Source organism: Pinus tabuliformis, chromosome 6 (assembly GCF_031772625.1).
Source record: "Pinus tabuliformis cultivar Carrire ecotype Pingquan chromosome 6, CPIR1, whole genome shotgun sequence".
In the NCBI taxonomy this organism is placed as follows: domain Eukaryota; kingdom Viridiplantae; phylum Streptophyta; class Pinopsida; order Pinales; family Pinaceae; genus Pinus; species Pinus tabuliformis.
In genome coordinates, this window is record NC_142292.1 from 48,441,789 (window position 1) to 48,513,877 (window position 72,089).

Genomic DNA, 72,089 nt, shown 5'->3' on the forward strand with positions numbered 1-72,089 from the left:
TTGGCCAAACTGGAAGTAAACTATGACAAGTCCAAGATAACAATGGCTGAAAAACAAGAGAAATAAAGGCCTTGGATAATAAAATAAAATCCTTAGAAAAAGAGCTTACTCTGCATAAAGCTCTGGCTGAAACCAAGACAATTTTGTGGGCCAAAATTGGCCAATCTATTACTGACCAATGGAAATCAATTCAGACTATACATGAGCAAATAGAATTGATAGCGATTGCTCAATTTGAAACTCAAAAGGCCAGAGCATCTTGGGAAACATGACTGAGCAAGCCAAAAGAATGATTCAATTTTTGAATACGAATACCAAATAGCAGCTAGTAGCTCTAGATATCAGGAATATGACAGACGCGATTTTGATATTAAAAAAGGTGCTGACCCTGAGGAATTTTGTACAGAATTTAGAAAGAAAGTGCCAAGAAATGCAGAGAGAAATAAATGCCTTCAAACTAAAGTTTGCAACATTGCGGAGAAAAGGGTTACCCAGCTTATTAACCCACAATGGAAGACTGCTAACACACAAACAATATGCTAACAGGGTAAACACCTATGTTTCTAATGAAATCATAGCTTCATCAAGCATGTCAGAAGACACAGTGCCTCCCTATGGACAGAGTTTGTATGAAAAATTAGACAATTTTTTCTACAATGAACATGAGATAAATCACCTTTTTGAGGTCCAGCCCAACTTCTATAGATATACTAAAGCTGATGAAACACTAATAAAAATACAAAGACATCAGTTGCCAATAGAAGAATGGTGGCAGGGAATGCTGGAGATTTTACCAAGGTGATTTCGATTCTTTTTCTTTTTTTGATCAGCTATAGGTCAGCAAATCCAAATACATAAGCCACCTATCAAATAATGAAGATAGCAGAAAGAGGAAGTCAAATTGTGAATGTAGCTCATTAATAAAAGATCAAGCACCGATGACAAGGCCATGACAACAACATAGAAAAACAGCAAGGCAGCAAATGCAGGAACATAGAGTAAAGACGCAGCTACCAGCCGACTGACTCAGTCCAAAAGTCAAAAATATCTGACAAATTAAACAACCAACACACCAACATTTACTGCGGCATTCATTTCTCTCATTTACTTCTTCTGAAGAGCTGGTGAAGGAAGTTATTGCTTGAGAACTTATCTACATGATATTTTGTATCTCCTTTTTTGTATAAATACCTCCCCATAAGATGTATTTGGGGTTGGTGATTTACTCTCTGGACTGCGTTGTAACTATGAGACTTGTTAATACAAAGCCTGTTGAATTTCGTTGTTGCTGGACCGTCTGAATGTGGATTTGATGTTCTGGGAACTGCTACAGAATTCCCGTGTCTTTCTATGGATCAATAAGTTGCTCTAACCTGTGTTTATGCTTTCTATGTTTGCAAATTTCATATATGTTTCATAGTCTTAGTAACAAAGAAAAAGAATAGCCCAAAATTTGTTTAAATACACTCTATGTTAAATCTCTGCTATTAATTATGTTTTCTTCAGAGTTAGCATGAAAGGAATTCTTAGCTGCTCTTGTTTCCACTGATTCTTTCACTTTGAGTATTGCCTAGGAATTCTTTACTGCTCCTTGATAATATTCATGCACCTTCCCTCTGCTAGCATAATGAAGGATTCTTGACTACCCTTCATCCACTGGCTTACATTCCATTAACTTCCAGATCTCAAAATTGTTCCAAGTCTGATTATCTTGCTCTATAGCATTGCCCTTTACTAAAGAGAACACTCTCAGTACTTCATCCTCATTGACCCCATTTTCCCAATGGTATAAACTATTTTAGACTTGCATCCTAGCTCTATTTAAGATCACCATCCAACAAATTTAAAATCAAACTCTGTGCATCATAACTGGCCTAAAATAATTCAAAACAAAGCTATATTACAAAGAGAGAGCCCTCTTTGGTTGCAGGTTGGCTAGAATCTGCAGCTAAAAGACTTGTTAGTGGTTAACTCGACCGTATTCCCTTCTGGAGGCAGGGAACAACCTGAGTGATAACATCATTGGCAAATCCATTGGGGACTTGAATGACTGTTTGTTACTGCTGTCTATTTTCTAAAGCTACAGATAGAGCCTGAAGTTAGCCAAGTAGCCTTTGAAACTGTTTTTGTTGTGCATTTACAGGAGTAAATAAATGCTGCTTCAGTCAATATCCAATATAGCTTTAGGCTTTAGAATAGTTGTCCCAAAGATTTGATCGGTTTCCTTGTTTCAACATATTCAAAGGAAAGCCCAAGGCCTCCTATATTTCAAAGATCTTCCTGCAGAATATTATCAAAGACTGTGATCTTTAACATTTCTAGAAAATACCAAAAACAAATTTAGAAGCTAGCTCCAAAGAAGAATGTCTGGTACACTAGGTCAAATCCTGATCCAGATCCTCCAGTCGTTTTTGAAAATCCTAACTTCATCTCTAAGAACCTTAGAAAACAAGAAAAGCTAGAAAAATCTGTTGATTTAGACCTTGATACACTTCAGCAAAACCCTACAAAATCTGAGCTCACCCCTGGGAAAGCAGCAATCCTTTCTGTCAATACAATAGCCTCTCCTAGTTCTTCATCGAAACCTCAAAGCATCCTCTCCACTCTCCCATCCACTGCACATATTTCCGCTACTGTCCCTGTTGTTCCAGCTATCTTATTTCTTCCTGCTGTCCCATTTATCCCTATAAATATGGCAACCCGTTATGCTCCTCTACAGTTGCGTGGAAATCCAGGGGCTATGCCTCAGGATTATCAGAGAAAAATCACATATCTTGATGGTACTAGCTCCTGTACATCCCAACAACACACTAAGAAAATGATGGACTACTTTGAGAACTATGAAATTGATGACAATGATGTCATAATGAAAATTTTCGTTAAAAGCCTAACTGGCAAAGTAAGGACCTAGTTTAGGGAACTTGGGGAAAATACAATTGCTGATCCAGATGCCCTTTACCAAACCTTTCTTAACAGATGGGAAAACAAGAAGGACGCATTGCATATTCTATCAGAGTATGACAGTTTAAAGAGAGGCCCACAAGAAACTGTCCAAGACTATTGTGCTACATTCAACAATGTGTACAATGCCATCCCGCAAAATCTTAGACCTCCACCTGACCTAGCCTTGATCAAATTTCCTGATGGATTTGATTCTGACATGGCATATCAACTAAGAGAAAGAGCTCCTCCTAGCTTAGAATACATGCAAAGCATAGCAGTTAGTGTAGAGGCCAACTTGATATCTAAGAGAAATCAGGCTAGAAATGAAAGAAGAACAACTTTCAAAGAAGAGCCTTCTGCATTTGAGCAAAAACTAGATGCAATCATCAAAGGCATGGATAGATTGGGCGATAGAGTGGAAACCATTGAAAGGAAATCTTCTTAGGATGGCCAACCAAGTAATATCACCAGAAATCCAAACTTTAAAAAAAATCAAAATCCTAACACAGGGAAAGATGGCCCTAATCAGAATATCAGACCTCCATTTCAGGAGAACTATGATGAAGCCTCAACCTCTAGTGAGCCAACAGAGAATACTCAAATCAACCTAATGGGTTTGAACAGTGAACAACAAATCCTTCTAACCCAAGATGACCAAGAAGCTCATAATTTCAATCAATTTCAAACCAAATCCAGAGAGTCATTCTATTTCAAAGAAGGCTACGATGCAGTGGTCTATGAGGTTCATAAACAATACAAATTAAGAAGTAGAACTATAGATGTGCCTGAACCTGCCAAGCTGAAAGATACCAAGCAGCCAAAGAAAACAAAGGATAAAGTTGTCCTGATAGAACCCCCTACTAAAATAGATCTCGACCCAAAGGAAGCCACTGTGGAAGACATATCAGACTTACAGCCCTCAAAAAATCAGTCATCTACATCCCTTCCCTCAAAATAAAATTTGAACTGCCCTCCTGAAAATAGTTTCAAAATAGATTTACCTCAAAACAATACTCATTATGAAGACAAGGTCACTGAAAATACAGCAAAAAAGGAAAACCTTGCTGCTTACAATACAAGAATTCAAGTGGAAAAACCTTTTAGCTTAGAAACTGAAATAGGCAAACTGAAAATAGCAATTCCACTGTCTAAATTGGCTAAACATGAAGTGTATAGGGAACAAATCAATAGGTCACTTCAAATATGAGAGAATAGGGATGCAGTCAACGTTTTAGATGACCAACCAAAACTGATTTTTGGTCCTAAAGTCAATGGTAAAACAGTAGATGGAGGGGTTCCTCCATTCTATGTAAGCTTAAATATTCATGACAAAGTGCTACATAATGCAATGTTTGATTCAAGAGCTTCCCATAACCTAATGCCTAAGTCTGTGATGGAAAGCCTGGACCTAGATATCACAAGGCCATATAAAGACTTTTTCTCATTTGATTCCAACGAGGTCAGGTGTCTAGGCCTAATCAAAGATCTGTGTGTATCTATAGTACAATACCCTGCCAAGACAATCTTGATGGATGTGGTGGTAGCCGATATTCCACCAAAGTATGGTATGATTTTGTCTAGATCTTGGGGTGCAAAAATTGTAGGGTCTTTGCAATTAGACATGTCCTATGCCACCATTTCAGTCTTTGGACAGCCAAAGAGATTGTACCGGGAAACATTGATGAAATATGTGGTTAGCAGTCAAGAGAAACCTCAAAACTTCGCCATCTATTCTATGCATTCCGATATGGATTCATTCATTTTATACAATGCTAAGATGTGTCCCAAAACTGATGTCAAACTCCTAAAAATAGCACAAACAAAAAGCATAAATGAACAATCTAGTGCCCAAGATAAAAAATTCTTGATGTGATTGATACAAAAAATGAACATGACATAGCATATGAGTTACAAAATCCAAATTTTCCCAATGAACAAGGTTCCAAAACTCCTAAGGCTAGTCACAACCAAGAAATCTTATGGTACTTAGAATTTGATGGGTCAATGAACAAATTAGGAGCAGGGACAGGGGTTTGGATACACACATGAAAAATGACCATGCTGAAGGTCATGCATATAGGCTAAATTTCAGATGTACAAACAACATGGCTGGATATGAGGCCCTTTTACTCGGTCTCGAACTGATTAAAAGTCTTGTGGCAGCTAGGATTTCAATTCTAGGGGATTCAGATTGGATTATACAACAGATGAAGGGAAACTTTTTTACAAATGATCTTAGGTTAAGAGCTTACGGGGGGGCAGCCATTGAAATACTTAACACCTTCTTAGAATCTCAGCTCACCAAAATTCCAAGAAAGCACAATTTACATGCACATAGTTTGGCAACTTTCGCCAACACTTGCAAGTTACCATTTGAGCCCAACCACCACTTCACTGCTGAAATCAAACACAGACCTACTGTCCCAGATAATGTCAAAAATTGGTAGGTGTTTGAAAATGATACACAAATAAATAATTTCCTGACTTTGAAAGAGGAATTCTCAAGTATAAACATTGACACAAGCACCATTGATGCTCAACAGCAAACAGAAAAAAGTGAGAAAAGTATATCAGCTGAAACAACAATTTTAATTTTGCATCCAACAACTTTTGATGACAAAAATTTACAAGAGCTTAAGCAAATAGACCTTGATTAAATGGCTGAGGGAGAATCTGAAGTAATTGAACTAAAGGATAATTTTTTGCCCACAGGCTTAACTCCTTTGGAGGATATATTTGATTCAAATGATATTCCAAGAAAGCCAAAAATGCAACCACTGAATGCAGAAAATGAGGACTGCAATATTGGAACCACAGAAAATCCCAAAATGCTAAAACTCTCCAAAGCATTACCGTCTAATCAAAAGCTGAAATACATTGAGTTGTTTAAGGAGTTCCAAGATGTCTTTGCCTGGAGCTATGAGGACCTCAAGTCATATGATACTTCTGTCATCCAACATACTATACCTTTGAAAGAGAATCAAAAACCTTTTAAACAGAAGCTTAGAAGGGTGAATCCTGTCCTACTTCCCCTGATTGAAAAGGAAGTTAAACAAATGTATGAAGCTGGAATAATTGCACCTATCAGGTTCTCAGAGTGGATTTCAAATCTAGTGCCTACTAGGAAGAAAATGGGAGAGATAAGACTGTGTGTTGACTTAAGAAATTTGAATAAAGTCTCTCTCAAAGACCACTACCCCTTACCTAAGATGGATCATATTTTACAAAGGGTAGTGGGGGCTTCTAGGATCTCACTGTTAGATGGATTCTCAGGATTCAATCAGATTTTAGTCCACCCGGATGATCAAGATAAAACTGCCTTTACAACACCTTGGGGAACCTTCAAATATGTGAAAATGCCTTTTGGACTCAAAAATGCAGGGGCCACATTTCAAAGAGCAATGGACATAGCCTTTGCAAAGGAGATCCATGATTTCTTAGTCATATACCTTGATGACCTCACTGCTTTTTCAAAATTAGACCAAGAACATTTAGAGCATTTGAGGCAAGTGTTCCTAATTTGCAGAGATTATGTCATATCATTGAACCCAAAGAAATCATTGTTTGGCCTAGAAGAAGGCAAACTCCTAGGTCACATAATTTCAAAAGATGGCATTAGAATTGACCCGGATAGAATACAAGCTATTCTCCAAGTGCCTCATCCAAGAAACATCAAAGAACTACAAGCTTTTTTAGGAAAGATCAATTTCCCAAGGAGATTCATTCCCAACTTGGCTGAACTGATAAGACTATTGAATAATATGATGAAGAAAGATTCTAAATTCAAATGGACAATGGAAGCTAAACAATCCTTTGAGGACATCAAAACAACTTTAACAAAAACACCAGTCCTCACAAGTCCCAAGTTTGATAGAGACTTCATGATCTTTTCCTTTGCATCTGAGCATACTATTGTTGTTGTCTTATTGCAAAAGGATGACCAAGGGTGTGAGAAGCCCATTGCTCTTTTCAGCAAAGAACTTAGAGATGCTCCACTCAAATATCAAATCATGGAGAAACAAGCCTATGCCCTTGTAGAAGCCATCAAGGATTTCAGAGTTTACATCTTGTATTCACATGTCATTGCTTATGTCCCAAATGTCGTGGTCAAAGACATTCTGATTCAAGAAGGAATTGAAGGTAAAAGGGGCAAATGGATAACTAACATTTTAGAATATGACATTGAAATTAGTCCAACAAAACTGATAAAAGGATAGGGAATAGCCAAGTTGATGACTGAAACCAATTTTCAAGCCCTTGACATCAATGAATTGGATAACGAATAGGAGATGCGACTCCACAGATCAATCAAGCCTTCTTACAATCACCTTGGTATGCTGACATATGTTATATATTGATAAACCTGCAAGCTCCTTCAGGGTTATCCAGGACTAAAAATAGATTCTTGAAAATGAAAGCTTCAAAGTTTTGTATCATAGATAATGTGTTGTTTTAGAAAAACCATGAAGGTATTTTGTTTAATTGCCTAACACTGGATGAAACTAACAAAGTACTTAAGGAATTTCATGCAGAGGACTGTGGTGAACACTTGTATTGGAAATCAACAGCTGATAAAATCCTAAGGGCTAGATTTTATTGGCCCACCCTCTTTGCTGATGCGAATAAATATGTAACTTCTTGCCACAAATTCCAAATTTTTGAAGGCAAGAAAAAGCTGCTGCCTCTACCCCTCAAACACATTTCAACTGAAAGGTGATTCCAAAAATGGGGTTTAGACTTCATTAGGGAAATACACCCTTCATCCTCTGGTCAGCATAAGTGGATTTTGACAACCACAGACTATTTTACCAAGTGGATAGAAGCTACCCCTTGCAGGCAAGCCAATGACTCAATTATCATGCAATTCATAGAAACCAACATCTTGTCTAGATTTAGCTGTCCGGAGAAGATTATTACAGACAATGCTACTGCCTTTAAATCCAAAATAATGATCAATTTTTGTCATAAGTACCACATTACCTTGGGCCACTCCATAGCCTATTACCCCCAAGGTAATGGTCTAGCTGAGTCATCCAACAAAAGCTTAATCAACATCATTAAGAAAGTATTGGAGGAAAACAAGAAAAATTGGCATAAAAAACTTGTAAATGCACTATGGGAAGACAGATTGACCACCAAAATATCCATTAGAACAAGCCCATATGAATTGGTTTATGGCATGGAGGCAAGATTCCCTTCATCTTTGAGAATCCCAGTCATAAAGTTGTTGCAAGAAATACAAGCAGAACCTAATGATATTCAAAGAAGGATCAATCAAACTATTCACTTCCAGCAGACTAGAGAGGAAGTATATGAGAGAAGTCAAGTTCTACAAGAAAAAATGAAAAATATGGTTGATAAAAGAACCAAAGCAGTGGATTTCTTCATTGGGGATAAAGTGTTAAAGTGGGATTCTAGGAGGGAAGAAAAAGGAAAGCATGGCAAATTTGATTTCCTTTGGAAAGGACCTTTTGTTATTCAAATGTACAAGGAAACAACACCTATTTTTTGAAAAGCTTGGATGGCACAGAGGCAGATGATGGGCCAGTAAATGGTCGAATGCTAAAGTATTATTTTGATCAGGTTTTTTGAAGAAATCACCACTTTAGTTTGTACATAATAGTGTTTACTTTCTACAATTTAGTACAGCAATATGATAGGGAATGAGATGCTGCAAATTTTGAGGTAAAGGCAAGGAATTCTACCACCTTATGGTATTACACTTGGAGATTATTAGTAGAAGTTAAAAAGGAGACCTGGGAACTGTGAAAATGATGGAAAATATTGAGACAAAGTAACCTAGACAGAGATGCAACTAAGTAAATGAATTCATGACAATCACTCAAATTTTGCAGAGGCACTATTTTGTTTACAAGAGAAGGAATTTTCAGATTACATCAAGAATTGAACATACGGCCCTCTGACCTGTTGTTCTTGACTTTTCACTAGGAAAAGCCATCCCCAAGTGGAGCCACTGTTAGGTTCCTATACCAAGAGGTTTCATTTTTCATGATTGACTGTAGAAGGGCCAAATATGTTCATCCTTGCATGCTGCAAAGGTTCCATATTTTGTAAGCAAAGGAAGAAAATTAAAAAATTAAAAGAGGGTATGCCCTAAAAGAAAACTCAAAGTGCAAAAAGAATGGATTGGTCAGAAAAAATGATAAAAATGAACCCCAAACCAAAAGACCAAGAATGTGTGCTAGTTTAAATCCCACTACTGTTCCATTGTTACAGAATTTCATTGTGTACAGGTGGTTGATTCTGCATACAGTTGATGAATAGCCAGACAGTTCAATCCTGGTTAGATCATGTTTGAATTTACTTGTCTTTAGAATAGAGAATGAAGATCTGTCCAAATAGTGTAAGCTTGGCAGATGAGTAAATAGGTAGAGAAAATAAGGAGCCCAACTGCTTAATCTGGGCCCTTGGAAGAGATAAGGGTAGACTTAGATAGGAAGAAATTCAAAAGAAAAAGAGGAAAATCAGGGTTTGCTAGTCCAAATGCACCCTATCAAAAGGAAGAAAAAATGCTAGGTGTATTAGGCTGAGTAGGCAGTTTGAGGTTGCAGAAGAGAGTTTGTGATCACTTTTTGTCTTGTCAAGAAAGGTTCATCTCATGAATGACACAAGTACTATGGCAGTTGTTTGGTTGTAGAACAGTGGAAGCATGACTAATTTCCCCTTTCATTCCCCTAGAAATCATGTACTAACATCCCCTCAAGGACCTTGGGATTTTCCCAATAGTCTTGTTTCACTTCATTTTATGAGAAATGCTAAGTTGAACTCTTAGTTTACTTAGATAAAAGAAGCCACATTTCTTGTGTAAAAGATCTTACCATTTTACTTCATTTCCCTAAAAACCTTAGTTATTACCTTATAAACTTAGTGTTACCTATCCACAGAATCATATTAACATTAACTTTATTATTTGGCTCCTTTATAATTGGCCCTACCCCTATTCTACAAAAAACTATATAAAAAACCCAAAAATACATAATATCCCTACCCCTGGTAACTATGGCCTTATAACACACTTCCAGGAATTATTAGTCCATTTGGGACCTTAATAATAGCCCCCTTGCATTCAAAAAACTTGGGTTTATTAAACATCCGTTAAATAAACAACCGCGCTAAACCCTCCCACCTAAACCATATGTTAACTCCACATGCCCATGTATATATCGGGTTTCATTTAATATTTGGTTCAATGAATAACCGTTCCACCATAACCAAAGTTTTATAACCCCCGAAACATTATTAAAATTTTAAATAATGTGCGGGCCTCCTTGTTGTAAACCCCCGCCAGTTGCATTACCCGTCAACCGTCAGATCCCGTGCCGTAGATCTAACGGCTAGCGGCGATATCGGAAGACCCCATCTGCCGAACGTTAGCGTCCGGGGGATGGGCGCTATTTCTGCCATACCCCTGCCACGCGTTGGCTTCCCGGTGTGATCGGATCCCCCTCCTCCAAAACCACCATGGGCCAAAGGCAGTGCGGGGAATACCGCTTACTGCCTCGCCGCCTCCCCCATGATGTCATACCACGTCACCTGTTCAACGTCGCCTGCCACCGCTCTATATCACCACCATGTCATCAGCTGACATCACCACTGCGTCTCCGTGTCGTCCGCCACGTCATTTGACACATCAGCTGACACGTCAGCTGACACGTCATCCTCCGTACCCGCTACACGACAAAAAATACATCATGATGATGTCATCATAAAAAAGCGCCAAAATCCCAAAAAGGCCCAAATTGTGTTAAAAGTTGTGAAAATGACTGTTATTTGGTTATTTCTATTTGTGCATTAGAGGAGGCCTATGCATGTGATTTTACGACCAATTCACCACCGTGGCTGCACAGTCCATCACCCTGCAAATTTGCTCCATAGCTCGAATCCGCAACTCGAGTCACCCCTGCTAATCACTCACCGCGCCATCAAAACAAGTATTTACTTACAGTCGTGCCCAAACCCTGTCATTTTCAGTTTCCTCTGCTAAATTGCTTATAAACTCCGAAATTTAGGTTAAAACCATCAAAACACCTGCAGAAAGTGCACCATAGCCCTAATTGTCTCCAATTTTCCACCAAGAAACCCTGTAAAAACAGTCTCCCTTTGCAAAGTTTCTCCCTTGGACTTGAACTCGAGTTCACTCTATTCTGTGAGCACCGAAGGAAAAATCCTAGAGCTGCCCATATCCTGTTTCCGCTAAAGAAAACTCTGCAGGTTATCTTTTTCACCATCATTTTCACCCCGTGAGTTCATTCGGCCAAATTTAATCTCTAAAATTCCATAAAAAGAGGCCTGAAACTGTTGTTCTACTCATTCCATCCACACAGACCTCAGTCTCCAAGTTCACACTCATAAAATTGAGCCATGGAGACTCCAGTGGCTTTAAACATTACTCCTCTCAATGCACCCCATGGGGAATTAGAAGCACTACCTTTGGCTGATAGGGACTACCTAATCCAAGACTTGGTTGGTGACAGATACCACCTGCAGACATTTTGTGAGCTGAGAAACAGTTATCTGAATAACAATGATTTTTATGGGATATGGGAATCAAATTTTCCCATATACCTCCTCCCCTCTGTCAATATCTTCCCAGAGATAATTCACCTCTGCTGTGAAAACTATGAACCAGATCAAAGGGCAGTCAAGTCTCCATCTGGGAGCATCCTCTTTCATATAACTCCTGACTCCATCAATCAAATCCTAAATTTCAAGCCAACTGAGTTGTTGTTCCCTCTTTCTATGAAATTCTTTCTTGATGAAGGTCCCAAACTCTTGAGCTCAGAGATAGCCCGAATTTCCCAAGTATTCATGAGAGTAGATCGCCAACCTATAGGGCGACCTCCTTTTCTCTATGTAAATTTCAACAAAGTGGGTAAATTAATTGTTGATATGATATCTTATGTTCCGGGTTTCAAGACAAGTGAACATATTGATGAAACTATATTGGTCTTATTGTTTGCATTTACCCCAGGGCAGCCCCCTGCTGTCAAATACAATTATGCCAAATTCATTGATAACAAGATACATGACCAATTTTTGAAACTAGATAGGGAGGGGGTCTTCAAGTATTCATCCTACATCTATCATCTATTCCTATATTATCAGCCAGACAGTTTCCAATGCGCCATCAAAAGATTGGACTCTAAGGGAGAAAAGAGGTCTGTAATTTTTGGACCTCAGTCTTTCATGAAGTCCGCAGCTCTCCCTACTCTTACTGTGAGTTCATTGACATGCTTGTCTATCCAGTCTCTTCTCTCCTAAAAATAACTCCTCCTCCTATACTATCCTATGACATGCAAAAAATATTGCAACTCTCAAAAAACTACAAAATAGGTGACTGGTACTTTTACCAGAATCACACTGTCATCGGGATATATGGCTGTGAGCTGTGTCCCTAAAAACTGCCAAGATATGTGCCAATGAGACTCTTTGCCTTGGAATATTACAGGCCATTTATCAATTCAGATCTAACTCATTTTCATAGCACCAAGAAAAAGGCTCAGTTGAAATTCAAAGACCATCTAGGCCCCTTTGTCATGAACAAAAAAGAAGGATGACAAGATGCTGATCAAATATTGGCGGAGAAACTCAGGTTAAAAAGAAGTTTTTGGTGGGTACCTTATGACCCAAATGGCTTTATCAATGCCAGAAAAATTAAATATAGGCTGTCACCCTATGATCATTGCAAAATCCCACAGATAGAACAATTTGCCAACCAGGATGAGTGGGTGGAAGGCACACTAGTTGAAGAGTTCACTCAGGAAGAAATAATGGAGCAAAATGTGAAAGATTTGGAAAATACTCTTGACTTCGATTCTTTTGGGTAGGTGTCATTCAAACTGCCACAACAAGGCGGAGAAGGCACATCAGTTGCTGTAGCTTCACAAGCTGCCCAAGAAAGGACTACACCAGTAGCAGGTACAACAAAGGGAAAGGAGGTAGTAGATACAAAGCAAGAAACAATGACAGACCAGCCAACTACCTCAAAGGAACAGATTCAAGGGCAAGCCCCTCCACTGCAGATAGAGGCAACATAGATTCCAGCATTACAAACTCCTCTCAATGAGGAAAGAAGCAAGAAACGGGACAGGGAAGAGACCACACCTGCAAGTGGGTCAACACAGCAGACAAAGGCCAAAAGGCAGAGAGTAGATCCTCAAATTGAAGAGGAAATTAGTGAAGGATTCATAGAGATTCCAAGGAGGGAGAGAGAAACTAGCCAGCAAACATCCACCAGCTCTCACAAACAAGAAACAGAGAGGCAACATGGTATGGAGGTATCCTCCTCAAGGCAGCAAAGTAAGCAACCACCTGGTATTAAAGGAACATTCATGGAAATTAAGGCCCAAAATGAATTATTAAGAATACAGCTTTATGATCAACTCCTCAAAACAACACCCTCCAAACAACAAAGACTAATGGCAGCTTATGACTTTAAGGAGGAAAAGATGAACTTAAGTCATTTCAAGCCTAAGATTCAGCAACCACAGACAGCTGAGGACTACATAAAGACCAATCTAGAAGTTCTTGCCAAAGACATAAATCCAAAGGATCAAATTGAGCTACACAAGCAAACAGGTGAAATGGTCTACACTACATTGGCAGACAAGGCAATGTTGGCCCACCAATTGAAGGGGTCGTTAAGCAATACATCTGCCCAATTGGATTTGGAAAGAATTTCTTCCTTGGCTAAAGACAACAGAATAAAGACCCTGGAGGAAATTATTGTTGAGCTAGGGCATGATCCTAAGGATGCCAAGGGCATCAAAGCCCTCATAAGGAAAAAGGAAGAAGATATTACTGCACTTAGAAAGCAATTGAGGCTACCTGCAACCATGCACCCACAAACTACAGAACTTGTAGAAGAGAAGGTAGAGGGAGATACAATGGATTTGATGATGAGGATGAATCAAAGAATAATTCAAATGGAGCAAGAATTTGAGAAAGCATTGCAAGGCAAGCAGGGAGAGTCAACCTCCCAGCCACTTGTAACAACTCCAACAGTCCCCACTGCCCTTCCCACAGTAGCAGCAGCAATCCCTCCTATCATCCCAACATCAGCAATAGGTGCATCAACCACAAATTCTTCAGCAGCAGTAGCAACAACAACACCAAAATGTAGCATGAGTATGGAAGAAATGATGAGAGTAGTAAAAGAGTTAGAAGTTCAAATGACAGAGCTGAAAGAGGCCAAAGAAACGTTGGCCAAACTAGAAGTAAGCTATGACAAGTCCAAGATAACAGTGGCTGAAAAAACAAGAGAAATAAAGGCCTTGGATAATAAAATAAAATCCTTAGAAAAATAGCTTACTCTGCATAAAACTCTCACTGAAACCAAGACAATTCTGTGGGCCAATATACATGAGCAAATAGAATTGATAGGGATCGATCAATTTGAAACTCAAAAGGCCAGAGCATCATTGGGAAACATGCCTGAGCAAGCCAACATAATGATTCAATTTTTGAATACTCATACCAAAGAGCAGATGGAAGCTCTAGATATTAGGAACAGGATAGACACCATTTTGATAGTAAAAAAGGTGCTGACCCTGAGGAATTTTGTACAGACTTTAGAAAGAAAGTGACAAGTAATGCAGACAGAAATAAATGCCTTCAAACTAAGGTTTGCAACATTGCAAAGCAAAGGGTTACCCAACTTATTAACCAGTAGTGGAAGACTACTAACACACGAACATTATGCTAACAGGGTAAACACCTATGTTTCTAATCAAATCACAGCTTCATCAAGCATGTCAGAAGACACAGTGTCTCCCTCTAGACAGAGTCTGTACGACAAATTAGACAATTTGTTCTACATTGAACATGAGATAAATCACCTTTTTAAGGTCCATCCCAACTTTTATAGATATACTGAAGCTGATGAAACACTAATAAAAATACAAAGACATTAGTTGCCCACAGAAGAATGGTGGCAGGGAATGTTGGAGATTTTACCAAGGTGATTTAGATTCTTTTTCTTTTTTTTGGTCAAGTACAGGTTAGCAAATTTAAATACACAATCCACCTTTCAAAGAATGAAGACAACAGAAAGAGGAAGTCAGATTGTGACTGCGGCTCATTAATGCAAGATCAAGCACTGATGACAAGGCCAGGACAGAAAAACAGCAAGGCAACAAACCCAAGGAATGTAGAGTAAAGACGCAGCTACCAGCCGACTCACTCAGTCCAAAAGTCAAAAATCTCTAACAAATTAAATAGCCAGCACACCAACATTTACTGCAGCATTCATTTCTCTCATTTACTTCTTCTGAAGAGTTGGTGAAGGAAGTTATTGCTTGAGAACTTATCTACATGATATTTTGTATCTCCTTTTTTGTATAGATACCTCCCCATAAGATGTATTTGGGGTTGGTGATTTACTCTCTAGACTGCACTGTAACTCTGAGACTTGTTAATACAAAGGCTGTTGAATTTCGTTGCTGCCGAACCATTTGAATGTGGATTTGATGTTCTGGGAACTGCTACAGAATTATTGCGTCTTTCTATGGATCAATAAGTTTCTCTAACCTGCATTTCTGTTTTCTGTGTTTTCAAATTTCATATATGTTTCATAGTCTTAGTAACAGAGAAAAAGAATAGCCTACAATTTGTTTAAATACACTCTGTGTTCAATCTCTGCTATTAATTATGTTTTCTTAAGAGTTAGCATCAACATGAATTCTTAGTTGCTCCTGTTTCCACTGATTCTTTCACTTTGAATATTTCCTAGGAATTCTTTACTGCTCCTTGATAATATTCATGTACCTTCCCTCTGCCAGCATACTGAAGGATCCTTGACTGCCCTTCATCCACTGGCTTACATTCCATTAACTTCCAGATCTCAAAATTGTTCCAAGTCTGATTACCTTGCTCTGTAGCATTCCCCTTTACCAAAGAGAACACTCTCAGCAGTTCATCCTCATTGAACCCATTTTCCCAATGGTATAAATTGTTTTAGACTTGCATCCCAACTCTATTTAAGATCACCATCCAACAAATTTAAAATCAAACTCTATGCATCATAACTAGCCTAAAATACTTCAAAACAAAGCTAAATTACAAAGAGAGAGCCCTCTTTGGTTGCAGGTTGGCTAGAATCTACATCTAAAAGACTGGTTAGTGGTTACCTCAGTCGTATTCTCTTCTGGAGGCAGGGAACAACCTGAGTGATAACAGGTCCTTTATAGGGAATTCCCCAACAAGGAGTGGTATTCCCTGATTTGTAGACTGTGGGGTAGAGAGTATAAAAAATTCTTCAAAATGGAGGATAGCTTGCTCTTACATCTAGGTATAGAGGGGCTAATTTAGGGATTGCATAGATGAGGCTATGGTTTCTTATGAAAACCTTAGGACTTTTTAATTATGCTTTCATATATAGAGGTTCACTTGCTTCCTTGGCCATATATTTCTTCACTTCCTCAACCCTTTCTTATTCGTGGACAAGCCAAGAGGCTAGGGACATTAGTTGTGCATCTCCCAATCTTGAATTGGGGTCCCAGAAGTTCATGTTCGTGAGGATCATGCTGTTCATGTAGAACTCAACAAATTTAGCCCTATCTTAAATGTTGACTTGATGGCCGAAATCAATGAGCTTCCTATAATCCTGAAATGGGAGAGAGTCATATTGTGCCAATGTCTTCATTTGAAATAAGAACCATTATTATTTAAGGAATAGTTCATATGATTTGGATGGCTGCCTACTCTGGATGGCTTCCATCTCTAAGATTTCCATGGTGGTAAGTTGTGATTCCTTCTCCTATAATTGCTCTCTTAACCTCTAATTTTCTAATTGCACTTACTCTCTCTTTCTTGATTCTTTTAATCTTAAGTCAACCATTTCTTCACCCATTTTATTCATCTTTTCTTCCACGAGGTCCACATCTTCAACTTTCTTGGACTTAGCAATCTGCATCCACTGATGTGACCAACCTCTCTTCTTTTCTAGCTCAAGAATGACGGTGACTACAAATTTTTCATGTATGATTCAACCTTGTTCATAAAACTTGTAGTAGGACCCAAGACTAGTTTCTTGATCAAGCTCTTAGAGTTATTGTGATATTTTTTCTCCCCCTTGAGGTATTGTTTCTCCTTCATGTAGTAGTATCCTTCCTATCCTATAGAAAAATTTCCCCTTCCTATAGTAGTCCCTTTTCTTCCTATACTTGGGAAATTTCTGCTTGTAATCTCTTGGCTCTAATAGCCCTAGTGGTTTCTATTCATATGTATGTCTAAGGTTACTTTCCCTTGGTTTTGAGGGAGGTGAATTCCTCAATTTTCCCTTTTCCTCATCGCAATTCTCCTTCTCAGTGGTTGATAGGTTCTTCAATTGTAATTGGCACTACTGAGGGAGGTTGACTCTTCCCTCATTTGATCCTAGTGCTCTTCCTTCCTTTGAAATATAAGAGGCCTTGCTTGGGCTACCTCCTTTTGGTTTTGATAGGTCTTCTAATGAGCTCTACATTCAAATGGATGGAAAGTGCTCTTAAAATAGTGGTGGTACTATCTTCCCCTTGAGAGTGAATGGCCACAACAAATTCATGGGATATTTCATCATCATGCCCCTTTAGCTGCTCAAATAATCCCATCCATTATTGGCTTATGAAGATATCTCTGACAGGAAGATGCTAGTGGATTATTTTAGTGTCAGTGGGATCGCTTCTATTAAAACCCCTCCCATGTTTCCTATTTTTGCTTCCTCAAGTTTCCTCAAAGAAGGGAAACAAGGTTTGCACATTCTAGGAGTAGTAACACACTAGAATACAACTACATTATTCCATCATGTGTTACTTTATAGAATTTTTGTTGTTAAGACTAACAAAAAAATAATATGTGTTTGAGTTAGTAGTAATAACAATTTGATAATTATTTACATTGAAAATATATAAAAACCCTTATGTTTCTAATAGCCTTCAATATATTTGTTTTTCGCAATATTTTTATATAAATATATAAATTCTTAATTAATAAAATTAAACATTTATATAAATTTCTTAAACAACTAATAAATTCATTACCTTAATTTAATAAAAAGTGGTAAGGTAATCTCATGACACCACACTCCCTCTAAGCAAGTCTTGGCTTTATAGGCAAAGGCAACTTTATTTCTTTATTAACTTTCCATAAACTAAGAATTAACGTTATCAAATTTGTTTTTCATAATTTATATTAATTGATATAATTTTATATAAATAAAATGTTTAAGATTTTGATTCACACATTAGGCTTATTAATATAAAGTAATTTTAAATAAGTTAAATGTTAAGATTTTGGTTCCACACGCTACAGTGATTGCCCATGACAATGGAGAATCCATGTCTATTTATAAGATATTGGGTGTCATCATCTATTGATTTCTTTTATGGATATATAGACATCTCATTTCTGGAGTCTGAATAGAGAAAAGTTTTACCATCGTCACCATAAGGTTTTGGTTTTTTTGGGCTGGAACATTGATCTTCATTGAGAGACTTGATAGCTAGGTATGGCAGATCGTTTGCAGATCAAAAAGAGGCCAAGGGAAGAATACCAAGGAAATTTTATTTCAAGACCACCAACAAGAATTTTCATGAATACATCATCGCTCGTCACCTGCTTCTACCCTCTACGTATGCAAGATGGTAGAAACCATGAAGCTTCCACATATTTATAAAGATTATCATGTATAGAGCTTTGAGTATGTAGGCATGGGTAGTGTTCAATTTATTGTCACTGGGGCAGACATAATACTTGTTGTCAATTCCTATAAGGATTTGGTGCTATTGAGAAGAGAAGGAGATCAAATTTCACCTGTTCAGTGTAACATCAACATAAGCGTTGGTGCCGACCATGTGAAGGGTTTCATCATATCTGTGTGTTACAACAAAGACAATAATTTATTTCTAATAGTGCATATGTGTTAGAAATTGTAATTACTCCCGCATGCGTAGTTGGATCAAATTAGAGAATCTTTTAATTGGGTGTTGAGCTTTGATTCAAGTCAAGTGATGGATGAAGAGTTAAGTGAAGTCCATATTTAGAGTGTGGGTTCACTGAGTTAAGTGTGTGTTCATCATAAGTTATTTTAGGTGAGTGGCTACTTAGAAAATATTAAATAACTTTGATCGGGTTCATTGTAAGAATAAAGTTTCTACTTTATCAATAAATATTAAATAACTTTGACCGGGTTCATTGTAAGAATAAATTTTCTGCTTTATCAATAGAAGAGTTGAAACTTGTGTGATTTGTGTGAAAAGTTTCTACTTTGAGCTGAAACTTGTGTGATTTGGGTGAATAAAAAAATCATTATATCTTTCTCTTATAAAGATACTCTTTGCTATTTTCTCTTATAAAGATCCAAAAATAACGAAAGACAAAATTATCAAATTTATCAAAATTGCAAAGTGAAAAACCTAAGTAAGTAAAATCTTATAACATAAATAACAAAATTGCAATTCTGAATTTCAAGGTAAAGAATAAGACACAGGGTATTAAAAGTAAATTTGAAGTGATCTCCACTACTGAATTTAAATAACAAAATTGCAATTCTGAATTTCAAGGTAAAGAATAAGACACAGGGTATTAAAAGTAAATTTGAAGTGATCTCCACTACTAAATTTATGTTCGTAAATTTGAAGTGGTCTCCACACACCACTGAATTTATTGTTTAATCACTATTCCTATCATATCAAATTTATTTGACAATAAGTGTGGATAAAGATTATCCTTTATATAGATAGAAAAAAAAACCCTTCTAATGGAGTGATCCTCTTTTTTGCAGTGGACCTAATGCCATGATAATTACTATCATCTAAAAAGTTAAAAAAACTGAAAATATAAAGTTTAAATCTTTATATTTTTTTAAAATATAAATCTCATTCTTCTCTAGGATATTTAAAAAACACTTATATTTTTTAATAAGAAACTTATCATAATTAAACTATAATTTTTTTAATATAAAATTTCTATAATCTTTTTAAAATAAAAACTATAAATTTTCATTTTTATTTTTTAATTAAAAACTTACCATTTTTTAACGATAAATTTTAAATATAAAATTTTACCCATGCTTTACCAAGGTTACAACCAAGTGTTGCTTTAAGAACCGTGCTAGACATGGCTAGATGTGTGGATAGACACAAGAAAGCCCGAGGTTGGCGCAACCATCACAATCACAGTTACCAATAAAGCAGTGTGAGTCTTAAATTCACAATTCTTCTGGAATCACAACTATTCATTTTCATTCCTATTTTTTAATAAAAATTACCATTGTAAGAATAAATTGAAGTGAGTCTTAAAGCAACAACTGGAATAAAAGAATTGAATGAAATGGTGAATACTGATCTTGAGTGTGCAGATTACAGAAAAAATAAATAAAAAAATAGCAGTACATGATGATGAAAGTAAAAAGAATGATATGGATGTTTCTGAAGACAAAGAAGAATTCATTGAAACCATTTTTCGGCAATGGAGACAAGAAGAGAGAAGATTCTACTATGAAGAAATGTGGCAGCAAGAAAGCCAGGAATATGAAGCGTAGAAGAAAAACAAAGAAGATGGCTTGAAGATGTAATGTTGTGGAAAAGGTCCATGGTTGAATGAAAATTCGAAAAGGAAGGTGTAGTAGACAAGATCAGATTGTGTTTCAGCACAAATTCAAGAAAATTCAAAGAAAAATCACAACAACAACAAGTAAAGGAATATGGGGCCTACAACAAGAACACACAATAGCGAATGAAGCAATTTCGAGGATTTAAAATTTGGAAGAAGAGAAAAAGGAAATGCAAAGTTGTGAAAGTCTTGAGTCATTGTAAGCCTAGATGAGACATAAACTAGCATGCATGCTTTAGTGATAATTGAGTCAATTTCTACTATAAGCCTAGCATGCATATTTGAGTCATGTTGATTCATGTTGAGTCATATGGTCGTAATTTGAGTCATGTTGATTCATTTTGAGTCATATGGTCGTAATTTGAGTCATGTTGATTCATTTTGAGTCATATGGTCGTAATAGTATGCATCGCACCTTGACAGTGTACCAGTCAGTATGCATCACATTTTATCAGTGGAGCAGTTAGTATGGTCCAAATTAGGCTCTTTCTAGATGATTTCTGAAGTGGAGATTTTGGGAAATGATGCACTGATATGACTAAGTTACTTTATGGTATGAAACAACTCTTTTAGGGGTTGATGAGCCCTATTTCATCGAAATATAATTTTGGGGTTGATGTGCCCAATATGTCTATAACAGTTTCCCCCTAAAGCATGAGGTCGTAAGTATTCATATCGGGTGAAATGCTTTATCTTGAGGATCCGAAGTTTTGAACTAGAAGGTAACCTGCATAATTTACAATACAATAAATCATCATAATATGATTTTCATGATCTAGCTGAGGGAGGCATTCCCATGCTCAACTTTATAAATTTCATTTCATGTACATAGATCAGATAGTCATCTGCAGATAGAGACTCGTGATTCTATAGATATAGAGTCATTATCCATGATTAGGATGATCATCTATGTAGAGCCTTTGTACATTTGATGTTTTTATATCCTTGAATATATCGCAGCCTGAATGGATGAAACTAGATCCGGGGTCTTCAAACTCGTTCAATCTTCACTCGATGTACAAGTCAAACCATGTGAAGAGATATTCAGAAGTTGAACATGGAAAGATATCACCTAATTACCAGCCAATGATGTGACTTGTTAACAGACACGAGAGGGATCACCGGTAATGATAATGATCCTCGAGGTACTACAGTACAATTCATGTGGTGTGAGTATATGATCCGATGTCGAACACCACGCAAAATATTTCAGTTGAAGGCCATTGATGTCAACTTGTTGCTGGAAGTGAGAAACTTTTCATTGATCTATGCAAGCTTCAAAGAACTGAAAGGGTTGTTTCTAAGTCAACTTCTTGGATAATGAGCTGATGTCGAAAAGAAGCGACTTGTCATAGGAGGGCCTTGATGTATCCCACATCTACGACACAAAACGAAGCAAATGATTTCTGGAGGTGAAAATGAACTGATGACACAAGGTTCAGGAATGGTGGTCATGAAAAAATTAAGGTTGGAGGTATTGCAGTATATGAGACATTAACTGGATGACTTCTCAAGTGGATGACTTCTCTTGAACATGTCAGCGACACTGAGATGAATTGGTAGCGTTAACCCCAAAAGATAGATGGTATGATGACTAGTGAACGAAATAACCCAACCCAACTCAATCATGGAGATGAAGTGAAAGTGTCATGTTCAAGAGTGACTTGCTACCATAAAATCTTCAAGATTTTCCCCCTTTCTCCCCAGTCATTGTTGACTAGTACCTCTTTACTTTTGTCAAGCTTGAGGAGGATAAGATATGCTTGTTCTATAATTCTCCCTTCGGGCAAACCTGTCGCTATTTAATATTTTAACAAGTCTAGCGACAATGAAACTCGATCTTGTCTAGATGGAAAAGTTTGTCACTATTATTTTAACGAGTTTAATGACAATGATAACTCGATCCTTTTTATGTTTAGAGAGTTTGAAAAGGGACAAAAAGAAAACTCCATAAGTTATTTTTCGTAAAATAATCCCTCAGGTCCGAAAAAGGATAAAATAATACATGAGGGATGATGTTTCCAATACTTTAATGTGCCGGAAAAGACAAGACCTTGACAATCTTTTCATGTTTAGAGAGTCTGAAAAGGGTTTAAAGAGGACTCTATTTTGAGGAACGAGTGGTGTCTAGGGTAGAAATTGGTTCCGGTGATGTGGGAACTTCTCAAAACATGTTGATTTGTGTGAAGAGGTTGGCTAATAAGACCACTCATTGCAGTTGTTCCTCAAAAAGCATAAAACAACCAAGTGGAAGCGTATGATCGGCCAAAGATATGGTGGTGATGGAATGAAACAACCAAGGCTCATCTGATAAAAAAGGCTGATAAAATGACAATCACGAGGGTTAAAATGGAAATGGGTTCATTTCTAAACAAGCTTGAACCATAGGGAACTATGCTTGGATTCAGTTTCATGTTTACACAAGCTTGAAACGAAAAATCTATGCTTGAAAATGGTTTGCATGCCCCCAACATGATGAAAGGGAGAGTCTCCTGTAACTAGATGAAAGTCACTGTGGTGAAGCAGGACGGTTATCCAACAACTTTTTGTCTTCGTCCAGATAGACAAAGGTGAATGGGGTGATTCCCTTCACATAACCTACAAGAAAACTTAACTTCACCATTAGGTGCATGAACCCCAAGCTTCATTACATTCACCTAAGTAGACTACTCATGGCTATCAAGTGGGTGGAATGAAGGTTCTTTTATGAGATCAAATGAAAGACTCGACTGGGATTTTATGAGATATAATCTAAGACTTGACTTGGAAGTTTGCTTTAGGGTACCTTGTTTCATTTTTTAATGAGCTTGACACAAGACAAGAAACTTTGCTCAAATTCCTTGTTTCATTTTTTAACGGGCTTGACACAAGATAAGGAACTATGCTCATATCGTTGGTTTCTTTTTTTAATGAGGTTGACACAAGATAAGGAAATATCCTCGAGAACCTGTTTCATTTTTTAATGAGGTTGACATAGTAAAAGAACTGTCCTCATACTCCTTGTTTCATTTTTTAATGAGGTTGACACAAGACAACGAACTATCCTCGAAGACCCTTGGTTAGAACTCATAAGTGGTCATGAAGGAGAGATCTGGTTCCAATGCCCCCAGTACATAATGTACAACATCACTGAATTGATCGTCAGTCGATGTAGGTATGGAACAGGTTGCCACATAATTAACCCATGGCGGGGATGATACCATTGGTACAAAAGGAGCATTTAGGGAGGATGGTTGACTAGGAGCCATATTTGGACCCGGAAATGAAAGCTGGTCAATGATGAAAATCCTGCCTTCATGCGAGAAACAAATCACGCAAAAGAGTGTTGAAACAATAGCTCCCATGTGATAAACATAGTCACACCCAATAAGTAAATTGTAATCTAAAGGTCCTGGGACTACCATCATGTTTAGATAAACAATTTTTCCTCCCAAAGTCATAGGTAGCCGAGGAAGGATCCCTAATGGTCGACTGGTTCCTTTGTTAAAGCCCAACAGATTCTGTGTAACAGGCACAAGAGGTGGCGAACCAAGCGCTTGCCAAGCAGTTGAGGAAAGGATACTCACTAATGCACCTTCGTTTATAGTAGTGCCATATACAATCATTTTACAAACTTGTACTATGATCTAGAAAGGCACATAAGAAGGAAGGCAGGATCCTGCCAGTCGATTCCAATCAAAGGAAGTGACTAGAAGACTTAGAGGGAGTACCATAGAAATGGGAGAATTAACCCCTTGAGTTACAAGAACTGGAGGATTTTCCTCCTATCTTGATGGAACAAGCGGATTTCCCCTAAGCTCGTTAGAATCCGAAGTAACAAAAAGAACTTGTGCAATATCATTTTCACTCTCTTTGGAAAAGGTATGATTTGCTAAAGGTGAAATTAGGTCAACTTTTGCCTCGACCTGTTGATTTGGGTCAGGTATAGACTCATTGGATTCACTTTCAAAGAGAGTGGTTTTGACTGATGGTTGATTTTGGTTAGCTGGTTTATCAACTAGTGAAGGATTTAGGGAGAGTTTCCTATAACCAGATGGAAGTCACTGCAGTGAAGCAGGACGATTATCCAACACTTTCTTGGCTTTATCCAGATAGGGACAAAGGTAAATGGGGCAATTCCCTTTACATAACCTACATGGAAACTTAACTTTTCATTTCTTTCCATGAACTTTACTATCAGTAGTTGATGGTGTATCACCAACATGACATCCACAAGTTGATGACACGGAATGATGTGAACATGAAGGCCATTCTTCTAAGATCTGAGGAATATCAGGACAATTTCAAAGAATATGGTCTCGCGCAGAAATTTTGCATGGATATTTGACTTTGTGAGGCTTAACGGATGGATTTTCATCAGATGTTGCATTCAAAGCAATGGTTCCTTGGTTGCCCCCTTGCTAAATTGGCTTCTTCTTCTTCTTCTTCCCTTTCTTCTTCTTCTTAGCCACTTGGTTACTAGTACCAACATTTTCACTAGGCGAAGAGGAAGAAGGGGAGGAAGAAACAAATGAGGAAGAAGGAAAGGGTCAACTCTAGGATCAACTGGAGGTTGATTTTGTCCAGTTGGAGGTGTACTCGATTGCAAAGAAATCATGACATTTTGAACCAAAGAGGTTGAAGACAACCATACTGGTAGGCCAATGGTAAATCCTAGAAGGGACAATGTAGCCATATAAGGAGCACCAATATTTCCGAAAGAAGGAAAAGGACTAGGATCTCCATCAAAAGGGATTCCTTGATCGGTGGACTCTGGATTTGTCGTCATATGTTCCAACCTAAGAGCAACTAAGGAAAATGGATGTTATTCGCGATCAATTAATTTTAACGACACTTTAGATGCAACTTTGATTTTTCAGTATTGAAGAGGAGAAAAAGCTAAAGATGACTCTAATCGCCTTCGATTTTTAATGAGCCTAAAAGGACGAGTGCTCATATGGACCTTTTCTTTTAAGGAGTTGAAAAGGAATGAAAGTGACTACTCTGGAGAATCTAGAAAAAAAGGTTTACTAGACCAATTGCAAAACTACAATATACACCTTGGTGATAAATTAAAGAGAAATTACCAAGGACTTATGTATGGAAATCAATCTTTATGAATGTTGTGTTCAGTGCATTGCGATCGATAAGGTGGTAGACTCGGTTTCCGATGGATAAAGGATTTAAGCCTACGGGGGCCTCCCAATATATACATGATGGTACGGGGAGCACAAGTCCATGCTAGCACTTGTCATAACAAGGAGGAGGAATCACCCAACCTTGAATGAAAATGATAGCCACTAGTTTTAACGACGTCAGAACACGTCTCTAGCCTAGACCTCTAGATGTGTTGCGTTAAATTCCAAAGCGTAGTTAAGTTAATTGAGGTTCATTTTAAGTTGATCTTGCTTAAAATTTGCCTTTGAAGGTTCACCACGTGATGTATGTTCACAATTCCTAAAATGCAACTATCATGATAAACAAAATTTTGATTTAGTTTGAATGGTGAAAACCTTAGCTACTAAAGGATAGAGCAATAAGATCTTTGACAAAAAGCAAAGAGCAAATCTAATGCAATTTCCCTAGCTATTCGTATCAAGAATTCACAAAATTTAATATTAATAATGCAAAATGCATGTATTTCTTTTCATTTTCCCTTAATGTGAATGATACAGAAAGGAAAATTAATGCACAAACGATCAAAAATCTCTTTTCATAAAAGTGGCGATTTACGACAATTTCTCTTAAATGAAAAGGAAGACTTTACGACATTTTTGATTTTAAAGAGAAGAAGAAATATGACACTTTAAATGAAAATACAAATCATATGCACATATAAATCAATTGATCTTTAATGAATGAAGACTTTACAACAATTCAGAATTCGAAAGTGGAATGACTTTACAACACTTCTTTCGACAAAGATCAATCAACAAGAAAAACAACTTTCGACTAAATATTGCAAATGATAAAGTAATATAGAAGAAAAATTTAACAATCCTAGTCTAAGTGGGGCTGAATTAAGTGATGCAAGTAAACTTCAGTGAAGAGACATTGTTCATATTCAACAAAACAACCAAACAAATATGAAAACAAGTAAAAAACTCTCAACTCCTAGATGGGAAATTGAGTTCAGTCAATCATCACACCTAGCCTTTGGAGACAATAGTATGATCATCGCACCTGGCCTTTGAAGAGGGTGAGATGCATCTCACAGTGGAAGACCATGCGATGGTCCAGGGAACGATTTCTGAAAGTGTTTTGGCTCAAATTTGGAGTAGTTATCAATGAATCAAGCTTGGATTTGATGAACAATGATAAGCAAAGTATGATGGAATGTCCTAAGAGGTTACTGAGCTACCAAAAGGGCATCTAGATGTGTTTTCATGTCAAATGTTTAACTCATAAACTAAACCAGAGATTGACTGAAGCAACATTTATCTACTATGAAATTGCAAAGCAAGAGCAGTTCGAAAGCTACCTGGCTGGCTTCAGACTCTTCTATAGTTTATCAAATTGAACATAAAACAAACAGTAACAACAAACAAACATCTAATCTATCCTTAGTGGAGTCACCAATTTGTTTCTAGGAAAATTAATGTCTTGTTGAATGACTAACCCTCTAGGTTTGGAAGCTACCCTAGAAACAACAGTTTAAATCAATTCATTGATCTTTCCTATGTCTAACAGATAAGAGAAAGATAGTAGAAAACCAACCTGGAACTTTCACTTGATCCCTTGCCTAATCTCTCTCTCCTTTGGTAGATCCAGTAACTCCTCCCTGTACTTAACATGCTTGGAGAGAACCTGCACAAGTACAACAACAAAGAACTGTCAAAGCATCGTGATCTATTACATCATAAAAATTATAGAATCAGATATATAATGAACAAATGAAAGAATTCAAAATTTTACAATCAATTGGGAAAAATCCTGAAGAACTTTATTAATAATAAGGAGAATTACAACCCATTTGTCTGATCCAGCACCATCCTCCCAACATCAATCCTTCTTCACCTCATGCATTAGCAAGAACACACTGACAACAATACAATGCTCTCTCCTCAATACCAAAACTAACAACACTTACTTGCAACTCACAACAATTCAGCCTTCTGATCTCTTGGATGGGAGATCCTTTTATAGATGTTTGCAAGGGTGTGAGTCATCCATGGGGTTTGATTAGTGTCATTCCACTTGTTACAATTGGTTCCACAAGAGAGGGGAATTGGAGATGGTTTCCTAATTCCCTTAGTCATCCTTAGGCGAATTCAGAGAGGCAAGTGGCACGAGAGAAGTTTCTAGAAGATTCCATGAGCAACCAACTAAAAAACTGTCCCAGAAATTGGTCCATCCTCACCCATTGCACCATATAGAAGGCCTAAACAATATGCATTGCACCTTGATAGTGTACCAGTCAGTATGCATCACAGTTTATTAGTGGAGCAGTTAGTATGGTCCAATTTAGACTCTTCCTGGATGATTTCTGAAGTGGAGCTTTTGGGGAATGATGCACTCAGATGAATAAGTTCCTTTAGGGTATGAAACAACTCTCCTAGGCATTGATGAGCCCTAGTTCATCGACATATAATCTTGGGGTTGATGTGCCCAAATATGTCTATAATAGTCATGTTGAGTCATACGGTTGTAATTAAGGGGGGTGTTAGAAATTGTATTTACTCCCGCATGTGGAGTTGGCTAAAATTAGAGAATTAGTTAAATAAGTGTTGAGCGTTGAGTCAAGTCAAGTGATGGATGAAGAGTTAAGTACAATCCATATTTAGAGTGTGAGTTATCTGAGTTAGGTGTGTGTATGTTAAGTTATTTTAGGTAAGTCGCTACATGGAAAATGTTAAATACCATTCACTAGGTTTATTGTAAGAATCACGTTTTTATCTATTCAATAAAAGAGCCACAACTAGTGTGATTTGTGTTAATTTTTGTTTTCTCTCCTATGTATTTCCAACAATATGGCATATCATAATAAATGGGAATGTTACGATGTTGAAATAATAAGCCTCGATATTACATCTATACAACAAGGAGGAACTCTGAAGACCATGCGGCTTTTTCCTGTAGAGTCTCGCATAAACGAATGGTGTTTTGATATTCCAAATTGCAAGGCCATCATTCACGATTTGAGCTACCATACACTCAAGCGTTTTGAATTAAAAGAGTACACACTGTTGTTTGTAATAGCAAATCTAGGTTTCACAAATGCTAGTCCAGATAACATTTGGTGTATTTGTTCAAATATGGAAAGTCCAAGTCTGGGAAATATGGACATTGTGATATATGAGCAAATTTGTTTCACTAAAAGTAATGGAAGGGATGAATTTGCATTGAAATTTTGGATTTGAATACTGCAAAAAGAAATATTTTTCCCTCAGCCTAGTACTGAAGAGATCATAAAGTTTGTCATGTTTTGTGGGAGAAATACACTACTTATTCAACAAGATTCATTGTAGATTGAAGTGGTAGAGATCTGCGGTGAAAACCCTGTTTCAATCAACATCAAAAATACAAATATTATTACGGTCAGTGAACCTTACTATTTATATAAAAGATCCTAGTTTATCTGCGGTATAGAATCGAGAAAAAATCACATTTGTAATCTTCGAGGTGAGATTTTAGTGACACATGAAGATCACCTACTTACAGAATGGCCAACGTTAGATTACGCCAACATTTTCAGGTATTCGTACATTACTAATTGTGTCCATATTGAAACAAATAAGTATCACTTCTCTCAGTTTTATTATTGTTTTCCTTTATGTTATGAAATATCATATGTGTTTCTTATAACTCTTTAAAGAAAACAAGGAGTAATATCATATGAATTAGCTTAAGTGTTGTGTGTTTTAATTCTTTGCTTATTTAATGTTTTCTACTAAATTGCTTAAGTTTGGGAATTCTTATTTTCTCCCTTACTTCTGTAATTCATTCCCTCTATTGGCCCCTAGTAGAGGATTCTTAATTGCCCTTGCTATTTTCCAAACCTCCCTTCCTCATCTTAATCCCTGTTAAAGATTCTTCATTTCCCTTAGCCCTGGTTAGGATTCTCATCCATTTAAGCCTACAGATTCGCTCCTGCTGTGGTAGCATGCCCTATGGAATCTTACCCTATTAATAGATCTAAATCCAATTAAGCCTTTCTTGATTGACTCCATAGCCCAATGGCCTAAATATTTGCTCTGCCCATCTGTCTTCTTAATTCCACCACCCAAACAAAACAAACAACCTTGATCATTAAGAACTAGCCTGAAATCATATTCAAACAAAGTTAAATCATAAAGAGAGAGCCCTCTTTGGACTTAGGTTGGCTAGAACCTGAGTCTAAAAGATTGGTTTGTGGTTACCTCGGGCCATTCCTTATTTAATAACTTCTAAGAAAAAAACCTGAGTGATAACATATTCCTCTGATGATGAAGTAAAGGATTCCTTCCACCACCATGTTGAGGACTCCTTGATCCATAACTTGTTCTCAAAATTTGTAATAATGCACATAACTCCTCTTAGAGGTCAAATATCCCCTTCCAAGGCCATGCTTATTTCTTGGACCCTGATTCCTATAATTTTCATTTATGGGCTAAGACCTCAGTTCCCCCCTTAACCATATCCAAGACCTTGAGACCCATAGCTAATTCAAAATCTTCATAATATCCTCAATATCACCATACAAAGAAAAAGCATATGCTCAAGAGGTCACGTGTGGTGGACTAAAATGTCAATATTTAAGTTTGATACTTATAAGTTTCATTATGATTTAAGCCCTAGTGTTTCCTCTTGTGGTCACAGGAAGAGCCTTTATACTGATAATTTGTTCTTGATCAACTATTCCAATGATTCTCATCTCCCTACTTGGAAAAAAAAAATGAACTTAGAATCATGTTAACTAATTAACTAACTAGTTATTAGTTTTATAATAGTCCTATAATAATACAACTCTTAGGGTAGTTTTAAAGTATTAAAGAGGATAAAAAAAATATTTAGGTTTTAGGTTAGTTAATTATAAACAAATTTATTTGTTACAAATAAAAAAAATAATGAATTGTTTTAACAAACTAAATATTTAATTAATAAATTAAATAATTTTTATTTCTTTCGTTGTGTCTTGGTCCAAGGCAAATGTAGTTGTTGCATTGTCCTTTATAGCCGTTTCCTTGGTCAAAAGTTTCATTTCAATATATTTATTTTTAGCATTATTTATATATAAAATATATAAATTCTTAATTAATAAAATTAAACATTGATATAAATTTCTTAAACACTTAAAAGATTCATTACTTTGGGTTAAACTAATCATTAACATTAACATTATCAAATTTTTTTTCTTAATTTATATTAATTAATATAATTTTATGTAAGTAAAATATTTAAGATTTTAGTTCACACATCACAAATACAAATATTAGTGCACTCCATGAACCTTACTATTTATATAAAAGATTCGAGTTTATCTGCGGCATCGAATCCAAAAAAGTTCAGTAGGTGTTGGGTCGGAGCACTCTCTTCCTATTCATTTTTTAGGCCCCTCCTCGTTTGTTGGCTCCTCTAATTTGTTTATTTAATTATTTATTTATTTTTAACCGTTAGACAATATTAAATTAATTTTGACATATACAATTATTTTTTCATATTTTTATAATATTAATAAGTTTTATGACCAACTACATTCTTAATTAATTTTTTTGGATAAGTTAGTTATTTATTTATTATTATTATTATTTATTTATTTATTGTGTGAATAAGTTAGTTAGTTATTTATTTATTATTATTATTATTATTTTTAAAATTAATTTAACAATTAGATATTTAATTTAACTTAATATTATTTTCTCATTCTCATATGTATTTATTAATTCTAACTAACTATTATCTTAACAACCTATTAATATTACTTTATATATTTATATAAGCAGTTGTCTATAACGGTACTTTTTGAAAGCCTTTCCAGCGAGTTTTTCCGATCGAAATCTGGCAAGAATTTATTGGAATCGCAAGTTTGATAGCTAGTTTCTGCACAATGAAAGCGTCCCAGGGGTTTTCGAGGGTGCTAAATCCAAATATGCAGTTAAAAAACCATTTTAACTGCAAGAAATCAAGATTTAACCTCAATTTCTTCGCCGGATTCCGTCACCGGAATCTCCAAAAAGTCGCATTATAGACAACTCCTTTATATAATTTATACATATATTATATATAAGGGAATGGTCACCTAATATAACTAACTTCCATTAAATTATAAAAAATTTATGACCCTACTCCAAAAATTCAAAATTAGTTGTTGGTCAAGTTAGCCATTCGAAACCCGCCCACAAATGGTATTTCATGTGATTTTCGTGGAAAAATCTCTCGTAATACCTTGGATTAAACTAAACATTAACATTATCAAATTTGTTTTTTCTAATTTATATTAATTAATAGAATTTTATATAAATAAAATATTTAAGATTTTGGTTCACACATTATACTTATTGATATAAAATAATGTTAAATAAACTAAATGTTAAGATTTTGGGTCCACACAGTACACTTATTGCCCATGACAACGGGAGGATGAAATGGATGTCCCTTCAAAATTAGTTGTTGGTTAAGTTAGCCGTTGGAAACGCGCCCACAAATGGTATTTCATGTGATTTTCGCGGAAAAATCTCTCGTAATAACTTGGATTAAACTAAACATTAACATTAACATTAACATTATCAAATTTGTTTTTTCTAATTTATATCAATTAATATAATTTTATATAAATAAAATATTTAAAATTTTGGTTCACACATTATACTTATTGATATAAAATAATATTTACATTTAGTTTAAGATTTTGGGTCCACACTACAATTATTGCCCATGACAATGGGGTGGAGGGAATGGATGTCTATTGCCCATGACAATGCGGTGGAGGGAATGGATGCGTATTTATAAGAGCTTTTATGGAGCTATAGACATCTCATTTCGGGAGTTTGAATCGAGAGAATCTGGAGCTAAAGGGTTTGTTTTGGGGGTTGAACATTAAGAGACTCATGGCAGATCGTCCGCAGATCCAAAAAAGGAATAGGGATGAATACGAAGGAAATTTTATTCCAAGGCCGCCACCAAGAATTGCCACGAATACTTCATCCCTCGCGTACCCTCTGCGTATGCGAGAGCTGGGCAAGACCATGAAGCTTCCACATATTTACAGAGATTATTATGTACGCAGCTTTGAGCATGAAGGCATGGGTAGTGTTACATTTATGGTGACCGGGGCTGACACAATACTTGTTGTCCATTCCTCAAAGGATCTGGTGCTATTCAGAAGACAGGGAGATCAAATTTCACCTGTTCACTGTAACATCAACATGGACAGAAGCATCCGCGCCCAGCGTGCGAAGGGGGACATCATATCCGTGTGTTACAACAAACACAATAATTCATTTCTAATAGCGCACAGGGTGTTTCATGAGAAATTGCAATGTGTCGGCGTTGAATTAATCAGCCTCGACATTGCATCTATAGAAGGAGGAAAATCTGTAAAGACCACGCGCCTTTTACCGGGAGAGTTCTACGCAAGCCCAAAAGAATGGTGTTTTGATATTCCAAATTGCAGGGCCATCATTCACAATTTGAGCGACCATACATTCAAGGGTTGTGAATTAAAAGAGTACACAATGTTGTTTGCGATAACAAATTTAGGTTTCACAAATGTTACTCCAAGAAATGTTATTCGTTCAAATCTGGAAAGTACAAGTCCCGGAAATATGGACATTGTGATATATGACCCAATTCCTTCCCCTAAAAGTAATGGAATGTATGGAGTCGAATTGAGAATGTATTCCAAACTTAACGGAATACTGCAAAAAGAAATATTTCTTCCACGGCGTACTACTGAAGACATAAAGTTCGTCGTGCTGTGTGGCAGCAATACACTACTTATTCAACATGATTCATCGAAGATGGAAGTGGTTGAGATCTGCGGTGAAAACCCTGTTTCTATAAACATCAGAAATACAAATATTAGGGCACTCCGCGAACCTTACTATTTATATAAAAGATCCCAGTTTATCTGCGGCGTCGAATCCGGAAAAATTCAGGTCTGTAATCTTCAAGGTGAGATTTTAGTGACACTTGAAGATCACCCAATTGCAGAATTATGGCCACCGTTGCATTCTACGAACATTTTCAGGTATTCATACATTTCTGATTCACAGGATGTTATCATTTCTCTTTGCCGCCGCTGCTTACCTGCACTACCATGGGAATGGATATACAGTGTGAATGTTAGCAGCATTGTTACAGGGAAATGCTTGGCAAAGATCAGTTCGGAGGATCCCAATTGTTCTGAAATCAGAAAGGCAGTATTGAATGATGCAGTCGGGGCATTCGCATTCGATGAAAGCACTCACGACATTTTCACGGGAAATGATGACGGACTTTGTGGCGTTTGGTCCAACGAATTCTACAAGGATATTTGAGGAGAAGAGGACTGAGGAGGAGCTAAAGGCTATACCAACATGGACGTCCTCAGGTGTTTTTACTTTAGATTAGATTAGATTAGATTTATATCACATGGTTTATGTCCTTACAATTTTTAAAGAGACTAGACATTTAAATGGAGTTTTGTGGAAACATATTATTTTTTTGATAAATGGAGTTTTGTGGAAACATATTTTTTCATTTTAAGATATTTACGGAGGGTTATGTTTTCATAATTTTTTAAATTCTTAGAAATTGTTAAATGGTTAGGTTTAAATTCTTATTGGATGCAAATTTGATTAGTTATATTTATAGAAATATAGATATTTAATAGTTTTTTTATTTCAACTTATTACATTTTAAATGTTTTTAATTATTGTTTTCATTCAAATTATCTATCTCAAACAAAGTAATAATTATTAAATTAGGAAAAATAATATTGAGAGGTTTTCTATCATTATTTCAAATGTGTCAAACTCATTCAAGGATAAAAATGATTCCACTAAAGATGCATAGTTTAATAGTCAAACTATTCATGATCCATTGTTTGAGTTACTTAGTCATATGAAATATTAGTAGTGTGCCATTTTACCTCTTTTGTTGTCTACCCAAGCTTTCTAAGGTCTTGTAGCCCTTGTGGGTCACCTAAGGAGGTTGAAGACCAAAGTCACTTGAAACCATTCAATAATTACATAAAGATTTAGTTTGGTCGATAAATTCAAGGAGGAGTGCTCTACAAGCTATCATTCAAGCTAGTTTACCTATATCCCTTTAGAGATTTCCATGATAAATGGAACAAAAGTGTAACTTATAAAAGGTTGACAAACCTTCCATGTACGATAATTGAGTAGAGATATATTTTGCATTAAGGTATTAGATATTATAATTATGATGATGATTTGACATATATTGGATTTTTCCCTTGTAGTCCATCTCATGCATGAGGCATGAGACATGGATGGAGGACCCTCCTCCCATCAATCTATTAGAGCTCCAATGCAAAAATAACATTAAGACTTGTAAACTTATGTACGCATTTTATTTGCCTAATTGTAATTCTTATTTCTTTCTTCACGTTGGGAACTACTTAACCCTTATTAGAATTGATGTATTGTAATTTTTTTATTAATTAAAGATAACTTGTCCAATTTCTTCAATATTATCTTTGTGTAAGAATGAGAAGCATTTTGGTTTGCCAATCTAATCCTTGGGTGTTTTCTTATACATCTACATGTTATCAAAGAAAATCAATAAGTCTAATGTTTTTCTCTCTTTTTAAGAGATTCATGAGCAATTTATAGTTCTATTTCTTAGAGTTTGTAGGAAAAAAAATTCTATAAAATTTCATGGTTTTGAGTGATGAAGGTGTTGCTCTTTGTAAAGCAAGGGACACTCCCCCCCTACCAAATTATGTTGAGAGAAAGGATGATGATGTCATGGATGTACAAGAAGAACCTCATATACCTAAAACTGAGCTTGATCTTGTTGATGAACACATGGCACCCCTGGATCCCTTAGATCCCCCTCTGTTTGATCCTCCCTCTACTATAAAAAGACCATTATGGCTTCACGACACCTTACAAGATGTTGAGAGACATGTTGCCGCACGAGGAACCTTTAGAGAAAGTAAGGAGCCATGTCAATATCACGTATATGTTGTAGCTATGATCAACACTACACAAGTTGAACCATGCACTTTTGAAGAAGCAATGAAAGAACAAGTGTGGGAGGATGTTATGGCTGAAGAATATGATTCCATCACGAAGAACGATGTGTAGGAAGTGATCTTGAGACTCAAAGAAAAATCTGTTGTAACTTCTAAATGGATATATAAAATTAAGCATGGTTTGGATGGAAGTATTGAGAAGTATAAAACGATGAGATTTTTGAAGTAGAGGACTACGATGAGATTTTTGCACCTATTGTCTAATATCGTTAGAGAACTTTTGATGTCAAAAATTGGCCTTAAAACAAAAATGTACAACAAAAATAAACTTTATAAGAACCAATATGATTCAATATGATGATGTCAACCATGGGGATGATTCACCATTTTTTGAGTTACTAGTCAAGGAGCCTTAGTTGGAAAAACACTCTGGAGCCCTTGGTGGGTTGAGTTGCTAGTCTTAGAGCCTTTGTTGGACAAATTCTTTGGAGCCCGGTAAAAGTTGTGGGTTGAATTACCAGTCTTGGAGACTTAGTTGGATAAACACTCTGGAGCCATGGATGGCTAGGATAGAGACCGATTTGATGATGGTTTGGTGATGTCCAACCATGAGGTGGAATCACTATTTGATGGGTTGAGGTGGGTGGACTTTGGAAGCCCTGGATGAGTTTTTATTGATGTGTTTTATGAGATCCCACATTCATGCTTGGAATATGGCATGGGAGTGAATGGATGAAGAGAGATTTGGCTCAACCATTCTACAGTCCAGTGGAACATGGAAGACACATTTCGGGTTTGGATTTTGCATCATTAATAAGAGGTTATTTCTCCTTGTACTTATATGAGTATTTTGATAAATTATATGTGGTCCACATGGTTTTAATTTTATGAGTATTTTCTGATGTTATTATCCTGGTTATGCATGTGTTTTATAATAGTAATCATGTGTGTCTCTCATCATGTTTTTACTTATAATTGAATGATCAATGTATATATGACCTAATGGATGGAATGGAAGTTGATGCGTTGAGGCATCAATGGTTCTTAGAAATTCTCATATAAGTATGAGAACTCTATGCTTAGAACTATGAATTACACTAGTAGATTACACATTTGCAGGATGTTTGAGGAAATGCATGGCATGGCTAGTAGGGGTCCAATCAAGGTCTTGAACAAGTATTTTCTTTAATATTGTCATTTCCATGTTATCTTACTGATTTGAAGAAATGGATCAATTATGGGTAATGACTTTGGCTCTAAGACTGAAAAAATGGCTTAAATATTGGGGTCGCTAGCATACCACTAGAAAATTTTGTCCACAATCGTTGGCAAGTAGGCTTGTGAGAGTGAATTTAGGTTGTTGATTTCTCCCTTGCCCATATCATGAGAGCAAATATGGCTTAAGAGACCTAAAACAACAGTGGAACCTAGGGACAGGCTGTATGAGTGGTTGACTTGTCTTCTGAGGGTTCTGTTGATGATGTTGGATGTCTGTATGGTGTGTTTCTGTCATTTTGACTTCCTTAATGTGACTTAGGAGGTCGAATCATATCATAATGGCCTCTCATCACATGTTTACCTTGGCTGGCCAGTTGCTTGGGTAGATGTGGGAGGAGGTTTTCATAGAGGTATCAGAACATGGTTCATCCCTCAGACTAGATGTGCTACATGTTGGTCATGCATGAATGTCAGTTGCATATGTGTCTCTCACAGTTGCATTCCATATGCTTGTTTCATTTGCATGATGTTGATCATTTTTTAGTGATGTCATCATGTGGAACTTAGTGTGCTTTTGTCGGATGTATCATTGTGATTGTATGACTAGTTATATGTTGTTATATATCTCTTACATGTATCATTTTGTTTTCTTCATTACATATTGTATGATTGGTTACATTCTTGTATTATTTGGTCATATGTATCATTCTTGTGTGTTGTGTTACATGAAGCTACATGTTATTACAAATGTTGTTCATTTATGGTTGAGTATATGCGTTATGTGTGGGTGTGACCCGCACTTGTGCTTAAGCGTTATCCGCATGTAGGCTGATGTATTGTCTACATTGTAGTTGTTCATGGTCCACATAGAGTCGCATGGTTTATGTTGTCATGCATGCGGTTAGGGTATGTATAGTAATGTATTGTTGATGCATATTCATGTTTTAATCTGTTCAAGTATACTGTGATGTAGTGGATGTTGTTATACATGAGGTTATAGTGTGCCTTGTTGTTAAGGTCATGCACTAATGAATGGACCCTAGCTAGAATTATGGAGCGTGGTTATATGCTTATGTACTACTTTCATATATTGCTATGATTATGTTATACATGTATCATGCTAGTTCGTTGATATTGTAGACAAGGTATCCTCCCCGAGATATACTAAGGTAAGTTGGTTTATTGTGATTTGGTTTAGTTGACATGATATACCTTGCAAGAAGAATATCAAATGGCTAGGAAGATGGTTGACTAGAAAGACTCTCCCTATGAATCTGAAGAGAAGTATGGTGCTGGAAACTCTTTCGACTTGCCAGTGAAACTGAGAAATGTGAAGGAAGAGATAAGGAGTTGTAAGGTAGATAATGACATAATCATATAGTCACAAGAAAAGTCAGTAGAGGTAAATGCAGTCATACTTTAGATCTTGTCAGATTTGCAGCAACATGGGTCACTTCGGATTAGTCGTGAGCAGGAGGAAAAAACTAATGGGTCATATGGAAATAGATTGCATGGTGGTCACCAATGAGATAGAGATGATACAATCCGAGATGGAAGATTGTTGGAAACTCCGGAGAGGAGAAGGGATAAGCATATGTATGATTCTAGTTCTAATTCATATAGGTACTATGATCATCACTGGCATCATCCTTACAAGAGGAATGATAGGCGATACTTCCTGGATGAGTTTTTGAAATCAAAGCCACCTACTTTTGATAGAGAGGTAAAGATATCACAAGGTGTAGAGGCTTGGTTACTCGGTATGAATAAGTTCTCTAGGTTGCATGACCACTAAAAGGACATGAAAGCAAGAGTGGCTACTTTAAGTATTAAAGGTAAAACATACATCTAGTGGGAATATGTGAAGAATGTCCAGGACATAAATGAGGAATATTTGTCTTGGAGTGAATTTGAGCAACTATTCAAGAAGAATTATATGTTGGAGAGATGCTTTGATGACAAGCCAAAATAATTCTATCAGCTAAAGATGGGTTCTATAACAAATGATGAGTACAATAGTAAGTTCCTAGTGTTAGTGTCAGTCTTTTCATACTGCCATCGGTGATCAAAATTTTCTCTTTTGCATTTTCATAGTAGGAGTCCCATACTGTTAATTTTTTATCATTCCATTAAGTCATGGATCCATTGATGGTTGAAGTCACTTCAGTTTTCCTCATGAAATATACTTGCTAATCCTCTTTTCTATAGTCTTCAGTCATGATTCATTTTCATTCTGCAGTTTCATCTCATTAGGTCATAGGGTTTGGTCCCATCAGGTTTTAGGGTTTCCAAATAGTCAAATTTGATGGTTAAATGCCAATAAATATCAGCAAGGACATGAGGATGCTAAATAAACTCAAGCATAGTATATGGAAAGTCAAAAGTTTTTCTGTTTAAATCTTAATGTAATTTTCACCTCTTGCATGGATGAGATTCTGGAGGTGAAAATTACATTAAGCTTTAAAAAGAATAAATTTTCACTTTCAGGATACTATGCTTTGTTTATCTGGCATCCTCATGTCCTTGCTGATATTTATTGGCATTTAACCATCAAATTTGACTATGTGGAAACCTTAAAACCTAATGGCACCAAGTCACCAAACCCTATGACCTAATGAGATGAAATTGTAGAATGAAAATGAATCATGACTGAAGACTATAGAAAAGAGGATCAATAAGTATATTTCATGAGGGAAACTGAAGTGATCTCAACCAGTAGTGGATCCATGACTTAATGGAATGATAAAAAATTAACAGTATGGGACTCCTACTATGAAAATTCAAAATAGCAAATTTTGATCACCGATGGTAGTATGACAAGACTGAAACTAACACTTAGAACTATTGAATTATGTTCCTTACCTCAAGGAGGAGAAGGTTAATATTGAACGGTTCATTAGAGGGTTACCGGTTACATTCAAGGATAGGATATTGCTATTTAAGGATAGGACGAGCCTAGATCTTTGGAGGAGGCCATTTGGAAACTAAAGAATTTCTTTGAACAATCGAAGCGTCGAATTGAGCCTAAGTGAGACTAGAGAGGTAGTGCCAAGAACAAAGGAAAATGTGACAAGAAGCGAGTAAGACCACAAGACGTAGGTAACAAGGACAATATTGCACCACCTAAGAGTTTAATGTATCAGAGAGAGGACAAGGACATCAGGCTGATGAGTAGAGTAAGGAACCTGTATGGTGTTGGATGTGTGGAGGGGACCATCATAGGAAATATTGTCCATAGTTTTAGAGTGGTAGACCCAAGATATAAAGTGCATAGGAGGCATAGACTGTTGGGGATGTTGGTAAGATCATTCTGTGTATCTATGCAATAGTGGACTACTGACAAGAATAACACTACAAATCTATCATTGAGATAGATGGTAAGCTTTGTGATCAATTTATTTCTATTCTGATTGACCCTGGATCTAATTACAACTATGTTTGTCCTGAATTGGTGGATAAGTGTGGTTTGAGTAAGGAATTACTTGTAGAATCTTGGTTAATACAATTAGATACATGTACAAAGAAGCGAGTTCGTCATTGGCTAAGAGCTTGTGCATTTGATTTGAAGGGTATGCCTACCGCAACACATTTGAATGTATTACCATTGGGTTCATACAATATGTTATTGGGCATAGATTGATTTTATCTACATAGAACCAAGGTAGATTTCTATGATAAAGCTATTGAGTCTTTTGATGACAATGGAGAACCAAGAGTACTACAAGGTAAGAAGAAATCCTCTTCAGTTAGGATCATGACAACTATGTAATCAAAGTTTAGCCACAAGAAAGGGTGTAAGCTATTTGTAGTACACATTTCTAGTGATAAGGGTAAGGAGGCTAAGGATGTAGATGTGTTTAACAGGTATACAGTTTGCAGTAGTTTCAAGATGTATTTACTAAGGAAATTACAGAGTTGCCACCTCACAGGGAGGTAGAATTTTCTATTGAGCTAGTGGTAGGGGTAACTCTAGAATCGAAAACACCTTACAGGATGAGCATAACTGAGTTGGTTGACTTAAAATTGTAGCTAAAGGAAATGTTGGACAAGGGATACATTAGGCCAAGTGTATCACCTAGGGGCGCACTAGTCTTGTCTATAAGGAAGTGATGCCAGTTGACTGACATCCCTTCATAATTCCCATGTGGACCTATGAGCTAAGGCCACATTTGCATCGGGAGCGCTATGTTATTGGTGGATTTTACAAAAACTCAACCAACATCATCGTTCAACAAACAATGCAATACAATGACCCGACTAATGGACGCCAGTCCCACTTCGATGCATAAGACCAGATCTCAAATAGAATTACACCTGCATCTATAAACTTACAGTTCAATGTATTTCAAACCTTTTTCGCAGTGATTAAATCTCCACCGTTGATCCTTTTTTGATCCAATGATTTACACTTGACTCGATCTAAGCAAACAGTTCGCTCGATCTCAACTGTTCAATAAACCCCTTTTGATTTGACATTTCATATTGATATCGGGTGGATAACTTGCATGATGGTTAACCACCCGATAAAGTGGTTTTCTTTCTCTACTCCGCTGCTACATGTTGATTGATGAATGGTATCGGGTGACCAGCCCTAAATACCACCTATCTCTTTAGTGTTTCTTGATATTTCGCTTACTATTTATGGAAACCTCCTTCAACCAATTAACACCCGCACTCCTTTGTCGTGCGATGACCGTAGGTCTCCTTCAATCATCGATCACAAAACTCTTGCAACTGTTGACTTACGAGGTATTAAATGATAAAACATGTGGTATGTGCTTAAATCTGAGCCATCCATCCTTCGTTTCCAACAATGCGATCTAAGCCTCACCATTTGTTCGCCTTCACTGTTTTTTTATCATCCTTTAGGAAATTGAAAGAAAAAGCCTGTGTTCTTCGCTAACAAATATATTCTCAATCTTCTTTTGGCTACTATAAAACCCAATTTCACTCACTTCCGGTTGATCTCTCCATTCATTCCAAGAAGGAATCCCAATTCTACATGCCTATACACAGGGTTTATTAAACAATTAAGTACTAATCCTATAAAGGAAAATTCCATCATACATCCATGCTTTTCAACACAGAATTCACAGTATTTCTCAGGTTCTCAGTCACATCAGAAGACTATGGAAACACATGCATGTACATATTTACACACATAATATACACAATCCACACTATTTAGAATTATAATATTTACAAGAGAAATAGTCACACTCAACTGTTTCAATTCTCCCCTCACTCATCCATCCTATCTTTCCATTTGAATCTAACCTAGCTAAGCTTTGAATTATACAAAAGATTATATTTACACAAATGTGGATTCATGAACCAATTTTGGTTTAGATCGAGAAATATCTCACTCTCTCCTAAAGAATCTCTTCAACTCCACTCTTTTCTAAAACAAATGCTAAATTAAGCTTTCAAATCCCTCATATCCTATTCACAACCAAATAACTACTTGTCCTGATCTCCATGCAGGGAGTATCAATCAACCACTATGCACTTTTCTCATATTTGACAATAAATAAACAGTCTCACACATTTAAATAAATAAAATTAACTAATCTCTTACCTTCCAACCCCTTGTTAGTCACAACATGTGATCACTCCATCACATTGCTGACTGGGTCTAAATGCTCTTGCATTAGACTCCCAAAGTTGAAACTTTTCTGACCTCCTGGTCATGTATTTCTTCTGCTAATCATCCAATATCCAAAAATTTACTTTGTAAATGGTCATCACTTTCATCATGCTATTGATTCAATTCTTCTACCACTATTACTTTTGTTCCTCCAGATTTCCATATCTTGTTCTGTTGATGTCCTCTTTCCTTACTGATACAAATTCCTTTTGTTAATTTCTCTTCCTTGCTGTCCCTCTTGCTAACTATCTTCATCTTCCATAATTTCTCAACTTCCTCTTTACAAGTTGTTCTCAACTGAACTCCACTAGCATCTGCTTACTGTACATTTCTCCTCACCATAGAAATTATGAAATTTATATCCAATTCTTCTTTGCCCCTATCATTTACAAACTATTGTTTGTACTCTACAGCTTCCCTTTCACTATCATTAAAGATAATCTTTTCTTCCATGTTATCAGGTTCATCTAATAATCTTTCCAGGAAAATACAAATTCCTCCATATTTAATAAGCATGTCAATTACATATGACTTCTCCTTCCTGTATAAGACAAAAAATCCATCACAAGTGTTAGATTCAAACTAACTCTGGGTTTCAATCTTCATAGGTAATTCTGCGATCAAATCGTTATACTATCCTTCTGCAAAAGTTATGAAACTGTCATCAATTTTCATTCCAACACTTTCATTTGCATTACACAGTGTTCCTTGTTCTGACACAAGACTATCATTCAACAGTTCAATAGCTAGGATTTCTTGGAGCATATCATTATGAAGTATCCTTTCATCTTCTATACTTATACTATTGAAACAAAATGATGTTGTTTTCTTCTCCTAAAACAGAAACAAAATTATGGTTTTCTAAATTTTCTTCATGTTTTATAGATTCATAAAAATAATCCACTTTAAAATCACAGAATTCCTGAAGTTCTGTATCTGTCAACATCATCAGATATTCCTTCACAATTTCTATAATACTTTCATTTTGATTCTCTACTGAAGATATTCCATTCTGGTTATCATCACAAACTTTCATTTGCTTCTCCTCAGGTTCTTTAATCATGACAATTTCCCTGTCAATACCGTCATTCTCAAGATTATTAAATACATGCTCAAAATATCTTTATATTTCAACCATCTCTTCTAGTAATCTCACTTCTTCATCAACATGCATAAGCACATTGTCCAATTTTTGTTCATCACCTGCCAAACCTAAAAACATACACAACATGTTAGTTTCAAAATTGTAAGGCTCTTCATTCGAAGCCTTAGTGATTAGTTCCTCATGCTTTTCTGAACAATTCTGATAGTTCACTAAGTTATTGAGAAATTCTTCCTCAGCATCTCTGATTTCTTCCTCATCAAAGAAAAATTCTGGGACTTGTTGTGGCCAGCAACAACCCCCTTCTTATTTAGTGTTATTACTAATACTAAATAAGTGGGGACCCTTAGTAAAAAAAAATTAAAAATCAATTAGTGCTTAAATTTCCTTTTTCAATAAAACTTACCATCATAAACTTAGGAGAATACCCTTGAAAAATCTAAAAAGCTTAAGTTTCATGATGAGGTAGGATAAAATCACTCCTTAAGAAATATTGCATCACCAAAAAGGATAATGGACACCTCCTTACAAACACAATTCTAAGGTTGCGAGATCGTGATGCAAAACTTCATCGCATCGCATGCATTAAATATCACTTACGCTGAAAAACCTCAAACTTCCGATATGCGATGGCGCAGATCGCAAATCACATTTCGCGGAAAACACATTAATAGATGATTTTCATATGCTATGCTCTAGCAATATTGAGATATTGCGATAGAGAGATAAAGTGATCTGCGATATTGCAATAGAGCGATAAAGCGATCTATGACATTGCGATAGAGCGATAGAGTGATATTGCGATGTTGCGATCTGCGATATTGTGAAGCAAATCGCAAAATTGCTTCATCGCAAATCTTTCACGCTCGTTGTTCAAAAAAATATTTTCCATAAACCGAGACCTGGTTATGCGCTTTAATGCTAATTAATGAGTTAGTTGCCAATCATTCATGAAATAGGGTTTCGTGCTTATCGAAGAGCCATTTCACATAAGGTGGTATATTTTATATGTCTTCGGCATTCAAAGCTTTCCCGTCACCTTTTCCTTATCATGACTCTCACCTCATTTGTAAACTGCAAGAACAAAGAACAGAGAACAATACAAAGCATTGTTCAGGATACTATGGGAAAGAAAGGCAAAGATCTGAGTTCTGAAGATCAGGAAATGACGCCCTTGTATAAAGACACTGCCTGTAAATGAGACGCTGGTATTACTACTTGGAAAGGCATGTATAGTCTACTTGAGGAAGAGAATCCCAAAATGATGGAGGTTACAGCTACTGCAGGCTCACACAGGTCTTTTGAGGTGTCTATTATAGAGCTAGCTTGCTCATTCTTACACCGGATAGTGGCGAGGCCCAAAATTCTTCCATACACAGACATGGTAAAATGGGTACTGGACAGTGCTGACATCACAAACAGACAATTTAAGACTCAGTGTCAACAACTTATGGAACCATTATTTTCACAAAATTTAAGCTTTATATCTGCTAACAAAAAGCACACAAGAGGCAAAAAATCACACCAGGGAAGCCCGGATCAAGAAACGAAGGCAGTTTCCGATGCGTGATCACTGAGCAAAACCTCTTGAAAGGGAAAGCCTCTAATTACTTAGTCACCTGTAGGCCCAGAAATTTGTAAGAAAGCAATGCTAGAGGTAAAAAAGTAAAACTTGAATCCTAAAACAAGTGGTATTTATCAGAAATATCTTCAAAATGGTATGTATATATACATAGCAATTGCAGGTAGGCTGGAGACAGAAGGCTCAAGAAAAGGCAGAATCGATCAAAAGATTAACTAAGTTGAATTGGGATTCTTACTGGCACATTTGTTAAACCACACAATGCATGACTCCCAAATGTATCATCAATTCTGCCGAGAAGATGGTGCTGGCTCTTGCCGATGCCGTTTTCGCAAGGACAGTTAAAGTCGGAAGTTGGCCAGCCGACTCTTCTCAAAAAAATGTTGAACGCTTGTGATTTCAAGGAACAGATACATAAATAGTTAGTTATTAGTTTTAATTTTAGATTCAATGTTAGTATTAATTTTGCTTTATTTTTGCCTGAAATGAGGATGGCCATTTAAACCATATCCTACATTTTTGTAATAAGTTATTTTAAATTTAGTTAGTAGTATTTAAACCCTTCTCATGCATTTAGAGAAGGGTCCTGAAATTTGTCAAAAAATTGTCTTCAAAACATGCACTTTTTCACTCTCCGAGGAGGTTTTGATGAATGAATGGAACAATATTTATTGATATCTGCATTTAATATCTACTACTGATGTTGCACTTTTGTACTCTTAGTGGATGTTGGATTAAGAAGAGATAAATCATTATTGCTTGAAGCTCATGAGCAGAACTAGTTATAAATGGTACTTTTATCTCTTAACTATTTCCGCCTTTTGTGTTAAAGCGATATTTATGTTCATTTGTTTATATATTGATGCGTGAATGCTTGAGTTATCATTTGACACTTCTATACGGTGATATCTATTTATTTATGCTTAATGTATGAGTAGCTTATTATGCAATATGTTTTGCACAATTGTTTCATCTAACTTTTTATACGAAGTGCTTTATCTTTATTGAATTCTCTTCTTATAATAGTTGAATGATCTTTATTACCAATTGTTATTTGAAATCATTTTAGATCACATAATGGAAAGATTACACCCCGAATTAGTGTAGAATTAGATATTTATGTTTATTAGAATATAAATGCATGCCATTAGATTAGAGTTAAAGTAAAAGAATTTCACTTAAGAACTTTTAGAAAGGAAATATCAAATCTCAACACACACAAATTGGGAAACTGGTCCCATATCTCTAGTCGGACCCACTATACCAAATGGGAAAGGAGTTGCTAACCAAGGTCTAGACCAGGCGGGTATCCCCCTTGTTGTAGACCTGATTTTCGGGGCTTCAACATATTTGGGACTAGAAGGAGGGCCCCAAACTGTGAATGGTAAGTAAGTCTAAATCTAAATACCATTCTAAGAGTAAATTGCCCTCACCATCTCCCCCAACTTCTCCATCGCACTTAGAATCTTTAAATCTAGAGCCAGAAGTCGAAAGAACAACAGTCGCTGCTACAAACCCTAACATTTCAGAACAATCTACTATTGAACCTCTTGAAGTTGAATCTTTGATCCATAAACTTCAGTGATTTTCCATATCACCTTAGAGATCTCATAAATCTCAAGGCAGTGTGACTTCGCAATATAACCCTGCTCATCCCCTTACCATATTAAAGAGTGAAAAGTTTGGTGTTCAGCCAACCGAGTTACCTCTACCTACAAGAAAGAGAGCAAGGAAATCACCTAAAGGGTTTGATAGTGAGACACTTTCATCATCATCATCCATCTCCACCTCTCAACTGCAAAGTCAACCATCCACTCCTCCACTTCAGATTATTGTCCACCAGTCCACATGAACTTCCACACATTTTTCTCAATCATCTAGAGTTGTAATATCCTCATCTTCTCAATCGCAAGGATCATCTTCTGCACTTTCCTCTATTAGTAGTTCAACGATGGCCTAATCTCCATGGAATAACCCAGGGTAGTCTTAATTCCTGTGCCCTTGAGTCAGTTACCGACCCATCCTGAAAAATGGCTGCCTAAGTTTAATCCTGAAGTAGGCATGCTAGCGGAAGAACATATAAATAACTTTATGTTATCAATAAATCTCAATGGATTTACCAACGAAGATGCCGTCGTCCGAATTTTCCCTTATACTCTGCAAGGAGCAGCTGGATCATGGTATTTCTCATTATCGTCTAGATCTATCACTAGTTGGGATATCTTCCAAGAACAATTCCTGACTAAGTTCGGTGATGACAGGTCTATGGCGACACTGATTAACGACCTATCTAACCTCAGGGCCGAGTCAAAGGAACCTATCAAAGATTTTAATTCACGTTTCAATAAACTATTAAATAAAATTCCTATTGCTTCCAAGCGTAGCGAAGAAGTGCAAAGTGAGTGGTACAACTCTCCTTTAACGTCAAACATAGCAATCTTCGTTGATAGGGCTAACAAAATAACTTTAGCCAACAATATGAAAGAAGCAATATCGGTAGAGAAACGTATCATATCTCTAGAAAAGAAAAATGCGATAGAAGAATGAAAATCCAATAAGGTTACTTTCAAGGAAGACCCCAAGAAAAAACAATCGAAAGATCCGTTCGATTTAGAAGGATTGCAAAAAGTTTTGAAAACCATGTCTAACGAAATGTTGACATTAAGAAACAAGTGGTAGAAACTTCTTCTAAAAATCCATACAAGCCTTATAGAAGAAACCCTTCAACCGATTCAAAGCCGCCAAATGCTATCACAAATGCTGAATTAGAAGAAGAAGAAGAGGAAATTGTTACTAAAAATCATACCGATGAAGAAGAAGTTTTAGAGGTACACGGTATGTGGGACTTCATCCTCCCAGATGAAGAGGATCAAGAGGCATCCCCAGTTAGTACTCGAAGTAGAAATGAACTTGATCCTCCTCAACCTACACCCAAGCCAAAGAGTGTAAGCTCAATGACTAAGGATAAAGTCGCAGCTAAGAAAACGAGACCTAAAGCGACTCAAACTAGCCCAGTCCAAATAGATTCATCAAATCCATCAAAAACACTAATTGTTTAGGATGAAATGGAGTATAATATCATAGAAGACATGAAAAATACTAGGGCTAACATCACTTTTTACGAATTGAGTAAGTTAAAACACCAGAAAAAGGTACTTTTGAAAGAATTACATGTTGTACCAGTGCACCTTTTCCCGCCGCTGTAATCTCTCAAGCTTCCCATGAAATGGGAAGACCTCCAACTAACGTGATTAATAAAGTTGATCCAAACGACATCGCTTTAATTGGAGGAAGCTCGAGATCTCATACTCCCCCAGTTCTTCTTACTTATGAAATTTTCAATAAAAATTTCCATAATTCCTTAGTCAATTCTGGAGCTTCATCTAATATTCTACCAAAATCAATATGTGCAAAGTTGAACGTTCAACCTCAAAAATCTGCTATGCGCATAGTTCAACTAGATCGATCACAAGTTGAAGTGATCGGCGAATTAAATCAGGTTACCACAAGGCTGTCATCCAATCCAAAGGTATGTCAAGTTATCGACATTTTAGTTGCTGATATTCCGGAATTATATGGCTTAATTCTTAGCAGAGATTAGTTAGAAAAACTTCATGGATACTTTGCAACTGACTGGTTGCACATGTGGCTCCCTTACAACGGTAAACCAAATTAGATAAAAGTTGAGCGAGAAAGACATAAAAAATTCATAGTAACGGAACTGGAAGGAGAGAATGAACCAGTAGCATATAGCAATAACATCATTGGCAACTACTCAGTAGATTTTCTTAGGAAATTTTAATGCTCATACTTCACCTTACTTAGAACATTCTGCTTTATCTCAAGTAGAAAATTTTTCTCAAACAGATAGTTCTAAATGTATTAATTTTATAGATAGTCATGTAAATAATTCTTTATTTTGGAAGTTATTTTTTGATGGTTCTAAGTCTAACGAAGGAGCAGGAGCAGTATGCGTGTTAATCAGTCCAGAGGGAAACAAAACTATGCTAACTTGTAGACTCGAATTTGATTGCACCAATAATACCGTAGAATACGAGGCTTTAGTCCAAGGATTATACAAAGAAATAAGATTAGACATCAAATATCTTCAGGTATTCAGAGATTCTGAAATTGTAATCAGATAGGTACACAATACTATACATTCTTTATCAGGTCATCTAAATCATTACCAATCTTTAGTTCAAGATCTAACTAAACACTTTATAGCATTCAATATTTCATCAATTCCCAAACTCTAGAATGCTAGTGCAGACCTCCTAGCTAACGTAGCTTCCAAGCTCATTCCTTCAGAAGACTATAGCCCTGATCGATTTTCAATTGAATTAATCTTTAGACCCTCAATTCCTGATAACATTACCAATTGGAGGATTTTTAACGACGATCCTAATATTGTGAGCTTTCTCACATCTGAAGTATCTTACACCAATAAGATAATTGATGAGGACCAACATGACAGACAATTGCAACAAGATAGAACTAATAATGCTATGCCAAAATCAGTTGTCAAGTTAGAAGACCTTTATGATTTGAAAGATCGATTCAAAAGATCTACCAATTCAAAACTGCAAAGTTCAACTTTGAACTATGAATTAGTAAATCTAGGAACTGATGTCAAACCACAGAATATCAACCTAGGCCTTGGCCTAGCTCCTGAAGAAAAATTAGGATATATTCGTCTCTTGAGACAATACAAAAGTGTCTTTGCTTGGAACTACGATGAACTCAAAAATTATGACATGTCTATCATCCAACATACTATCCCAGTGCTAAACGATGAAAAACCTGTCCAGCAAAAGCTGAGAAAGATCCATCCAAATCTACAAAACCAGATCAAATCTGAACTCAATAAGTTATTGAAATCCAAAATCATTTTTCCTGTTCGACATTCCAAATGGGTTTCCGATATGGTTCCAGTTAGAAAGAAAAACGGAGACATTAGAATTTGCATTGACTTTCGAAACCTTAACAAGGCCTGTCAAAAGGATAATTTTCCTTTACCTCCCATGGAGCAAATACTACAGGCAGTCGCAGGATCAGAATTAATGTCCTTCTTGGATGGATTCTCAGGATACAACCAAGTGTTGGTTCATCCCGATGATCAATTAAAAACCACATTCAGAACCAAATGGGGCACTTACGCATATCGAAAGATGCCCTTTGGTCTGATCAACATTGGTGCCACATTTCAGCAAGCCATGGACATCACATTCAAGGGATTAGTTAACAAATCAGTGGTAGTCTACTTGGATGATATAACTGTATATTCCAAGGAACCAGGCAATCATCTTAGATACTTAAAAAAAATCTTCCAACGGTGTCAAAGGTATGGAATTTCACTTAACCCGAAAAAATCCTTTTTCGCATTAAGTGAAGGAAAACTTCTTGGATTCATAGTGTCAAAATCTGGAATTCATATTGAACCTGACAGAATCAAGGAGATTTCCGAAATACCCCTACCTCACAACAAGAAAATGATGCAATCTTTCCTTGGCCAGATTAATTTTGTAAAGAGATTTGTTCCAGATTTTTCAAGAATCATGTCTCCTTTACTAGCAATGATTAAAAAGAACTCAAAATTCAAATGGGGCCAAGGCGATTATGAGGCATTCAATGTAATCAAACAAGCAATTGTTAACGCTCCATCTTTAGCAACTCCAAATTTTTCCGATCCTTTTATATTATATACATTTGCCTCTGATAGATCATATGCTATAATACTCACTCAAGCAAATCAAGACAAGGCAGAAGCTCCAATTGCTTTTTTTAGTTCAAATTTACAGGCTGCTAAGTTAAATTATTTAGATGTAGAGAAATAAGTTTATGCTATTTTCAAAGCAATTAAATATTTTAGACCCTTTCTGCTTAAAACCCATACAAAAATCTTAGTACCATTTCCAGCGGTAAGAAATCTCTTAATACAGAAAGATGTGGGTGAGAAAAGAGCCAATTAGGTTACTGCCTTACAAGAATATGATGTAGAAATCAAACCAGCAAGTATTGTAAAAGGTCAAGGCTTTTGTAAAATACTGGCTAGAGCATTGCTTATTTCCGAAATGCCATCTACAAAGATACAAATGCATGAGGTAAGCCTAAACGATGTTGAATCATTATACGCTGATATCATATTTTATCTAAAGAATGGATATGCTCCTCCAAACCTCGATCATACCAAGAAAAGAGCTCTAAGGTTGAAGGATAAACAATATCAGCTCGTAAATGATGTTCTTTTTGGAATAAATTATGATTCTATTCTCCTTAGATTTCTTGAGAAATCTGAAGTTGAAAAAGTCTTGCAGGAACTCCACGATGGGCTAGCAGGCGGACACTATGTTGGAGACGCTACTGCACATAAAATCTTACGTGCAGGATATTACTGGCCCACATTATTTAAAGACTCACATAAATACACAAGGAAATGTCAAGTTTGTCAAACTGCTGCTGGGAGACAAAAGAAACCATCATTGTCGCTACAACCGGTCAACATTAAGCAACCTTTTGATCAATGGGGATTGGACATAATAGGTGAGATCATTCCTCACTCCTCTAAACAGCATAGATATATCCTTATAGCAATAAATTACTTCACTAAATGGGTAGAAGTAGTCCCTCTCAAGATGGTTAATGTCGAACACATCATCGAGTTCATAGATCAGTTCATAATCACTAGGTTTGGGTTGCCTTCTTCTTTAATGTTTGATAATGAATCACATTTTTCTAGTAATGCGATGACTGCATTTGCACTCAAAAGGGGTTTCAAGCTTAAATACTCTGCCAATTATTACCTATAAGGGAATGGGTTAGCTGAATCTACAAATAAAAATTTAACCAGAATCATTAAGTGAACCATTGATCAAAATCATAAAAATTGGCAAAAGTCTTTAATATATGCTTTATGGGCAGATTGAATAACACAAAAAGCCTCCATTGGCACTTCTCCCTTTAATTTAGTTTATGGGAAATAAGTGGTTCTTCCAACCCATTTAGCAATTCCCTCTTTGGACTTAGTTCAATATATTGATGAAGCACCAACTTCTTCCTTACAACTAAGGCAATTGGAAATAATTAAGTTAGAAGAGAAATGAGAACAGGCCAAAATAACTCATGCTCATCACCAAGCATTAGTAAAAGCTTCTTTTGATTCAAACATAATATCCAGAAAGGACTTTCATATGGGAGATCTAGTTCTAAAATGGGACAAGGCTCATGAGGAAAAAGGGAAACATACGAAATTTAAATGAATGTGGCTTGGCCCTTTTCAAATCGTAGAAGTCATAGGTCCGTCTACTTTTATGTTACAAGATTTAACACGAAAAAGAGAATCTTTACCTGTTAACGGATAGATCCTCAAAAAATATTTTCCATAGGAGATCATTCTTCTATCTTGTAGATTAGTTTTTTTTTTTTTTCATAATAAAACCAATTGTAAATGGTTACATTCGGAATTCACAAAAAAGACACAAATTCTCTGTTAGATTTTGTTTTTTCACTTGTATAAATAGAATTCTTTTAGAAAACTGATCATTATCACTGAAAGATACAATTAAAGGCTCTAGGCCTAGAAATGATACTAATTTCAACCTTGTAAATTTTGATGAAAGGCGACCTTTAGTGAGAAATTGTTTTATATCAGTGTAATGAAAGGTATCAATAAAAAAACAAAGATTCTCTGTAGAAAATCTATTTCCAAAAACTCTACCATTGTTGTCCAGAGCTATCTTAAGGGAACAATGACTTCCTCCCCACCTAGGAAATTACAATGTTCAAGGAATAATCGAATGATACACTTTAGCTTAAAGAGTAAGATGTCTCATCACGAGCCGACTTGTCATGATCATAGATATTATAGCTTGTTGACTTTGCCAATACTGCATACCACAACAGGGAAATGACTCAAAGATTGTTGCAATCAAAAGACAAGGTATCTCATCACGAGCTAGCTTGTTCAGAAAAGTTATAAATCAAGTGAATGACACTGTCATAAATTGGCTACCAAACCAAGACATTTTTCTTTAAGGGTAAAAAGAAAAATGAAAGAAATAAGTGTGAATATGGATTTCTCTTTGAAAATTTTATATTTCTCTAAGTGGGATATAGGATCATTGTTGGGTAACAGGTAACCTTGTCAAGGCTATATGCTTGCTGGCAACAGAGGCTCTACCTACAACAAATGAGCATATTTAAAACTGATTTACAGAGAAGGCTTGTTTTTATCTTTATAAACCAAGTAGTGACTAATGTAGATACAAGGACTAGCTTGAGGGAGTAAATAATCAAAATTAAAAATAGAAGAAACAAAATATCATTGATAGGTAAAAGCATAATGTACTTTGTCTTTCTATAATAAAGTTTTATTTTCTGGAAAATTTTATGTTTTGGAAGTTTAGAAAATTCAAAATAAAAGCAGAGATAACTGGTTCTTCCAATTGAATCACCAATTGTTGTGGCTAGCAACAACCCCCTTCTTATTTAGTGTTATTACTAATACTAAATAAGTGGGGACCCTTAGTCAAAAAAATTAAAAAAATAAATTAGTGCTTAAATTTCCTTTTTCAATAAAACTTACCATCATAAACTTAGGAGAATACCCTTGAAAAATCTAAAAAGCTTAAGTTTCATGATGAGGTAGGATAAAATCACTCCTTAAGAAATATCACATCGCAAAAAAGGATGATAGATACCTCCTTACAATCACAATTCTAAGGTTGCAAGATCACATGCGAAACTTCATCGCATCACATGCGTCAAATATCACTTATTGCAAATCGCATTTCACAGAAAACACATTAACAGATGATTGTCATATGCTACGCTCCAACGATATTGCGATACTGCGATAGAGCGATAAAGTGATATGCGGTATTGCGATAGAGTGATAAAGCAATATGCGACATTGCGATAGAGCGATAGATCGATAAAGTGATAGAGAGATATTGCTATGTTGCGATCTGTGATATTGTGAAGCAAATCGCAAAATCACTTCATTGCAAATCTTTCAGGCTCGTTGTTCAAAAAAGTGTTTTCCATAAATCGAGACCTGGTTATGCGTTTTAATGCTAATTAATGAGTTAGTTGCGATCATTAATGAAATAGGGTTTCATGCTTATCGAAGAGCCATTTCACATAAGGTGGTATATTTTATATGTCTTTGGCATTTAAAGTTTTCCCGTCAACTTTTCCTTATCATGACTCTCACCTCATTTTTAAACTGCAGGAACAAAGAACAGAGAACGATACAAAGCAATGTTCAGGATACTATGGGAAAGAAAGGAAAAGATCTGAGTTCTGAAGATCAAGAAATGACACCCTTGTATACAAACACTGCCTGTAAAAGAGACACTGGTATTACTACTTGGGAAGGCATGTATAGTCTACTTGAGAAAGAGAATCCCAAAATGATGGAGGTTACAGCTACTGCAGGCTCACACGGGTCTTCTGAGGCGTTTATTACAGAGCTAGCTTGCTCATTCTTACATCGGATAGTGGCGAGGCCCAAAATTCTTCCATACACAAAGATGGTTAAATGGGTACTGGACAGTGCTAACATCATAAACAGACAATTTAAGACTCAGTGTCAACAACTTACGAAATCGTTATTTTCACAAAATAAGATTTATATCTGCTAAAAAAAAGCGCGCAAGAGGCAAAAAATTGCACCAGGGAAGCCTGAATCAAGAAACGGAGGTAGTTTCCAATGCGCGATCACTGAGAAAAACCCCTTGAAAGGGAAAGCCTCTAATTGCTCAGTCACCTGTAAGCCCAGAAATTTGTAAGAAAGCAACGCTAGAGGTAAAAAAGTAAAACTTGAATCCTAAAGCTAGTGGTATTTATTAGAAATATCTTCAAAATGGTATGTATATATACACAACAACTGTAGACAGCTTGGAGACAAAAGGCTCAAGAAAAGGCAGAATAGATCAAAAGATTAACTAAGTTGAATTGAGATTCTCACTGGGGACATTTGGTAAAACCATATAGCTAGTGCATGACTCTCAAATGTATCATCAATTCTGCCGAGAAGATGGCGCCAGCTCTTGCCAAGGTCGTTTTTGCAGGACAGTTAAAGTCAGAAGTCGGCCAGCTGACTCTTGTCAAACAAATGCTGAACGCTTGCGATTTCAAGGAACAGATACAAAAATAGTTAGTTATTAGTTTTAATTTTAGATTCAATGTTAGTATTAATTTTTCTTTATTTTTGCCTGAAATGAGGACAGTCATTTAAACCGTATCCTACATTTTTGTAATAATTTATTTTTAGATTTAGTTAGTAGTATTTAAACCCTTCTCATGCATTTAGAGAAGGGTCCTGAAATTTGTCAAAAACTTGTCCTCAAAACATGCACTTTTGCACCCTCCGAGGAGGCTTTGATGAATGAATGGAACACGATTTATTGATATCTGCACTTAATATCTACTACTGATGTTTCACTTCTGTACTCTTAGTGGATGTTGGATTAAGAAGAGATAAATCATTATCGCTTGAAGCTCATGAGCAGAACTAGTTATAAATGGTACTTCTATCTCTTAACTATTTCTGCCTTTTGTGTTAAAGTGATATTTATGTTCAGTTGTTTATATATTGATGTGTGAATGCTTGAGTTATCATTTGGCACTTCTGTATGGTGATATCTATTATTTATGCTTAATGTATGAGTAGCTTATTATGCGATATGTTTTGCACAACTGTTTCATCTAACTGTTTCGTCTTTATTGAATTCTCTTCTTATAACAGTTGAATGATCTTTATTACCAATTGATATTTGAAACCATTTTAGATCTCATAACGGAATGATTACACCCCGGGTTAGTGTAGAATTAGATATTTCTATTTATTGGAATATAATTGCATGTCATTAGATTAGAGTTAAAAAGTAAAAGCATTTCACGTAGGAACTTTTAGAAGAGAAATATCAAATCTCAACAAACACACACATAAACTGGGAAACTGGTCCCATATTCCCAGTAGTACCCACTATACCAAATGGAAAAGGAGCTGCTAACCAAGGTCCAGACCAGGTGGGTATCGCCCCTGTTGTAGACCCAATTTTTGGGGCTTCAACCGAACTACAACTTCTTGACTATGATTGGCAACTTCATCATAGGTTTGTAGAATACATTTCTATTCTACAAAATTTTCCCCAACACTCAATCTATCCAAATAAGATAACAATTTCTCCTCCTCTTCTATGATAAGACTTTGATCTTTCAAAGATTTCCTTGACTTAACTTCTTCAGCTAAGTTCTCTATGTCATCATTTCTTCTCTTCACTTCACAAATCTGCAATGCATATGTTTCCTTTCCTTTTTCCATTTCCCATTAGTCTTCTATCCATGCTAAAATTACTTCAAATATGATCCAATAAGTTGTCACTAAGAAAAGACACAACCATTCAGCCATACCTTTTAATTTCTTCCACCAATTGAAGTCTTAAAAGTCTTTATGCACCTCCTATTGTTTTTTTCTTGCCTCTACCTCTTTCACCTTTTCATAAACAGGTTCAAATTCATTATGTTGCATACCTGCAATTTTACATTCATAGAAATAATTAGCCCAAAAAATATGAGACTCACTTGTCTGTGAGGATGCTACCAGCACATTCCTCTCATTCTCAACTATTCGGAGTATTAATTTCTCAGCAAACAATTCTCTGACAGGCCATTTAACCTTTTTCCCATATAAAATCCTTGTTTCCATTTTTCTCTAATTCATTTCAATACCAGCCTCTTCAAACGACTAGGTTCTATCTTCATTTGAGCCAAACCTATGTTCCTTTCTTCTTTACTCATTACTTTGAGTCCAACTGCTTCAGCACTCGTTTTCCTCTTCTTCTGACTTTCCTTTGTACCCCTACCATGACTAACAATAGTTAGTTCCATTTCTTCCTTTGGTGAACTTTCCTTGTTCACTAGTGAGCCACAACTAGCCTTTTTCATATGTAACAAGTCTCCTTCATGCCTCACCAAACTTTCCTAAGTTTAGCCTTTTGGCGCCTATTGGTTCTTTCCTCGAACCTTTCATTGACTAAAAATTCTACCCAGTGCTCCTCTTGCTAGAATTTTTATCTTCTACCCACATTCACAATTGTGGAGCTGCCTCAACAAATTCTACCCAACCACAGTTGGAAGTTGTTCTCAGCTTCTCTTGAACACTCCTTACTCTAGGCTCTGCATGTTCAATTGCTCACTTCCTTCTTTCATTCAGTAATTTCATTTACTGTTGGGTACTGTCACCTTTACTCATTTGAGAGTTCTTCTTGCTCTATCTTCTTTAAAATAGTTCATATGCTATGATGCTGGTACAACTAATTCTACCTTTCAGTACTTCCACTGCTTCTATTGACCTGCACAATCTTATCTCAAGAAACATCAAGTAACCTTTTAAACCTGTAACTTTTCCTTCAAATATGTCTTAAAACTAATCCCCATTCCATCAGTTAAATCTTTTCCAAAGGATTCATCTGTTCACTATTTCATTTAGACTTTCCATTCAAAAGACTCCATACATCCAACAACTATTTCCCATTTTACTTTTCATACTGGACTCTTCAGCTTCCAAGATCAATTAAGATTAGATCTGAATTTCAATTATTTTTACCAATTCATGACAGACACTATCAATTCCTTCTGATAACCTGTTTATAAGAAAATCCTATTTTGCTTCTACAAATTCCAAAATTCATTCCTCGTAATGACTCTCTTTTCAGATCTATTGAATCCAACCTTTAGTCTAACTATTCCTTCATCTATCAATATCATTGTCTTCAACAATACTTTAAGAAATCCTCAATCATTCTCAGTTTTCACAAAATTCTTCAAATCATTTAAATGACTTCAATGCCATAGCAAACCACTCTTCTATTTAGCTTTAACTTCTAAACCTTTCATTTCAATTTACCTTTTAAATCAAACCAATCATTCAATCAACTTACTTGGAATTTTCATTTTCCTGAAAGGAAAACATCTTCTCCTTTGAAATTTCAAGCCCTTGTTGTTCTTTAGACGTTCAAAACACATCTCTGCAAAATTATTAAAATAAACATTCTTACCAGACCTTCATCAGAGATTCATTGCTTTCCCCATTCTGATATCATTGTCTTTTGTAATCTGATCCCCATCTATATCAAATTCACTTCAGTGCAATTATACATATGCTAGAATTAAAATTCATTCTCTCAACCAATCTCTACAGAGCATTGATCTAGCTTTGATACCAAAATGATGCCAACTGACTAACATCCCTTCATAATTCCCATGTGGACCTATGAGCTAAGGCCACATTTGCATCTGAAGTGCTATGTTATTGGTGGATTTTACAAAAACCCAACCAACGTTGTCATTCAACAAACAATGCAATACAACGACCCGACTAATGGATGCCGGTCCCACTTTGATGCATAAGACCGGATCTCAAATAGAATTACACTCGCATCTATAAACTTTCAGTTTCGTGTATTTCAAACCCTTTCTGCAGCGATTAAATCTCCACCGTCGATCCTTTTCTGATCCAACGATTTACACTTCACCCGATCTGAGCAAACAGTTTGCTCGATCTCAACCGTTCAATCAAACCCGCTTGATCTGATGGTTGATATTGATATTGGGTGGATAACTTGCGAGATGCTTAACCACCCGATAAAGCGATTTTCTCTCTCTCCTCCACTACTAAGTGTCAATTGATGAATGGTATCAGGTGACCAGACCTCAATACCACTTACCTCTTTAGTGCCGCCCGATATTCCTCTTACTATTTATGGAAATCGCCTTTCACCGATTAATGCTCGTGCTCCTTTGTTGTGCTATGACCATAGATCTCCTTCGATCATCTATCACAACACTCTTGCAATCGTTGACTTATGAGGTATTAAACGATAAAACATGTGGTCTATGCTTAAATCTGAGCCATCCATCCTCCGTTTCCAACAATGCGATCTAATCGTCACCATCCGTTCACCTTCACTGCTTATTTATCATCCTTTAGGAATTTGAAAGAAAAAGCCTACGTTCTCCACTACAGAAGATATTCTCAATCTTCTTCTAGCTACTATAAAACCCAATTGCACTCACTTCTAGTTGATCCCTCCATTCATTCCAAAAAGGAATCCCAATTCTACATGCCTATACATAGGGCTTATTAAACAATTAACTACTAATCCTGTAAAGGAAAATTCCATCATGCGTTCACGCTTTTCAGCACAGAATTCATAGTATTTCTCCGGTCCTTAGTCAATACACCAGAAGACTATGGAAACACACGCAGGTACAGATTTACACACATAATATACACAATCCACACTATTTAGAATTATAATATTTACAGGAGAAACAATCACACTCGCCTATTTCAGTTCTCCCCTCACTCATGCATCCTATCTTTCCATTTGAATCAAACCTAGCTAACCTCTGAATTATACAAAAGACTATATTTATACAAAAGGGGATTCATGAACCAATTTTGGTTTAGATCCAGAAATCTCCCGCTCTCTCCTAAAGAATCTCTTCAACTCCACTCTTTTATAAAACAAATGCTAAATTATTCTTTCAAATCCCTCATATCCTATTCACAACCAAATAAATCTAACTGCTTGGAATTATCTCCACGCAGGGAGGATCAATCAACTAGTATGCCCTTTTCTCATATTTGACAATAAATAAACAATCTCACACATTTAAATAAATAAAATTAACAAATCTCTTACCTTCCAACCCCTTGTTATTCACAACAATGATCATTCCATCACATTTCTGACTAGGTCTAAATGCTCCTACATCAGGAAGAAAGATGGTACTCTGAGATTATGCATTGACTACAGGTAGTTGAGCAAAGTGACCATCAAGAAAAGGAAACCATTGCTAAGGATTGATGACTTGTTTGATCAGATAAAGGGAGAAACAATTTTCTCGAAGATTTATTTGTGATTTGGATATCATCAGGTACACATCAAGGAAGAATACATTTACAACATTTCATTCAAGAATAGGTATGGGAATTATGAGTTCATTGTCGTTCCATTTCACTTAACTAATGCTCCATATACATTTATGTTTTGATGAATAACATGTTCAATCCATATTTGGATAAGCTTGTTATTTTGTTCATTGATGATACACTGGTATATTCTAAAAATGAGGAAGAGAATGCCACACATTTAGCAGCAGTGTTGAGGGAGAATCAGTTGTATGTTAAGCTCAACAAGTGTCGTTTCTTTCAGATTGAGGTGCAATACTTGGGACATGTTGTCTCCAAGGAATTCATTGTAGTAGATCTAGAGAAGATAAGGGCCATCATGGAGTGGGTAGCTCCTAAGAGTGTGGATGAGGTGAGATATTTCATGCATTTGGTAGGCTACTATAGGAGGCTCATCGAGAACTTTTTCCAGATTGTTTATCCCATTACATCATTGCAAAGGAAAGGTAATAAGTTCGAATGGATTGAGGAGTGTGAGGCTAGCTTTGAGTAGCTTAAGCATTTGTTGACACATGCACCAGTACTACAATTGCATATATGAACCAAGAGTTTGTGGTGTGCACATTTTCTTGCAAGAGAGGGTATGAGTCGTAGAAACTAAATGAGCACGAGTAGAACTATCACATGCATGATCTCAAGTTGGCAGTAATAATAAATGCATTGAAGATGTGGAGACCCTATCTTCTGGGTAGGATGTTTACATTGATGAGTGATCACATTGGTTAGCGGTATCTATTTGACCAATCGAATCTAAATGGCAGGCAGGCTTGGTGGTTGCAAACAATTAGTGAGTTAGAACTTCAAATCAGATACATCAGAGGTAAAGAGAACATAGTGGCATATGATCTTAGCAGGTGGGTGCAGGTAAATCACTTAGTGGTTATGAGATCTTATGGGAAATATTTACAGGATAGGATCTTGCATGCAAGGTAGTAGGATGTCAGATATATGGAGATTGTGCATAGGTTTTAGCAGAGTAAGAGTACATGTACAGGTGGTAGTACAGGTACAAGTGATGGTATAGGTGTATGTACAAGTACAAGTAGTGGTACAGGTACATGTGCAAGTGCACAGGATTTTGACTATTCTCTTGCAGCATATGGATTGGTCAGGTACTGAGAAATGATATATGTGCTAAATGAAAGTGACCTCAAGAAGGTTATCTTGAGAGATTTTCATGCAAAGCCATATTCGGGTCACCCAGGTTATCAGAAGACATTAAAAGGAGTGAAGAGATATTATTATTGGTTTAATTTGAAGAGAGAGGTAGCGGTGTTTATGGTGAGGTGTTTCGACTATCAGCGAGTGAAAGCAGAGTGTAAAAATCTAGGTGGACTACTACAACCGATCACGATTCCAAAGTGGAAATTGGAGGTTATTTCCATGGATTTCATCACAGGTTTTCCCAAGAAAGTGTAGTGGCTTGATTCAATGATGATCATTCTGGAAAGGTTAACAAAGGTTGTACATTTCATTCCAGTAAATTTTACATTCTCAGTTAGTGATGTGGCATAGGTGGTGAGCACCAGTATTGCAGCAATAATGCTGCAACTCCTGGGTTGCCTACTTTACTCTTATCAACCTGGTAGTTCGTAACAAACTTGGAAGCGACGGTGTTGTATGCAGAAGTACTAGTTCTCACTGTAGGTTGTCACTTGGTCAGCCGACACAAGATCACTAGGAGCTCAAGCCAACTTCTATGGATTCCAAAAGAAGCTCTATATGTGATGAAAGGAGAGAAAGACTACTCTATAGATACTATTCTAACTGCAGAAAGGAGAAAGTCTGAAATGTAAAGCAAAACTAGTAAACCCAAATTAACCAACTAATCCAAGTTTTGCAGAAAGCACTATGAAAACCATGAAAAGAATGCCATTACCTACTTAAGGAAGTAAACAACATCTAACTAAGCTATTTCTGGAAGTAAATGATCAAAAAACATATTTTTGGATTTTTATGTATTTTTATGTGAATTTGACATACATGTAATTTATTGTTTTTGAATGTGGCAGCGAATAAGTGGTGTTGGAGGGTGGCTTTCGGACTTGAGAGGATGTATGATGGTGTAGATGGGTCCTAGGAGGTCTCTGGTGGCCTTCCGGAGGCTTTTCCCGCACTCGGCCTTCAAAATAAATCCTACAGGAGGACACAGGAAATCTATAGGATGAAAACAGGGAACTACAGGAGGCCTACAAGAGGAGGCCGAAAGAATTTGTCACTGTTTTGAAGGTGTGAGAAGGGGTGGAAAGGTATATTAAGGTTGGAATGAGGTGTTAGGGCACCTAGGGTCTACCAAGAATCATCAAGAGAGAGAAATATGATCAGATTTTCTCAAGGAGAGAGGAAGACGTTCTATGGAAAATGCAGGAAACTAAGGCAGAATTGAGGGGAGACTTGGGTGACCTGTAGGGCATGGATCAGATGGAGAATGGGATGGTTGATAGTATAGCCTATTGCTAGAAGTTATCTGCTACATACACAACTGATAGTCAACCAATGAGATTAAGCAAGCAATGAAATAAGTGCATCTAGAAAAATAGAGTTTTGCATCAAACTAGTCTAAACTATGATCTATAAAACGAAATGTTGAGAAACGCTGCAAGAAAGGAAAGCATGAAAGAAAATTGTTGTAAATAAATAAATGAGCATTATGAAGAAGATATGAAGCGAAGCAAATCTGGACTATTAACCTACTAGAAGCAAAGTTTACATAAGCAAAGGTACAAAAAAAATCCAACCAAAATCTGACCCTAGTGAGGCCCTAGGCCTCTCTACTTATATAAATGAAGCTACCAACAATTTCTTAAAATCAGGGAGGCTTGGTTCCAAAACTCGATATAATCATCAGTCATCCTCCACTTGCTCGGTTGCCTTCTAGTGCATGACTTGGTTGCTTGTACTCAGAGCTGAATGAAGGGGAATTCGAAGTGAGGAGTAATAAATGGGGGGATTCCCTCCTATAATTCCTCTCCTTTTTCCACCTCGAGTTATTGCTGCCATTTGTCCAATGGATCCTTTACTTTGACCTCAAAAATCATCAATAATCTGCATTAAACACATGTTAGACCACATGGCGTCATAGCTAACTCAACTCACTCTATAAGCATAAATATAATCAGAAAATCATACAATAAGCTAAGATAATGGTTGATTTGATTAGGTTAGGAGGTAAAATGAACCCATATAATTACCCATTTATGAGGCTCATCATCACCCCCCTACTGAAATTGTTGCTCATCCTCTGAGCAACTTAGTCCATCTCCTCATCTTTTATGGCCCTGGTGGCCTCCCTGAAATTGCAACCATTGGTCCTTGAGATACAGGCCATAGGATTTTTCTGGTGTTCTACATTGCAATGCCTCCATGGACCAGTTGGCCATGCATGCCAGTTGGGTCTCTTTCTCTTGCAGCTACCTTCTTAGCAATTCATTTTTAGTTTCAAGGTGGTTTCTTATAATTGTTTCTCTGTGTCTGATAGCACTCTAATCTCTACCCATTTCTTTGAGTTTGCTCTCCATATGGAAAATGTCCACAAATCCTTTGGATTTGGATATTTGCATCCACCTATGTGTTCTTATCCTCTCTTTCTCTAATTCAAAGAATAGTGTAATTGCAAATTTTTGGGGAATTATTCTTCCCCATTGTAGTAGGAGCCAATACTAGGCTGGGGTTCAGGTTCTTGTAGCTCTATTTCTTCCTCCTTTCCTTGTAGTTGTCCTTCTATCCTTTTCTCAAGCTTTTGGGTATCCTGTAGTTTTGCAAGGTCTCCTGTAGAACTGTCTGTGCCTCCTGTAGGACTGTTTTTGGGTCCTGTAGTTCTACCTTCTCTTTCCATGTGGGAGATCTAGGAGTTCCACTTTCAAATGTGATGGATGCCTTAGAAGGGGATTCCTTTCCTTAGGCAGAGGGTGAATCTTCAATTATAATTGGCACTTTTGAAGAAGGCTGGGGTTTCCCTGTTTTGATTCTTGTGCTCTTCCTAGCCCTAAAATACATGGAGGGCTGCGTTTTCCTCTTCTATTTTGGTTTGATGGGTGTATTGAGGGCAATGAGAGTAGTTGATGCCTCTATTTCTAGAGTCTCAGGGGACACTTCTCCTTTTTATATCTTTTCTGCCCATTTTTCTCCTCCTTCTGTCTCTTTTTCTGTCTCTATTTTCTCAGTTTCTTCCTACTCTGTTTCTTCAGCTTTCTCCTCCTCTATCTTAGTTTCTTCCTTCTTCTCTTCTTGTTCTGCTAAGTCACCAGTTGCTTCACCTTCTCCCCCTTTCTGCTCTTCCTCCTCACTTCCAGTAGGACTGATATCATAGGTTAGGGTCTTTATGTCATCCTCAATTGTCATGTTTCAGAAGATTTCCCATGCTATAGGGAGCGTAAATGTATGGAGGGATTCTTCCACTAAAATTTTTATTAACCCATGGTAAGCTAGCTACCCTGAATTTCCTACTTGAACTTTAGTGCTGGAGTCAATGAGAGACTACAGGAGGAAGTAGGGAATGCTAAGCTTCTGAGGGGCTAGAGTGTCCATGCCATACCTTAATTCATGAAGGATTCTAAAATGGTAACCATAGATAATGCTGTACCTCCCATCATAGGAAATATATTTGATTATTTGGTAGCTAACCTCATCCCAAGGATATGGTATGCTAGCCCTTCTAATGCCACTTTTATCCTCTACAAGTGTTTCATTTTTTTGGAAAAAAAATTTCTTAGCAGCCTGGCCAATTGGTTTCTCATCCTTACTCCAAGGCATCCCAAGAGGAAGGGTAGTGACCCTAATAATGAATTCAAGGTTTATCTCCATGGAAAGAACTATAAAGGTGACAGTGGCATGTGTTTTGGTGTGAGGGACCAAAGAGTGGGAAAATTCTTAAGCAATTACCTCATCAAACCCTCAGAATTTCTCAAAAAAGTTCATCCAATTTGCTCTTGTTAATATGTCCACTACTTAGAGATATGCATGGAGCATGGAGGAGTTGGTGGGCTCCTTCCTCATAAAACCTCCTGTCATTTTGGTTATGGTTCTTTGGGAAACCAATTGTGGAGATGGAGACAACAATTTTTGAAGAAAAACAGAGAAACAAAGAGACTGTGTTCTGTTATCACCCAGGTTGTTCCCTATGACTCCCAAGGGAATACGGCCGGGGTAACCACTAACCAGTCTTTGGATTGCAGCTTCTAGCCAAGCTGTAATCAGAGAGGGCTCTCTCTTTAAGGTTTAGCTCTGTTTTGATAGTATTTTAGGCTAGCTATGATATTCAGGCTTTTGTTTTCGGAATGTGTTTGGTGATGACTTTAGTCAACATGTATATGTTCTCACTAGTATGTCCTAGTCCATTGGGCATGGAGTCAGTGGTCCTTTAGTTTGTCTGAGATACTGTGTGATACCGTAGTGATGCTGCAGAGCCAGATTTGTGTCTGAGGAAAAAACGTTCATAATAGTTATTAAGTGGGGTGTATCCAGTTTATGTAAGGCAATTAAGAATCTCACAGTAAACTGCTAAAGAAAAGACGGTAAGAATATCAATCTCGAAGCAATGAAGAATTTCTAGTTAACATTCACACATATAGAATTAATAGACACATGAGCAGTTAAGAATTCATGTACATCGTTAATCCTGAAGACAAACATTCACAGCAGTGAAAATTGAGCACAAGGTGTAATAAAACAAATCCTGTACTATTCTTCTTTTTCACTGCTAGCTTAGTACAACATGAGTATGGTTTGATAAACATAAGAAAACAAGAAACAGAGATTGAGGAAAGCTTTTTATTTCATCAGACAACACAGGAATTCTGCATCAGCACACCTATCATCATCCAGACATCAAATACCTCAGGAAATCACTGAGCTGGTCCAGCCCTTTGTATTAGATAAACTGAAAGTATACAACAGATTCTCCTTAGAGTCAAAAATCACCAACCACTTATGCGTTACTAAGGGGAGTATTTATACAAAATTTACATGTAAAAATATCAAGAAAAGGAGTTAATGGCTCATAAATGTTATGCCAACACCTGGAGCTTGGTAGCTGAGAAAGTAAAAGCTGCAGTAACTTTTTATTGCTTTAGCTGTCAAAAATAGTCAGAAATTGATGACTTGGTGGGTGTCGAAGTCGGCTGAGGCTAAGCTGTCCAAATATGCGTATTTGCTTATCCTTTAGGCTAGTTGTCACTGTCCTTGTGCTGAGTCACCCTTTCAGCTGCCTTTATTACTGACTTTGTCATGCTATTTGTTTTGTAGTGACCTGGAGCTGGCAGTGGCTGAACAACTGAGGCTACCGTGGCAAAATCTGAAGCATCGCTTGCCACCAATCCTCCTTAGGCATTTGATGTCTTCGAATTTTTATCAAGGTCTCATCGGCCTCTGTATACCTATAAAAGTTAGGAGGAGTTTCAAACAGATGATTTACCTCATTTTCAATGAAGAACAGACCTTCAAGTTTATCATACAAGCTCTGTCCTCTGGGGGGGCCTGTTTGCTCAGATGTACTGCCAGATGCAATAATTTGATTTTCAATAGAGGTTGCCATTCTGTTGGCAAATTGATCTCGAGAGATCAGTCTTCCTACACCACTCAGGAGGCTGGGCCGTCCCTTTGCTTGCAGCACTGCCATCTTAACTTTATATTCCTCCACCTCAGCTTGTATCTCATAGCACTTCCTCTCCACAGTTTGTACATAGTTCCTGAGAGTTAGTACCTTCTTAGCAGTGAGGACAGCCTCGGTTCTGTTGGCAATACCTATGGTTCCAGTTCCTCCTTTTCTTGCCTGTTCAGGAAGTCTATAATCTTGTTGGCCTATTCTGGCTTGTCTCCCAGTGTTGTCTTGGCCTTATGGATTTCTGCTTGTGCTTGGCCCATTAAGTCCATCTGTTCATGTATTGTTTTGATTGACCTCCATTGTTGACTGATGGATTGGCCAATTTTGGCCCATAGAATCCTCTTTATGTCGGCCATGGCAGTCTCTAGATTCAGCTCCTTCTCTGAGGCCTTTATCTTGTCCTTTAGGGCCTTTATTTCTCTGCCTTACTCTGCTACAGTTACTTTTGATTTGTCATATTTGGCATCCAGTTCTGCCAATTTTTCCTTGGCCTTCTTTATTTCATTTGCCTGGAGCTCCATTTCCTTGATGGTCTTAGTCAATTCTTCTACACTTGCGCTGGCATCTGGAGCTGTTGTTGTTCCTTCTACTTCTGTTGTGGGGGCCACTGCTGCCCCTGAAGTTGTTGCTGTTGTTGAAGTAGTTGGAGGAGCTTGGGAAGTGGATTCTCCCTGTTTATCTTGTAATGCTCCTTCCAGCTCTTTCTGCAAATCCATGATCCTCTGGTCTAGCTGCATTATGAGGTCCAATTGGTCATCAACCTGTTTTTCCTTTTGAAGCTCTGCGGTTTGAGGATGCTCTGTGGGCAGCAGCTTCAACCTCTTCTTTAATGCATTCAGGTCATCCTCTTTCTTCTTCAGAAGGGCCTTTACACCCTTTGGATCACTAGGGTCATGTCCTAGATCAATGATGATGTCCTCAAGAGACTTTATTCTATTGTCTTTGGCCAAGGAGGACATTCTCTCAAAATCCAACTGTGTGTTGGTGTTTTTCAGGGACTCTTTTAGCTCATGGGCCATGGTTTCCCTCTCCACCAAGGTTGCATAAACCATTTCTCCAGCTTGCTTGTGGAGTTCGATTTGGTCCATGGGATGGATGTCTTTGGCCATGACCTCCACCCTTGTCTTCACAAAATCTGCAGCTGACTTAGGCTGCGGTATTGTAGGCTTAAAGTGACTGAGGATTATTTTTTCCTCTTTAATGTCATACACAGACATTAGCCTTTCTTGCTGGGCTGGTGTTGCATCTATAAATTGCTTGTAGACCTCAGCCCTCAGCAGATCATTCTGAGCTTTTATTTGTTTGAAAGAAGCCTTAGTGCTCTTGGGCTTCTTGCTCTACTGGGAGGAGGAAGACACCTCCAAACCAAGTTGCAATCCTTGCTCCTGCTGAAAGGAGCTTGTCCCTGTGTGCTGGCTGCCCTCCCTGTTTTTCCTTGAACTATCAAGGAATTCTTCAGTGATGTCTTCTACCTCTGGGGAGTATAGCCTTTGCCTTTTGGCTCCTGGTTGTTGGGAGGATCCACTAATAGGAGTGGACTCTTATCTATCTCTTTTCATACCCCTTTCCTCATGTGCTGGGGTCTGCAAACTTGGAGCAGTCAATGGCTCAGTCTGTGGAGGTGGAGTTTGCATTACTGGAGCTGCTGGTAGCTCCGTTTGTTGAGGGGCAGTCTGCTCTTGCTGCTGTTCTGTTTGCTGCCCTTGTTGGGGCTCTTGATGCTGCTCCTTTGGAGGGGCAGGCTTTTCTTTCACTGTTTCCTCCTCTGCACCCATTATCCCTTTGCCTTTGTCTGCAGCTGGTGCTGCTGTGGAAGGTGTTTGTGTGACTGGTGCAGTCCTTGAGGCCGAGGTCCCTTCTCCTGTTGAATAAGGCCGTTTGAAAGGTACTTGCTGCACAGAGTCTAGGTCAATGGTTTTTTCAAGCTCCTTTATATTCTTTAGCATTATCTCTTCTTCAGTTAGCTTTTCAACTAGAGTACCCTGCTGCCATTCTTGCTGGTTGGCATATCTTTCAATGTGTGGGTATTGACAATGCCTATAACCTAGAAGCCTGTATTTGTTTCTTCTGGCAGTAATGAAGCCCTCAGGGTCATAAGGGACCCACCGAAAACTATATGATAGTTTATATTCGTCCTTGAGGATGAGGTCAGCATCTTCCCATCCTTCTTTCTGATTCATGATGAAGGGGCCCAACTGGTGTTTGAACTTGAGGTGGGCCTTCTTTTTGGCGCTGTGGAAGTGGGTGAGGTCGGACTGAATCAGCTGCCTGTAATACTCCAAGGCAAACAACCTCATAGGCACATATTTTGGGAGCCTGTATGGACAAAGCTCACAGCCATAGACTCTGATGACTGTATGATCCTCATATAGGTACCAATCACCTATTTTATATTTTTTGGAAAGCTGCAGAGCCTTCTGTATCTCAGTTGATATTCTGGGAGGAGGGGACCTCATCAATAGGCAAGAGACTGGATACACAAATTGGTCAACAAACTCACAATAGAAATAGGGTGACTTTGTGACTTTGTGATAGACAGAGGTCCAGAAGATCACAGATCTTCTTTCCCCTCTATAATCCAGCTTTTTGATATAGCATGGAAAAGCCTCAGACTGATAGTACATAAAGAGGTGATAGATATAGGTCGAGTACTTGAAGACCCCCTGCCTATCCACTGCACCCAACTGATCATGGATTTTGTTAGCTATAAACTTGGCAAAGTTATATTTGTGGGCAGGGGGTTGGCCTGGGCTGTAAACAACTAGTAATACTAGCATTGTCTCATCCACATGTTCGTTGGTTCTGTATCCCAGCACATAGGCAATCATGTCCAGGAGTAATCTGCCTACTTCAGTGAAGTAGACATCTAAATAAGGAGGTGGCCCTGCAGGTTGGCACTCAGGTCTCATGAATGTCCTGGTGACCTTTTGAATCTCCTCACTGGTCATCTTGGCACCAGTGTCGAACAGATAGTTCATGGAGAATGGGATTAGCAGCTCTGTCTGATCAAAATGTAGCATTTTGTTGATGGATTCAGGATTAATGTAGAAGAGGATCCTCCCAGATGGAGTGCTAATAGCTCTGTGCTGCACATCATAGTTTTCAGCACATAGGCGAATGATTTTAGGAAAGACATTTACAGATGGGAGACAATAGTATGGCAGGTTTGACTCCCATATGCCATATATATCATGACCATTTAGGTAGTCCTCTCTCAACTGCCTGAAGGTCTGCAGAAAGTCCCTATTTCCCACACAGTCTTCAATAAGGTAGTCCTTGTCAGCAAGAGGCAAGGACTGCAGGTCTTTATTGGGTGGATTTAATGGAGCAACACTGAGAGCTGTGGGTGCAGGGGTAGCCATTGTATGATTTGATTTTGAATAAGATGAGTGCAATGGCTTGCAAAGTTCTTAAGAGCTTAAATGATAGGCCAATTGTAGACAATGTCTGAAATATTTTTTACAGTGGAAAAGCAGGCTTGCTTTTGCAGTTTTTGGTAAATTCACAGGGGTTGTGAATTGCTAGGGGTGAATTGCAGAGGGTATGTGAGGTTTACTTTGGTAAGAAACTGCAGCTGGTCTACACCCGGCAAAAGGGAACAATGCTGGGCACCTTGGGGAAGAATTTGCAATTTTGGTGCGCGAATTTGACTGTTTCAATGTCGAATTATAGGGTTGTGGCAATGCAGGCTTCTTTAGCTCTCATTTAACTAGCAGACAATGATTAATTTTGGAACTTGACAGGTGTTTTAATGGTGAATTTGCAGAGAAATGGCATGCATGGGCGAAATGGGGGAATTATAGTGAATACCTGTAAAAATCTCTTAGAAAGCCTACGGGCCGAACTGTGCAGGTTGAATGTAGCTTGGTTGATGAGTTGGCACGGCCGCAAGTTTGAATTTGGAGGTTCGGAGGCGATTTGGCAGTGAACCAACGGCAACGGCTATGTCTTTTTCGCTCGAAAATGACATAAAATGGCCCAAACCGCAACTTTTAACGACAAATTCGGAAAAATAGAGTAATTGGCGCCTTTCTGCCGATGACATCAGCATGACGTCATGGCGGGCCCGGGTACGGAGGTGACGTGGGCGCTGAGCTGGCGGCGAAAGTGGACTGACACAGTGGCGGGCAGATAGGGTGGCAGGGCTACGTGGAGGGCCACACGGCACGGGGGCGGGGGAGGGTGCTACGTCATGATGACGTATGTCTGACGTAAGGGGGAGGTGGTAACGGGGATGGTGGTAAGTGGTTTCCCCGCACCACCTTTGGGCAAAGGCGGTATCGGGGAGGGGGGCTCCGAACAACCCCGCCGCCCGCCACGCGTCCCGGGTATGGCGCCCGATACCGCCTTTCCCCGGACATTAAATGGAGGCAGGTCGGGGAGCGAAATCGACCGCCCACCGTTAGATCTGGGCGGCGGAGATCGGACGGCTGGCGGGTAATGCCGATGGTCGCACAACTTTCTGGGTTGGGTCCTGCCCATATTAAAATATTCCATTTAATTTAAATGCGCGGAACTTTAGGATAAAAGGGTTTTGGTGGGTTTTTGGGTTTTTTTCAAGGGCTTTTCATTAGGAAAAAGAGGTTAAGAGTGGGTTTAGCAGGGGGAAGGGGGTTTTCTATGGCACTTTTGAGCAGAGGGAAGGTGAGGGCTTAGGAGGAGGTTATCACTCCAACCAGAGGTTGAAGCGATCCCATTACAAGGTTGACCATAGTCCCTGTTGGACTAAAGTCCCCCAAGACTAACTTATTTAGCTATAGTGCTAGAGAGGGAGGATATTTATACAATGCTGGGATTTATACACCGTAGTGTTATAATAGTAGGGAAAGGGTGACATAGGGGATTTAGATAATAAAAGTTAAGGGTTAATATGGATGAAAAGGTGAATGAGGAGTGAAATCACCAAGTTTATTTGAAAACCACTTAGCTTTAAGAGTAGATCAAAATGAAAAGATTTTTACACAGGAAATGTGGCTTTTAAAGGCATAAGAACCAACATAAAACCTCAATTTCTTCCATGAATCTTAGCTAATTAAGGGATGTTAGTAAATGAATGTGAAGGGGATAAATGGGAAGTTAGACATGCTCCTTAGCTTAGTTGCACATGATGTAGAAGAGGAGCCTTCTCCATCCACTGATTTGCCTTTGTGACCAGGTTATCAAACCCTCTATTGAAAGGAATTATATTTCTGCAACCCCATCTGCTTACCCATCTATTTCCTAGCATTTTTTGTTACTTCCTGGAGGGTGCACTTAGACTTGCAGACCCCCATATGCCTTTTCTTTTCCTTGGCTTTTCCCTT

General features: G+C 37.2%; 1 protein-coding gene across 1 annotated transcript; it reads left to right on the top strand.

Moving 5' to 3' along the window:
- Window positions 1-32,555: 32,555 nt before the first annotated feature.
- On the top strand, window positions 32,556-33,986 carry LOC149257144 (uncharacterized). The gene has a single exon (XM_089457201.1). The coding sequence runs from the start codon at window positions 32,556-32,558 to the stop codon at window positions 33,984-33,986; it is 1,431 nt and encodes a 476-aa protein (XP_089313327.1).
- The last annotated feature ends 38,103 nt before the right edge of the window (window positions 33,987-72,089 follow it).

What these genes read in the sequence shown, in the direction of transcription:
- LOC149257144 (XM_089457201.1), top strand. Translation starts at nt 32,556, where the DNA reads ATGGCAGATCGTCCGCAGATCCAAAAAAGGAATAGGGATGAATACGAA.